General features: G+C 38.4%; 2 protein-coding genes across 2 annotated transcripts in view; both read left to right on the top strand.

Moving 5' to 3' along the window:
- Positions 1–4,472, top strand: part of LOC139745543 (splicing factor Cactin-like) — a 16,597-nt gene extending 12,125 nt beyond the window's left edge. Inside the window, exons 14-18 of the mRNA XM_071655934.1 lie at positions 29–218; positions 875–1,030; positions 1,592–1,675; positions 2,446–2,559; positions 4,347–4,472. Coding sequence (XP_071512035.1) covers positions 29–218; positions 875–1,030; positions 1,592–1,675; positions 2,446–2,559; positions 4,347–4,472 — 670 coding nt within the window. The remainder of the gene's footprint in view (positions 1–28; positions 219–874; positions 1,031–1,591; positions 1,676–2,445; positions 2,560–4,346) is intronic.
- Positions 4,473–15,082: 10,610 nt separating this feature from the next.
- LOC139745542 (junction-mediating and -regulatory protein-like) lies at positions 15,083–27,520 on the top strand. Its single transcript, XM_071655933.1, has 9 exons — positions 15,083–15,116; positions 16,214–17,231; positions 17,872–18,044; positions 19,432–19,597; positions 22,136–22,332; positions 22,705–22,791; positions 25,301–25,396; positions 25,754–26,282; positions 27,332–27,520. Exons 2-9 carry the CDS (start codon positions 16,271–16,273, stop codon positions 27,511–27,513), a joined length of 2,391 nt encoding a protein of 796 aa, XP_071512034.1. The 5' UTR covers positions 15,083–15,116; positions 16,214–16,270; the 3' UTR covers positions 27,514–27,520.
- Positions 27,521–72,089: the final 44,569 nt, after the last annotated feature.

Raw genomic sequence — 72,089 nt, 5'->3', positions numbered from 1 at the left:
ATATTCTATTCTGTCAATCTGAATTCAGGCCAGAGTCGATATTGACAGAGGAGGACCTGGCGGAGGAGAGCTACATGGAGTACTACCAGGGTGGCTACAGCCCACGGCTCCTGGAGCAGAAGGATCTCTCCATCGAGGTCTTTGTCCAGGATCCCGAGGAAGACAGACTCAAACTGGAGCAGGCTCGCAAGCTCCTCATCAGCACTGGGACAGCAGAGGTGAGTAGAGAGGTGTTGTGGACACAGTAAAACAAAAATGAAAATGAAGAAAATAAAAGCAGCGATATGGCAAAAATATATAAGTCTGTAGTGACACTGTCAGATAATGTCTTTGGACTGTTTATTGTTGTAAACAAGCTTGTGCTGAGACTAATTACAACTGGAACACACACACACACATGTTGTGTTTTTTTCAGCCTTTTTCATTGACATTGTGTACATAAATGAAACTATTTTTGTACATTGTGTAACTTTTTAGAAAGTATTGCCTTGCATTTTGTTATGAAAGTGAAATGTTACCATGAGTATAAAGAGCTGATTATGTAAAGCAGCAGCCAAGAATACACAGTCAAGTTTTAAAAATCAGTAATGTCTTCTGAAATCCACCAAACCAAATGGGTGTATATGAAACTGGTACCCAATGATGGGAAAACATTGTTTGATTGAAGGTTTTGAAACATTTCAGATCAATTGATATAGAAAGCTTTTGCCTTTCATCAAATAACTTACCAGTGACATGACATAAACATGACATAAACATAGTTTCCCTTCAATGAGAATATGAAATAAAAGGCAAAGCTTTTCCTTGGTTAATCTCTTGTGATATGATTAAGCTGTCAACTTTTGCTTATCCCATAAATTGTGTAATTTTGCAGACCGACGCTGAGACCGAATTCATCAAGAAGGCCAAAGAAGACATGGGGAAGGATGAGGCATCCTTTGCTGTGGAGGTCACCACTGAACAGAAGCCATACATGTGGGCAGACAAGTACCGCCCTCGCAAGCCACGATTCTTCAATCGTGTGCACACTGTGAGTGCTTAAATCTATTTCTCTCTTTTCACCGTGTCTTACTATGTTTAAATATACATTTATGTCACATGCAAGCGAAATACATGTACATCAGTTGAACCTCATTATAAAGAGGTTGTGTAACAGAACCCTCTTATAACAAAGTGATTTTGTAGGTCCCAACTTGTGATATTTCTTATTTACATTATCTGATATAACAAGGTATTTGTCAGGGTTTATAGGTCCTTGTCATGACAGGGCTCCCTGTACTCGTTTTTTTGTTTTTGTTTTTTTTGTTTTTTTTTTTGTATAGTGGAAATGCCGATTGTATCACATTGGGGAATGTTTCGTTTTGTTTTCTGTTCATATTATTTTGTTTAGATATGTTGTGGTATCCTCTCAAAGATGCCCCTACCACATCAGAGGAGGCATGACAGAAATGATCTGATGTCAGTTATTCCTGGAGCTCATGTATTTTGATGAAGAAACTGGGAAGAAATAGACAGAGAAATATGAGAAATATTTTGCAACTGAAGTGGCAATCTCTCACTCTGGATTCATATTGTCTTTTCCTGTTGACAGGGTTTTGAGTGGAATAAGTACAACCAGACTCACTACGACATGGACAACCCTCCACCAAAGATTGTTCAGGGCTACAAGTTTAATGTGAGTGCTCTACATCTTGGGCCTTGTGGCTTTAATTTGACTTCATAATTTTTCTCACGTCAGATTGATCAAAAGTCATCCTATGCTGTCCTGTCAGGTATGAGGGATGTAAATGTTGTCTCAGTCTGTAACATCTAAGACCTTGCACAAGTTGTACAAATGTTGAAGTTGAAGTAAACTTTACCCTATGATTGATATGTTAAACTTGTGTTACATGTATTGCTATCGTGTATAGTAGAAACTCATGAAAGTCTTAAAAAGGATTTTCTGCAGTCCCTTTGGATATGGCATAGGCAAAGTTGACTGTAATGAATTTCTGGTGACTATTCATCAGAAGATAAGATAGCATACAAATTTGAATAGATTATAAGAACAATGTGAGGACAACACACATGTAGTATTTACATTCATTGTTTCTCGTGTTGTGCATTGTAGGATTTCATATTTCAGAAAAGGTTGTTTTCATCTTTCAGGAATTGATATTTGACTGTTACAGATATGACTGGTACTAACATCATGCTCATTATTCATGCGTATTGTTGATTCACTTCAAGGAGTATCAATGGTGGATCCAGAGGGGGTGCACCGGGCACGCGCCCCCTCTTTATTTTTTTTTTGCTAAAACAAAAGAAATAAAAAGAAAAAAATGTTGGGGGGGGGGGAGCATTCACCCCCTTTAAATTTGTAAAGGTGCCTCTCCTTTACGGAATTCCTGAATCCACCCCTGAGCATGGAGTTCTAAAAGTGTGAAATGTTTAATGTCTGTACAGATTTTCTTCCCTGATCTGATTGACAAGAGGAAAACACCGGAGTACATCCTCACACCGTGCCCAGAGAATCCAGACTTTGGCATTCTGAAGTTCCATGCAGGCCCACCATATGAGGTACGATGAATCAGAATGATAAAGTAACCACCACAGAGGGATTGCCAATTTCAACTTTGAATGTTAGATCTTCCTACATTTGTAACTGCGGTTACATGTATATTTGAATGTGTTAGCAGGTGCATTTGCACATTCTCTAATGATTGTCTCATGTTTGTGGAAATATTACTAGCAACTGTTGACATGGAACAAAGATGGTGCTTTCACTCATCAGTGTATTGTGGCAAGGTTTTCAGGATGTAAAACTTCCTGTATTGCATAAAAATTCTGGCACATCTCATGTATGCAGTTACCAGGACATCATTGCAGTCACAAAGAGGAACTTGTTTGTTAATCCATTATGTTAGAAAATATTTTACAATCTAATGTTGATTGAGGAACTTCCACCATTGTAACACTTGTGCTGTTGTTACCAATATTACATGCTAAATGGTATGTACATATGTATTTATATCCCTCACAAAATGCATCTCGTCCTCTGATTGGTCGAGAGCACTGTAAACAACAAAACATAATTCTACCATACAAGTGCGCGAAAAAGACTATACTCCCTAGGGAAATGGTAAAAACTATACCACGCTGGTGATTTTCGCGCCTTTTTTGCTTCGCGTTGCGACGCGAAATATTTCACGTGTAAATGAATGGGTATCGCAGCACCTTCGCTTCGCGAGAGATTTCATGTACAAATGAATGGGTATCGCGGCGCCTTAGATCACTGCACTTGTACTTCGCGAGAACCACAAGGCACGCATACACTCAATGCGACACGGGTTACGTTGGAGAGACTCAGACTCAGACTCTTATAAAGCCCTCATTCTACGTTACAACATAACAGAGTAGGCGATATCGTAGATCTATAATTAGACAACAATAAGCAAGCTAGGGTTCTTCGACGTACCGTAGGTTTTTGGGGAGTTCATGCTTCGCCGTTTGAAAGTTGGTCTCGCAGTTCACTATTAAATTCGAGTGACCCACCCAAAAGATGTTGACAAACGAAACTGCAGTAGATAGTAGGCCTGCTCTAACGTTAGCGCTAGTTAAGCCTATAAGTTAGTTCTACCTGTCTAACAGTAGGCCCTATTTCCCGTAATCTCATTCCTAATAATTATTTTTTAGAGTGTCTAACGAGTAAGTTAGAGTCTAACTTGTTCACTGTTTACGTTAGAACACCGTACCACACGAATTTACAGTGGCACTCGATGCTTTAATTGCTAGAATTTTTCCAGTGCCTAATCTAACCTTATACGCTGTTACTGAATGCTACCCAAATTTACAATGTATACTTGCATTTTAACAGGAAATGATAGTCCATATTCATGTACAGACATGACAGCTAGGTAGAAAGACGACAGAAAACACAATCAACTGCAGCTCACAGTCACATCGTTGATCAGCTCGAGCACGCACATCACCGCACTGGCAACCGAACGTACTTGTTGACAGATCGGATAGGCGTATTGCATGTATGAAGCGCGTAGTGAGTTTGCAGTTTGCACATGTTTACCAGTACGTTGTACAGCAATGCACCGAGTACACTTCAGCGGCTGAGCGCGCAGTTGTCTCTTCATAGTACGCGTACGCGCTGCCCTCCTGCTGAGCTGCTTTCCCGCCCCTCAGAAAATAGTGCTACTGAAGTCACCTCATGCGCATAGTTTCAACCAGAGCCTCTCAGGCCTGGTATATTTGTATATTATTACATGTATGTATAAACAGTGAATTGTGCAAGTCTCAAAGATACAACACTTGATAAATCAATTTCTGTAATCACGTTTTCCCCCCTGCTTCAGGATATTGCCTTTAAGATCGTCAACAGAGAGTGGGAATACTCCCATCGCCATGGTTTCCGCTGCCAGTTCACCAATAGCATCTTCCAGCTCTGGTTCCGCTTCAAGAGATACCGCTACAGGCGGTGAGGTCAGGAAGTCACTCTGTCTGTACGGACTGAATATCCCCCAACGTGGTACAGATGCAGAGACTGACGTTCTGTTTGCGATTGGTCACCAGCTTGACTGGTGTCATTTCTTCCAGCAACTGTCCCAGCTCTCTCCTGCATGTCTGTTCGATGAGGTGCCATGAGAAACTGTGACCTAGCAACATTCGACATTCTGCCAAGGAGTCGATGTGCTACCTGCCATGGGTTTTGCTTCTGTTTGCACTGTTTCTACCAACACTTTGTCTGAAGTATTTACTTTATCCAGTCCATCTTCAGGAGGTGATACTGGTCAATGTGATAGAGAGAATAACCTTGACAGTTCAACACACTTTTGTGTTATCTGATATCTACAGATGTCAGATCTGTTTAGTTTTGTGCCAATCCCATCTGTTGTAACTCCAAAATTAATGAATTTATTCTCGAGATATCCATGAGATTTTCAGTCTTTATAAATTATGCTAATTGAGATTTTTTGTTTTATTTTGTCTTTTGGTACCACCAATGCCAGGAAAATCTAGCAAACATTGCATACATGGACTGCAAAGTCCAATACAAAAGATATAAGTATAATGTATATCATGTGATTAGAGGGTTTACCAATATATGTTACGTTGTAAGATGAATGTGGTGCCCCTGAGGTAAAGACAAACACAACTTCTTGAACCCCATATTGCAACCTTTTCTTCTTTTGGGGCATCAATTCTTTCCTGCTTGCAGTCATCAAGCACACCAAACTACATGTGCTATACCTCTGTACCTCTGAACTTCCAAGAAGCTGGGATGAATCGTGCGCAAGTTGTGTAGGTAGCAAAATCAAATAGCATGTATATCAACAGTGTGCCTGGGCTTGTAGAATCTGGACAATGAACATCTGTTCTTGAAGAAGCTGGTACTCAGTCTTTATCCAAAAGAAACTTATCAGACCAATCAGCGTCATAAACACTACACTGTAAATATGTTGACAATGCAATCTAAATATAAACCATCTTATTTTGTAGTATGTCATTGTGACATTCCAGCCTAGATGTATGTAACTTGGCCATGACTGTAGAGCTCATAACATGTTTTCCCATGTATGAATATTCATGTGTGTTAAACCTATGTACTGCTCCTGTATTGGGCATGGCAAAGAGAATTGCTGGGTTTCAATATCTGAATGTGTCTTCTTATCAGGTACTGTATAAGTGGTTTCTTTCGCGGTGGTTTTATTTTCGCGCTTTTCGCGCTTTGAGGTTGAACCGCGAATTTAACATCACGCAAAAATGTTTTGAACTCGTGGCTTGTTACAAAGCTATCACTACCGACCGCGAATTTAAACACACGCGAAAAAGTCGGCACCGATGGAAACCGCGAAAGTTTCTGTACGCGAAAGAAACCACTTTTACAGTATTCCATGTACCTCATGAAGGTTAGGTTCCATGTAAAGCCCAACCTACACTCTCAATCAAATTTAACCCACAATGCCGGCCAAACTTATAGGCCCAAATTCACAAAGGTGGTACAATAGAAACCAAACCATGGTGTATGCAAATTTCTTCTGCGTAAATATGATTGACAGATTGTGTACGCCAAGAGACGTCCAGTAGCAAACGCGCATTGATACGTGCATGTCAAAGGTACGGCTATTTCACGCTAATTTTGTACCATGGTCTAAATTTGGAACCCAGAGCTTCAAGCAAGCCTCACTGTTCATAATGAATTCACTCAAAATGTATTATGCCGAAGCCTACACGGTCAAAGGCAATTTCAGTGTGCTCTTGAAAAATATGGTCATGTTGTAAAATAAATGCACATTGCAGATAATACGGACATGATTGCAGGTAAATGAATTATGGGGGGGGGGGGTGGGAGCAGCTAGTCTCACAAAATTCATAATACAGTTCAACTCGCCTAAGTCGACATCGCATATGTCGAATAATCGCGCAAGTCGATGATTTTAAAAAGTCCTGATTTTTCCCCATTGACTTACGTGTAATAATTCACTCACAAGTCGAATTTTGTGGGTCGAATACTCGCCTAAGTCGATGAAATTCCAAGAACACTTTCACGGAAAAAACATTAAATTCACTGTGCCTAAGTCGAATAAGATTTTATTGTGCAATAAATCACTGTCAAAATCACGAGACGCCAGTTTTTGTTTACATAAGAACTAGCCCGACCAGACAGGTGACAAAAAAATGAACTAAAGTATCAAAATTCAAAGCGATCGCATGCGATTGTTGAACTCTCTTCGTGTTTTGAGGTCCGCTGGTACAGCCCTGTCGCGCTAGCGCTACGTACGTACAGCGACTGGGTTGTGTATAGTTGTGCGTACAGCGACTGGGCTGTGTATAGTCTGTGTATGTTTGCAGTCTGCGCTGTGCAGTGGATGGATGAAGCTGCTGAGTTTTCAAAGCGGAAAGTAGGGGGAAAGTTACGGGCACGGGTAAATCAGAAGTACACCTCTACACGCATTTCAAGCCACGGTATGGTAAACTGGAATCAATCACTGCTCAAATATCGTTCATATTCACTTCCCCAAGGTTTAACAAGGGTGTAAAGTAATCGGACCTGTGCCAATACTAATGCACTGTCCATGCAAAGTTAGCCGCGGCCCTGCCGGTCGACCCGTGCTGCGGCACACCTCTCCAGCTCTCGGCTCCAGAGTAGACAACATACATGCATGTACATTACAATGTACGTGTGGTGTGACTGTTGTTAAGTCGATTTTTTTTTTGACTTACGCACAAGTCGAAAATCGCCTAAGTCGATGTGTTTTGCTCAGTCCCGAGAAGATCGACTTATGCGAGTTTAACTGTAGGTATAATTGAACTTGGCATTGAAGCAACACATTACATTTCAAAACAAGCTTGTTCATCAAATAATGTACCGTAAATTGAGAAATTTTTGTGATTTGGAGCCGACGGCCTTTTTTGCTGTATTTTTCGCGAATTGCCAGTGGCATTCAGTGCATAGAGTGCAGAAGAACTTTCACTTGCATTTCAATTTTGCGAATCTTGGCTCTCATGAAATTCGTGAAATTAAAATGCATGCAAACATGTCGGTGTTACCGCATTTTGTGTACCTTTTGAGGAAATTGGAGCTTGCATTATACAGTATTGACATGTGAAAAACTAATGTGTATCCTCACATATCAGAACGGGTCTGGGCACCTTGAGACAATTGCTACAATCTTCTTTGCACATCCGTGAAAATTCTGAATAAACACTGAAACTGCAGGATACTACTATAAAGGCTACATCTGTAGTACATGTTGCCTTTCAACATGTAAAATATATGAATATTGAAATTTTGTTAATAAAATGAAAACATGACTATGTTCTGTATTTTCCATTTCTCTTATTTCATTTCATTTTGTATTGCCAGAGAAACATTGACTGTGTTTGCAGTGTGGGTTTTGTTGTTATTTAATAGACAAGTCACTCATGTATGCATGGTTGTATAAGCCTACACAATGTGCAGAGGCATCAAGTCTCTAACATCAATTAAAGGGATGGTATAGTTTTTGTTAAGGTGGGGGATTCAGATTTTGACTCTTTGTGAGATAATTAGAAGTGACTAATGAAATGTTACAGAGCATACAATTCTACGTAAAAGGAATTCAAAGTTTATTTGATGAAAATTGTTTTGAAAAACAGAGTAAAACAAAGTGGCCCTAATAAAAGGTGGGTTCCACCTTGTATTAGGACTGCTATGTTTTTAGATATCTCGGTCATTTCAAAACTGATTTTCATCACATAGACTTTGAATTCCTTTGAATTGAATTTTGTAAGTGGTTTATAATTATCTCACAAAAAAGTTGTAAACCTGAAGCCCCATCTCAACAAAAACTATATCCCCCTCTATAATTACAAGTATATTACAAGTAATAAACACAAACTAAACTCTGTACAAGTTTGTACTTTCATACTTAATAAGAAGAAAATGTATTTTACATTAAAAACAATGTCAGTTCCTTTGGTTTGACAATACCAAAGCAAAGGAATTGCTCTGCATGATTCAGCCTGGATACTTATTGCACTTGCTTATGCATACATGAACATTATACGGAAGTACAGCAGTGTGCACAGAAAAGAGTGGGGGGGGGGGGGGGGGGGGGGGGGGGAGACAGGTATAGAGACAGAGGGTGAATAGCGAGTGTGAGAAGTGAAACTACAAGTTGCCTTCTGTCTATGAAAAGTTATCCCCATATTCATGTGCACTCTGGGAACTACATTTCTACAGTGCACTTCCATTATGACAAAGTCTTTGAGACCAGTGGCTTTCTTTCCATTATATTGAAATTTCATCGTAGTCGAACACTAAAGTAAATAAATATACATAGATTACAGTCTTTTGATCTGAAATTTTACTTTGCTGAAAGGAGCATTTCATTATAACTGTGTTTATTACAACAGGAGTGCACTGTACAGTCATTTACACATTGATTTTTAGCTCCAGGTTTCTTTGAAGATAGGTAACACAAACATTAGATGGCTGTCTTCAGTTTCAGATAGCTTTGACAATATGAGCTGCGCTTCCAAATTAAAGAGGCCTGTGAAAAGTTGTTTTGATGGCATGAAAGTTGACGATGATATTAATGATTCCCAATAGTTGATTTGGTTCAAATTAACTGAGCCTGCATTGGAAATACAGCAAGTTATTAAGTATTTCCTGTGATTTGGGTGCAATTTGGTTCTCTGGAATTTGAAGAATCTACATGGATTTGAAAAGACATTGGCGTCAGTCTTCCTCTGGTTAAGAACCACACTGGATCTAAAAGCAATAATGTGGAATGCATGAAATATGCACAAACAATGTATCTTCCTGCAATGAGTCATCATGTCACCTAAGCTACAGAGCTTGGAAAAGTTTCTTATTCAGTCACTTCCACTTTCATACAGGTCTTCAACTTTCACCAGCAACCTAACCAGAGGTTTTGCTGAAAATGGAAAGAGTCCCTTTGAGTCCAGTCTCTCAACTGCTAATCGAAGCCTTATCAGTACAGTCATAGTGTCATCTAAAGTGTAGAGGGAGGAATTTGCGAACTGCCCATCTTGATCAGAATAGCTGCTGCTGCAATCAAAATTGCTCTTCGAACTGTCCAGCTGCTCCACATTTTGAAAGTTTAATGTTGGGGTATGATGCACACTACTGTCTTCATGTGATTTTTCACCCACTTCTTGCTCTTTGAGTGTTTCTTTGTGTGAACACATCCACTGTGTCTTCTGCATTGGGTCAACTACACTTCTGTCTACTCTCTTCCTCTTTGCGAGACCACCATATAAATTATGTTCCTTTGCTGAGCTGTCACTATCGCTTCCCTGAGAATTCACTTCGCGTGCTGCTTTTGGCACCATCAACTTTTTGTCACAAAAATCCTCTCTTCCTTTACAAACTGTTTTGCTAGAGCTGCAAAAGTCTGTGCTGCATCTATCCTCTAATGACATGTGTCCACCCAATGTGTGAACACGGCCCTCTTCCTCCATTGTCTCCTCCTTGTTACCTTCCTCATCCTCCTCATCTACATCCTTATCATCCTCTTCAACCTCCTCCTCTTCCTTTTTCTTCTTAGAATCAAGGTCATAACTGGCTGGATCATTGCATGGCTCCTCAGATATCTTCCTTCTGCGGCTATGAAATGCCTTGAAACCCTGCCAATCCGATGACACGTATCGAAGGAAGCGGACAAAGTACTCCAGAAATTCTGTCTCGGTGGAAATACACAGATCTAGGAGAATACTGTGATCATGGGTGATGTGACCCAAAAAAGACAGGAAGATGGCGTGCGGATGTAACATTGACTTATCATCACCACACCCCACCACAGTGTATTCTGTGTTTTGTCTCCCGTGACCGTGGTTTCTTGGATGATGTTGGGCATCACACACTTGTGTTGCTTTAGCCTGTATGACTTTCATTTGATGACAGTGAATTTTGAGGAGACTGTGCATTGTTGCAATCAGTGCATCATCTTGGTCCCCAAACAAGAGGAAGATCCAGTTATCATTATCCTCACTGTCACCACAAGCCTTTGAAGCTGCCTTTGATTTTGCCCTGATGAAAGCTGTCAGTTGTAAGAGATGCTGAATGCTATCTTGGCAATAGTCTGGCACTAAATGAGATGCATATTCAACACATAGAATTACAAAAGTTGCAAGTCTTCTCAGCAATGTTTGATCCCCTTTGCAATATTCCGCCAGATCCCCAGGTATTCTGGCGTCTTCACCAAATTGCGTACCACCAAATCCAATATGACTGTCAAAAAAAGGAAGACTGTGGAGACAGGCAGGCTCAAGAATTGCAGAAATTACATCGACGATGACAGTATTCAGTGTTGCAGGTGTGCTGCTGATATGGGCGTGGCTTAGCATGTGATGCCTTGGGACCAGTTTCTTCACACATGTACTCACACATGTGATGGCAGTACTGAGAAGCATCTTCACAAAGGCAGCATCTCGGCAGCCACCCGATGTCAGGATCCCACACAGAGGCTGCAACAGTGATGAAACGTATGAGAACATCTGGTCATCGTCAGCTTTGTGACAGACATACTTGGTGAGTACATGGAGAAGTCTCGCATAGGAGAAGCAAACAGTCTGCATAGAGCTAGGTTCCAGTGAAAGAAGCCAGGTGAGGAAGTTTTCTGAAGGACCATCAGCAACCTGTCTAAGAGCTGAAGCACTGAAGAATGTGCCCAGCATCTCACACAGATTAAGGATCCCTTCTTGGATAGTACAACAGCACATCTCTGCAATACCTGGACAGGGGTAAACAGTGAATCAATACAAATAGAGAGCAGGTGAGTTCAAATGAATGCAAATTTAAAACACAAAGATAACTCTTATCTATCAACACACAGTAAGAGATTGCAACCCATTTCTATAATTCCATCAATTCGACACTGAAATACAACAATTTGATCAGCTTACTGTATTCTCAAATATCTGGAGGTCTTTACTGGAACAAATGTACGTAGTTAGGACATTTACTGGAAAAAATATGTAGCTTTTCTATTACTCAAGAAACTGATCCAAAATTTGGAGATTGAGGATGAAATCTACAAATAGAAATGTTTTGAATGACCCATTGGCAAGACATAATAGTAGGTATATCCAGGGCCTCTAAGGAAGACCTCAAAAGGATGTATTTGACTTAAAAAGTTTTATATTCAGTTAATTTGATGCATTAACACATGCCACTAAGTCAATATCAATATCAATATCCATATCAATATCAATATCATAATACATGTATTGACTTATCAGGCTTTTTTGACAATGATTTTCATGCAAAAAAAAAAGAAACAAAGAAACAAACAAAATAAACTCTGTTGAGCAAAAGTCAAAGGTTCACTACTGCATCAAAATTTCTTCCATTTCTTGAAGATCAAAGAGTACTGGCCTAGAAGAGACTAAACTTTGTAAAAACTTACTCTCAGTTTGTGAGGATTGAGAATCAAGAGATGAATCTGTGTTCACTGATGTCATACACGGTGACGCATATCCATTGGAGCTGCCTTGAGTATCCGCTCTCAACTGTAACAGCTCACTGAAGAGGTCAAAGGTGAAGACGTGTCTGTAGACATCTGATGGGGTGTTGGTATGTCCTTTGTTTTCAAGGATACAGTGAAGAGCATGACAGAGGAAGTTCCTAACCTGAGAATCAAAGCAAAAATTATTTTGAGTTTCAGGTGTGAGAGGGTTGTAATTCTCATTTGTAAAAAAAAAAATCCAATATGAATTTCGCACAGGAGCAAGGTAAAAACCTTGTGAGGTTTTCTATTTCACTCATACTCTGGATTGATGGTGGATCTGTGACACTTACCCTTTGTGGTTTGCACGAAGTATGGTATTAGCCACTGATTGATATTAGGCAAACACCTTTTACTATTCAATAACAAAAACGAAGAATGCAAGCAATGTCCAAAGTGGATTATTATTGTGAGTTAGTCAAATTAACTGAACAAAGTATCGACCCACATAAAACAAATGCAATTTACACTGTCTTCAAGATTGCAAAACATTATGTCTGCTTCTTGAAAATAGTAATTTCGTCATGTATTCACTATCCAAGTATTTGTTGACTGTGAATTTAGCCATTCATGAATTTGCCTTCAAGTCCTGTGTAGAATATTTTGTGATATGACTATCGCCTCTTCTGCTGTGAGCACTTACATCATGTCTACCAGTTTGGGTCAGGCAGAGCAGCAGAGTCCTGGTGCATTTCATTGCAGAGTATGCCACCAGCTGATCCGGAAAAGACACCAGTGCCCACTAGGGAGTTAGAAAGCAAAATGTTCAGTTGCTAGTGTCAACATCTGATCAAAACATCAAACCACAACATTGTATCTATCAAATATAAATTTACTCCATATTTTGTGCCCTTTTGTTGCTAGCATCTAAAATGGATTGAAGGATACAAAATACATTTGTTGACTGTCTGAAGAGCGATAGCTCTATTCACATCAAGTTAAACATCAAACAAATAGCTGCCTTAACCCGTTGAAGACAAGTCTCGAGTATACAACTGTACTCTGGAATGTGTCTGTGGGAAATGCGTGTTGTAGCAAAATCAGCCCGCCCTCAATGGGTTAAACTGCTCATGCTATAGAATGATTTAATGAACAAAGTCCACCAAAGAACACAATGAAGTTACACATATTTCCAGAACAAACAGAATCTAACAAAGGAAGACCAGTTATACGCCTAATAATGTCTTTCCAAGTTGTACAATGTAGCAGGACACCATATAATTGACAAGCACATGAAATCTGTCTTGTTTTCCCCAATACGACTATACCCATCTACAAATTTGTATTAATTTGTTCTTACCATATCCTGCAATTTTCCATCTTTTACAAGAGCTTCCTGAACTTCATAGACTCTCCTGCAGTTCTTTCCTGCTTCCATTATGTTGGCAATGAAGCTAACTCTCAACAGAATTTCATCTCTCTTCTGGGTCGAAACCTGTGCACTCATGTTGACCTCAGACCCCAGTGACGTGGCCTGGAACCCTTGGGCAATTTCAAGGTTAACTTGGTCAAGAATGTCCTGCTCTCTGTACTTGCAGAGACATTGCTTTGTGGTCAGGTTGTCATGGAGTTCCTGGGATGTACATAGGCTGGCCATGGCTTCATCCTGGTTCGCAGAGGTCATACTTGCTGGTTCAGCACAGGAATAGAGTATCCGGTACTGTACAGAAAATAACATGACAGTAACTCTCCACTTCACGCAAACAAAATACATACAGATGTACCTTGGTACTGAACAGAAAATAACAATGACAGCTCCTAACTCGTCTCTACTTCGCTTTATACCGGCCGACATATCATCCTCTTCATACATAAAAATATTAAAAAAAGAAATATTTTTCCAGCTGATAAATTAGTTTTATGCTCAACTGAGTAATTGTAGAAGAAGACAGACTCCATTGGTACAAAATCTAACTAAGACATCAGGGACTACAAAGTGAATCAAATGATGAATAACATTTGAATTCTAACAATATAGTAATAATGCTTACAATAGGTTTCTATCACGGGGGGCTGACCCTAAATCCAACTATGAGCAGAACTACGAACACAAATAGTCCTTTACCCTGTCCCCCCCCCCCCCCCCCCCGCAAAAAAAAAAGAGTTCTAACTGTTATATGAATTAATGGTCGGCCGAAGAGACTTTATTTGTAAGTGTCCACACTCTTGACTGAGACAAGAAACAATGCAATGTCATTGCATTGATATTACAATACATGCCAAATGGTCACTGATAGCTGATGACCTGCACTGATAGTATAATTCTTACTCGAGTGTATTAGGGTCTCACTAAACGTTAAATTTAGATATAAATCATATAAATTCATGAGCATCAATCAGCTGTCAATTGAATCAGATATTTACAAATGGCAATCAAATCCAACTTCCAAGCCTGCATGGGCATGATGGGGGTACTCAGTGACAGTAGTCGACAGTATTGCCAAAAACTTCTCTCACCTACAAAAGAAATCAGACGCCTCAGCAAACACCGCTGTTACTCCGTTGTGTTAGTGTTAGATGTTTTTGCAGCCCTTCAGCTTCCTGCAGTGAGAGAGCAGAATGATTCTTCTAGCCAGTGAGTGCATATAAGTGGATTGAATTCTAGGCACACGCCAGTGCTTTAATTTAGCGCTTTCGCGACCGCAGCGGCAGCTAACAGCGGCAGGCGGGTCAGTGACTTGACCGTGCCGTGCAGACACACTCGTTTCGTTCACCTAACCTGCACCTCTGTAGTTCCGCGGGCTTGGATTTGATGTGATGGGACCATGGGAACTTCATTGCGCAATCTCACACAATCAACGTCAACAAAAATCTATGGTAAGCCAATGAATGGCGTATGGGGTGCCGAGTGTGGCAGAGTAACCTTTGCACTCAACTGGGGAACAAAGTGCACGTTTGTCATGACGTAGTGGTTATATTTTTACCACACACTTTGAGCACTGCACGAGAAGCTGAGTGTATGTATGAATGATACAGTATCTATGTGCGTAGTTGTTTGATTGTGAGGTGGAAGACTGCACGGGATGCGCACGGGATACAATGCAATGCCTGGTTGCTCTGCTCTGGACCTGGGAACTCAAGTCGTAACAGTTAACACCTATTTTAGTGTTAGTAAGTTTGCTTCAATTTATTTATATTCCATCTAAAAGAAGCATGTAGAATGAGGATGGATCTAGGCATAAATGATATACGGTCGGTACATGTAAGGTCAGTGAAGTAGAGTAAGCCCTGCCTAAATAAATTTATTATTAACTGTAAACTGCATGCTGTCCTCTGTAATTGTGAACCCTTCTTTTTCACTTTCAGCTCAGTGAAGTTTAATTTTGTTGTTGAAACCAAACAAGTGGAAGCATTTAGAAAATGGAGAAACATTTAAATATAACATATAAAACATAATAAATTAACAATCGGTTACATGTAGAAGTCTGATAGTACTGCGGTAGCCTGACCAGACACTGTGCTGTCGCCAGCGCTGCGTGTAGTTAATACTGCGGTAAAATTTACTATAGACACGTGTAGTCTACGAACGATTAGAAGTATTCTAGTATTTTTCACAATCTTTATTGATGGCACTTTCAGGTGGCATATAAATGAAAACAAATATAATCTAAATTAGGGGCCTATCTATCAGTACGCAGGTAGTGAATAGACGGGACTCGATCTCGGGTTTACGAGGTTGGACACATTGTCATTGGTAAAACTGGTAATGAAGACAGTAAAGTGGTATGATGGGCATGGTCATGCACAGGTAGGTGAGTTTTACCTACTAAAAATCTGCTTCAAATCACTTAAATCAAGTGCTTGTGAAAAGTGTGATGATCTAATGGAAAGTAAGAGCATTGTTCCTGCCTAACAGTTAGTCTTTTGTCTGTATATTGTTTTTTTAATGTACATATTATAAAGCAGATAAGGAAAATATGACTTATGTTGCTGGTAAATCTGCTTACTAGGTGAGACAAAAAAAAACCAATACATAACACAGCCCAGTCTCTGTGTATGTGCAGAATTAAGTCACTGTGCACGATGGGATGCTTCATGGCGTCTCTGGTCCGGCTAGTGAGACTACAGTACTTGGTAGGCTTCTACAAACATGCAATCCTTTGTTATATTTTTGTGCATCCATACCGGGTCTTTGCTAAATATATTTCATACTGTGTTTAAAATTAAAGTGTTCTGTGTGGCTTTACCCTCATATATTCATCATATAGATGGGGTGCTCATCCATTGTATCCCTGGACGGATTCTCTCACCGCAAATGAGTCGCCATGTCCATCGAACGACAACTGAGTGGAGATGATTGGGTGGCTATACAGCCTGACCCCTTTGCTACCGCCCAGACGAAGTCATCCCGTCTTAGCTTCCAAGTCCAGTGGATTGAGCCGTCTCACCTGATAGGAATTAGGTGTCAGGAGGTTCAGTACAGGGTTATCCCGCGGACACTTAGCAGTAAAGTGCCCTCTCGCGTCGCCAAGCAGACTCACAAGGCTAGCACAGCCCACCAGAATGGTATCTCCAGGAAGAACTCATCATCTAATGGGGTCAAAACTTCTGGTGAAAGTTGGGAAACCAAGATGACAATCAACAAGTTGCAATATGCGCATGAGCAGATGTGTCTTGTGAATTCTTCACTGTCAAATTACCCTCCAAAATTACCCTTTGACCCCCGAGGTATCTGGAGCTGGGTGTATACTATCCAGATTCCGGACAATTTCAGTGAGACACTTGAGGAGTACCTGGGCATAGCCAGTGAAATCTGTGGGCACAAACTGCTAAAGGACACCCTCTTTGACGCGGGTATGGGGATTGAGAGCTACGTTGAGAATTACGGCAAACTTCGGCAAGCTGCTTATGAGAGTGACGCAGAGAAATGGAAGGAAAAGCTGAAACTCTCGCACCAGGGACACGCCTCCGTGAAGAGGATGGTGGAAATGATGTCCCTGTATGACCAGGAGGATGACATCCTCGATGGACTGCTTGCGGCAGAGGCAGAGCTCTTCAATCTGTACCTTCAGCCGTACCTGGACCTGAGGGAGGTGGCATTCAACCATCTCCTTCATCTACAGGAGGTGCTGGAAGACCAAGTTTTGGAGGAGGAGGATGAGGATGAGGATAGAGACCGGTATACTATGGAGTACAGTGAATGGCAAGAACAGTATGTAGAATCCATTGATGCAGTCAACAAGCTCAGGATCAAATACTTTGAAAAGAGCATGGATACAACAAAAGGTACATAGACCTCTTGTAGGACACAGGTTAATTCCAATTCTACTTATAGTTGCCATGCCAGGAGCTCCAACAAACTAATGCTTTTAGACTGATGAGTTTTATTCAATTTGACTAAAAGATAGGACATAAAATGGCAAGTTGAAATCCTATTATGGTGCATTCCAAAATATATACCAGATTTATTCTCTTCAATTTCCCCAAATGAGCCAAAATGAGGTTTGACTGTACTTCCAGAATCATTGATTACATGCTTCATAACAGAGTTGTGTAAAGGTTTACAAACCTCTTTGGTTTTACCAAGAGTTTATGAGGTGTAGTAATTTCCTTTTCTATGAAACACTAGTACTTGCAAGTAACTATGAGCTTGCAGAGCCTTTAATGAATTTGCATCTGAGCCTCATACTTGAATACGATCTTAATTATTTTGAGAAGCCTTTTAGAACAATTCTCTCCTTGAGTGCACCCTGCCATTAATGTCATTCTACCAGCAATGGCAGTGTACCCACACATTTGTAACTAGGTAAAAAGGAGTACTGAAGATATCATTTAAACCCACCAAGATTTGAACCCAGTAATTTCCTCTTCAAGCACTCCACAGCAACATGTTGCTCCCACATGTCTTGCCCTCTTATCACCACAGCCGTCATCAAGCAAATGAGCTTGGACAGTGAGAAGTTTGGCAAGGCATCTTGGGAAGCTGGTGGAGAAGAGCGCCTGCTCAGACTCCAGCAGACGCTGTCTCAAGATAATGTGCAGCTTCTCCAGTCTAGGAGGGACAAGTATAAGCATGAAATTGGCAAGATAAACCAGGAGGTATGTTATGTGATGCAACTTAGTATGAGAATGAAAAATATACTACTTTAAAGAGCTATTCCAACTTTCAATTTTAAGGCAACAGTAAACATGAGAAGAGAGAAAAATAGCAATGTAATTTAAGGGACATTTGCCTAAGTTTTGTTTTATTCTGCACAAGGAGAATTTGATTTGAGATTAGCTTGTATTCAACTGCTGATGGTTAAAACGTACAATTTTGTAGTAAATATAATGATGATGATGATGATCTATAATGATGATAATAATAATAATGATAGTAATGTTAATAATGATAAAAACAAAATAATGATAATAGTGATTATAATGATAACATTAATGATAATAATTGTAGTAGTAGTAGTAGTAATAATAATAATAATAATAACTAGAAAAGCACTCTGAGAGCACAGACCTCCGCCAAGCATGCAGCTCATTTCCACCACTGATCTTGTTCTTCCATAGAGATATCAGTGATTTCCACCCATACGTATAGCATTGTGTGCCGAAAGCCGCCCCATTTCCCAATATAGAAGCCTTTGTTACGTCATAAACCCTCAGCTGCACAGCGCGCCCCGCCCTAGCAGAAACTGGAGCACGCACTTTAGTGCGTGCATGCAAACCTCAAATACGCGCAGCCTGAACTCCCAAGTTTATTGACCCTACCTGCCAAAATATCAAAAATCCTTCATAAATTCCCCCAAAATTCTCGGATCACTACCAAAAGTTAATCGTTTGTTATTTGTGTCATTCTCAACCTTTCCTTTAAGTTTCATCCCAATCTGTGAACTACTTTTGAGTTATTTTGCACACAGACAAACTAACCAACTAACTAACTAACTAACTAACTAACTAACTAACTAACTAACTAACGAACAAACAAACAAACCAACGGTAACGAAAACATAACCTCCTCCCTTGGCAGAAGTAATAATAATAATGATAATGATGATGATGAGAAGAAGATTTTCTTTATCAAGGGTAGCCTCTTGAGTGTTGCCACTGCTCTACCAGAGGGCCCTGCCATTATCATTCCCCCAGCGTTGCCAGGTACTGTAAAACAAGGAATGTTCGCGTGCATTTTAATTTTGCGAATTTCGCGAGCGCCGAGATTCGCGAAATTAAAATGCACGCGAAATTTCATATCTACACTATATGCTTTGAACGCCAGTGGCAATTTGCGAAAATTTCATGCCACGAAAAAGGCCGTTTGGCTCCAATTCGCGAAAATTTCTGCCGCGAATATATCATGTTTTACAGTACCCATTTATACACCTAGGTCAAGAGAGACACTAGGTCTAAATACAACTTGTCCAAGGACGTAAATGATTGTAACAACCATAACTGTCAGGACTAAGTAGTGTTTTTTACTGTGTTAACCCTCTACCAGCTGGCTTGCCTGGATGAGGGACCATGGTTTAGAGAGGAGGTGGAGCGACTCCAGAGCAAGGCTTCTGAGCTTCAACTGAAGCTGTTTGACACACAGCTCAGTATCCTCCAAGACCAGGAGATGCAATGCAGCAAACAACTCAAACAGCTCCAGGCAGAAATACAAGGTGAGATAGTCCTGCACTGTCCCACCAGCAGTTTGGCAGTAGGGCAATGGAACACTCTTTATTTTGTGTCAAGATTCAGGAATTTGTGATGAGGTATCAAGTACCAGAACTGGTCTATTTTTGCAAAAGTATGAAAGTGATTATTTTTCACTACCAGGAATGTGAATCAGGTTAAAAACTATGGAGCTGCTGCTATAGAAATGGTACGGTTGCTTGGCTTGTATGGTATTTTTCCTTGATAATGAGATTGTTAAATCTTTCAGATTATCTGGAAATATAGAGTGCGACAAACACTTTTAGCATTTACTCCCAGAAATAGGGGTGAAGGTAGAATCTCTCTTGTCTACATGATCTGAAGTTCCTCCAGTTTTACTTGCAGATTAAAGTGAAAATTCAGCATTTACCTCTGTTAGACCATCAGACATGCAGTGTGTAAACTTATTTCTTTTGTGTTGCATTATGTTGCAATTCAGTGATACAGGCAAAGCTGCCTCAAAAAAAGAAAGAGTGAAAGAAAGAAGAAGAAATTAATGATATCTTGTATTCCTGGTAGCTGGCCATGAATTCGACATTGTGATAGTATGTTAACCCCAGTTGAAATAGTGAACCAATATTTTACAGTCACGACACATCCAGACTTCCTGCAATATTTTGCAAAGAATGTTAGTTGCCAAAACACCTTTTATCAATGAAAGTAAAGCAGTCTTGTAGCAAATATACCAAAGCAGACAGTGAACAGTGTCTACACATAAGTTTGAATAATGTGCTACAACGGAGCTGTTTTCTACTGTTTGCTAGTTAGATTATGTGTATACTTCACAACAAGTGGTGATGAATGTTCATGTTTAAGGAAATTTGGCTGTGAATCACTGGCGACTGGCTAACACTGAAGTTTGATCCGAGCATTGGCAAAACTAAGATTGTGAAGTTAAAGGTCCTGTTTACCATTGGGAGCAGTGATTAAAAAATGTTTGAGATATCACATTTGATGCATATGTGCAGGTCAAATGTATCACAAAACATCCTACCATATAAAAGAATTTGCAATAAAGCCTAAAATATAAAGAGATATCACCATTTCCCCCAATAAACCAGAACTGAAGACAGTTTAGTCTAGAAACATAATAACTATTGTTCACATTTTATATATTTAACATTGATTCAAATTTTTACATTGGTTATTTTTATCCCTATAACTATAACTAACCTATGCCTATTACTATTTTGAAGCACTAATGCCGGGTTTTTGTTTCATCTGCAAATGGTAAATTATGCCTTTAACCCTATTTCAACTGGGCTATTTGAGACCAAGTTTTTACGGGGGACCCCCCCCCCCCCCCCCCCCCCCATTGCACGATCACCGCAAAATTTTGTGTGAAGATAGAGCCGGATATCAACTACAAGATTACAAGATTAGATGGTCATACAATAAAAAAATATTGACTTTCTATTTTTAGTAAATTAATTATGCAAATGTATGCATGAAATCATATTTTCACCTATAACTCCATTAAAGAGACTGAAGGATTGCTGAATTTTGGTGTCAGAGTTCCTCAAAATGCATCAAACAATTTTCTTGTAAAGAAATAGCACAATCAAAATCAGTTTCTTTTGTTTTTTATCGTTTTGTTAATTTCTTATGTATTTAATTGTTTTTTCAACCTTTTGTTTTGTATTTTTTTGGCCAAAATTTGTTGTAGGCACTTTTTCAAACTTACCTACATTAGAATTGATTAATTTCAATGGTTAAAAGTTGAAATAATCTAATTTATATCAATTTATCAAAAAAAAAACAACCACCACTTTGCATTGGATTTGCACTTGTGAATTTGAGCTGTTTTCAGGTCAACATGCATATGCAAACATTGCGTAACTTCAGAACGGTGTACCCGGACGTCGCAAATTTGGTCTCAAAATATGCGAGAGACTTCAGTGAAAAAAGTCATGAAACGACGCGGCAAAATCTTTGCGCGTTGCGGAATTGTGGCGTGAAATGTCGAGGGGGGAGGGTCAATTTGACCCCCCCCCCCCCAGTCAGGATAGGGTTAAAAGCATAATTTACCATTTGCAGATGAAACAAAAACAACCATTATTGCTTCAAAATAGTTCTAAAATATGAGTTAGGGATAGAATCAACCAATGCCAAAATTTGAACCAGTATGTTGAGTACTGTTAAACACACAAAATGTGAATAACTTTATAATAAAAATGTTTCCAGACTAAATTGTCTACAGTTATGATCATGGTTTAGTGAGAAAAATGGTGATATCTCCTTAAATTTTAGGCTTTATTGCAAACATTTTACACGGTAGGACATTTTGTGATACAGCTGACCTACACATATGCATCAAAAGTAATATCTTGAACATTTTGAAAATCATTGTTCCCAAAGGTATACAGGATTTTTAAGGCAGGCATAATCAGAACGGCAAGAGTTGTAGGGGAATTGGTAGTGCTGGCGTGTTGCTGAGATAGAATGACATTATATGAGGAGAGGTTCATTCTGTTCTTTCCAATTTTCTCTCTGTGACATGGCAGAGGCTGAAGATAACGTGATGTTCTTCGATGCTGTGGAGAATGTTGAGGATTTAGAAACAGAGATGGATGCAGAGGAGGAGGGACCAATCAGAGAGGAGGAGAGTAAGACGCTGGAAGAGAAGTATGCCAGGGTGAAGTCCCTCCAGTCTCGGATCGCTCGCATTGGCAAGAGGAAGGCACAGATCAGGAACAATAAGGTTTGGCGTTTGCTCCTCTGTAGCACCCTTTGCGCATGCACATGAACACAACTGTACCACAATGACAGGGCAATGCCATTTGTACGATTACTACTTGAGTATCAATCAGCAAATAAAGTAAGCTGTTAGATGTGCTTTCTAGTACAAAAACAAAAACACTTGAAAGGTTTATAGGGAGTAGTTTACATAGGTAGTTTTAACCATCACATTAAAACTATGATCCCAGGTATATTTCTTCACTTACTAACTAGTGAAAACAAATTAGACAAAGTTTGACAAATACTCCCCTTTCACACTTAAACAAACGTTGGAGAAATTAATGCTGTGTACACATTAGATTGTTTTATTCATTTGTATTCCCCCATGATGCAGCAACTGTGTCAAAGGCAGAACCAGAGCAAACATACCAGGAAGAGGAGAGAGGAGGAAGAATTTCAGAACCATCATAAGGTCCAGCTTGTAAGTACTATACAATGTGACTTTCCTCGTACATTAGATGGTGCTGAATGGGTAACCAGAAAATATTGTATGAGTCGAGGACACGTACTGCATGAGTCAAGATACATGTAAGTGCATTGAGTGGCCCTTTGGAGAGTTATAGTTTTAGTATTCCTTGAATTAAGCCTATGCAATATGATTGATGTTTGTGGAGTAATTAATAAACCCCTCTTTCAGAATGTCATCCATTTCCTTTCCAATCCGTGGCTGAACTTGTTAGCTGCTGGATATTACAGTACTCTCCGCATAATCGGGTAGGCTCGGGCAGAGCGTTTCTTATCCGATTAAGTGGAGTACCCGATTAACAGAAGAACACGTCTCATTCACAATTGACACACACAATGTGTATGTACATGCATTTTACACTGCACCAAACACCTACACTGTATGCTTAACAAGCGTGCTTGCACGGCACGTTATACATATCTTCCAATAACACTTGCTCAGTCACGAGCAATAATTTACAGTCTTATATGGACAAATACGTCTTCAGAAAACTTTGTCGTTTGACTATAGACTCCTCGCTAACACGCAGGCGTTTTCCGAAATGAACACATCTTTTTGCGTGCAATTATAGTCACGTAGAACGTCGGGTTACTTTTCGAGAAGTGACTGCATGGGGAATAGTAAAGTTATGAAGCTGGTGCATGGCCTGATTTTCGTTGCAAACTTCAAGGGAGGAGCGCAAGTGTGATCAACTTCTGTCTGTCTATGCAGTTGTGAGTGCCAGCCACATGTGTAATGTTCGTTTACGTGTGGCAAGTCGGTACACATGTGTTTGCATGTTAAATCACTCCCCAAATGATCGGTCTTGTTTGCAAATTAAGTAGAGAAATCGATTAGCAGTGGAAAATTTGACATTCATGATTTCTTAAAGTGTTTATCTACGATAAAATATTGGTAAAAATTAGATAAGAAAATTATTTACCCATTTATGCGGAGAGGCAGCCCGATTATCAGGTAATTTTAATGTGCATTGGAACTAATTTTGAAATTACTACCCATTTAAACGGAGTACCCGTTTAAGCGATACCCGATTACGCGGAGTGTACTGTAGTACCTGCTGTACTGTATGTATGTGAGTTTGTGTTGCTCGAGACATACAATGACTCCACGAAATGACCAGCATTTGTATCTTTTTAGATAATGCGATAACTAACGAGATAAAGAGATTTCTTGTGTGTTTGTCAGCTTGTTTTTTTTTTAGCTCACCTGAGCCGAAGGCTCAAGTGAGCTATTGCGATCGCTCTTCGTCCAGCGTCCGTCGTGTGTAAACTTTTACATTTTCATCTTCTCCTTGAGAACCCCTCGACCGATTTTCACGAAACTTGGCAGGTAGCATTCCTAGGGGGATAGGATCTCAATTCTTCAAGTGGGCACCATACCCCACCTGGGGGGGGGGGGGCCCAGAGGGGCCCAAACCCCCCAAAATTAAGGAATCTTAAAAGATATTCTTCTCTAGAACCAGAAGTGATAGAGCTAAGTTAATACTATGAATTAGTATATTGATGACTGTAGTTTCAAGTTTGTTCATGGTGGAATCATAGGTGCCCTCCCTTGGGACCCAGGGGAGGGGGGTTTGGAGGGGTCCTAATGGGGGCCCAAATTGTACATTTTCATCTTTTTCTTGAAAATGCTACAATGAATTTTCACCAAAGTTGGCAGGTAGCATCCCTAGGGAGAAAGAATCTCATTTCCATCAAATAGGCAACATGCCCCACTTGGGGGGCCCCAGGGGGCCTAAATTTGGACCAAAATTGTAAATTTTTCATCTTTTTCTTGAAAACCCTATCACTAATTTTCACAAAACTTGGCAGGTAGCATCCCTAGGGGGATAGAATCTCAATTCCATCGACTGGGCACCATGCTCCGCCTGGGGGGCCCCAGGGGACCCCCTTCCCCCTCCTGTAAGGAATCTTTACAGATTTTCTCTAGAACTGGAAGTGATTGAGCTAAGTTAATACAATGAGTCAGTATATTGATGACTGTTGTTTCAGGTTTGTTCATGGGAGAATCAGGGGTGCCCCCACCCCCTTGGAACCCAAGGAAGCGGGATGGGGGGGGGGGGGGGGGGGTGTCCAAATGTGGACCTAAATTTTCATCTTCTTGCTGAAAACAACATAATGCATTTTCACCAAACTTATCAAGTAGCATTCCCATAGGGATAAGATCTCAAAGTGTTTGAATGGGCACCATGCTTTCCTTGGGGGCCCCAGGGGGTCCAAACCTCCTAATTTAATGAATATTAAATGAGTTTCCAATGTTCTCAGGTAAGAGTCTGCAGGAATGCGTGGAAGGTGAATTTGCGATACTCAGGTGAGCACGTGACCCCCGGGTCTCTTGTTTTAATAGAAATTAGGTAACTTGTATTCAATTATAAGTACATGTATTCAAAGTTTTGTAGAAACTTAGAACTGCCACCATTTGATATGTACGATCATGACATGTTTCCCATCTTTCATTATGTCAGAAACGCAATGAACAGGCTACTGCTGAGGCTAGCAAGAAAGATTTCTTCAGTGCAGAACGGCTGAAGACGCTGGAAAGACTGAAGAGCTATAAACTTGTAAGAAGAGGTTTCACTATTGATTTACACATTAAGCCTTCATGCATACAGAGAAAGTTGTACATTTGTCATAATCAAACATCACAGGTATCGGAATATACATGTAGGTCAAAATTGACTGCTTAGTAATTGGGGAATGGTGCAGGTGATAGCCATATTGGGATCTTTAAATGACTGACTAGTGTATTATCTTCTTTTTTCTTTTGCAGCATGGACCTGCAATAGTGTGTGCCTGTTTATGTTAAAAGCATACCTCTAATAACTGTCAGTACTACTGTTTATGAATGTCATCTATGTATTTACAGGTAGGTTTATTTGCCAACCCTTTACCTGACTGAAGTCACTTCTCATTTGCAGAAATACCCTTCACCCAAGACGATCAAGCCACACCAATACAAGAAGCAGAAAGAAGAAAAAACTCGACCAGGAAGTAAAGCCACCGCCGCCACAGACTCCAAGGCTCGCAACGATAAAACAGGCCCAGCGAGGAGGACGGTAAAGACAAGTGCATCACCACGAAAGACTACATCCTCCAGGAAAGCACCATCCAGTGCCTCTAAGGAGTCATCGAGGACCCCTCCTGCTCCGCCTCCTCATCCTCCACCGGAGTCTCCATCTCTGCCACCACCACCGCCGCCACCACCACCACCTCCCCCGCCCGCCCCTCCCACTGCCCCGCCCCCTCCCCCTCCCCCTCCCCCTCCTTGCCAACCCAACCAGGGCCACCATCCTTCCGTGTCAGGCGGAAGAAGGCAAGAACAGAAGGGTGCAGAAGAAAAACAAAATAAAGCACCAGCTGGCATTGACTTGGGAGCTATCTTGCAGGGTCGCCAAGCTCTGCAGAAAAGAGAACAAAATACTGAAGAAACAACAAAATCAAGTAAAGGTACATGTAAAAAAAAACAAAAAACTGCCTATGGGCTTTTTCTTTGTTGTGTTTCTTCCCCTCTTTTTTTTTAATCACCATCAACTATTATAGTCCACTCCCCTTAAAATGAACATGGTTATAATGATATTTTAATTACAACAAAATGTGATTCAGGTCCAAAAATTTTCATCAGTGTATCTCTATAAACCGGTACTTTACTGTTTGTCTGTAGCAAAATTTTGATGTAACGACAGAAAACCACCAATCCTGAGGACTTTGTTATGATGGGAGTGCATTGTGGAATGACAGTGTATCATTCATGTTCATAACCATAACTTTTTTTAAAGATCTACAATTTTTGAAGCAAGGGGTGTTGTGGTGTGGGAGATAAGACTAGAGTGTCAAATAGAGTTTCCATGCTCGAGTCCCTTTTAGTGCTTACAATTGTATAAAAGATAGTGAACTCATTATGTCCCTATTGACCCAGATGCATAAATGGTTATCTGGCAATTCTTGGGTAGTTCTGTGGTACAGCAATGGCAATATAAAAAAGGTTACCTGGATGAATACGACCGTAAAACCAATGCTTTTATTATTACTGTTATTATCATTACCATTGTCATTATTATTGTCTATAAATTTATCATTATCATTATTATTGACACGAAATGAATTACATGAAATAATTTGTGTTGTAAGTTTTTTGAAACACAATTATCAATATCATTACCTATATCATTATCATCACCATCATAAATGGTGTCATAGCTAAAATTTCTTTTGAAGCTGTTATTATTGTTGACAGCATCATTTCTTACAAGATGTTTCAATACTTTGACATTGTAGTCATTATCAACACTTATTGTTGCTGTCGTTGCAGTCGATACCACATTCATCATTCTTGTGATGAGTAGCATTCAGTAATAAATCATTCTTGTTATGAACATCATCATCATCATCATCACGGGAATTACTTCTACTACTAATAATACTACATTTTCCTCCCTGTTTTTATAACTTCTGCTACCATCACTTTTGTACTACCTTGATACCATGTTTTTTGGCAGACCCAATGATGGACATGCTGCAGCTGATTCGCCAGGGGGTCAAGCTGCGTCAGGTCAAGGACAGCGAGCAGCCCAAGAAGGTCACCCAGTGGGAGAACTCGGAACTCTTCAGCGTCATCAGCAAACTCCGATCACAGGTGGAGTCAGCCGAGCAGTCGGACTCCGAGGATGAATTCTCATGAGTCGAGATTCCAAGCCGCAGCAGTTTTATTCATCAGAGTGAGGGTATATATACATGCATACGTACACTCAGCAAAAAAAGAAAGTAAACACTTTTTCGAGTTCATTTTTTTCATAGAAGATTTTGATGAAAATTGATAGATTATACACCATATTAAAGGTAATTTAATTGGCTATCAAGCTAGTATGATGACACAGAAGGACAATTTGCGCATAACAAACAAAGTGGAAAACTAAAGGGGGGAAATAAGAATTTTCTGTCAACTCAAACTTCAAATGGCATAGGGAGTAATATGCATAAGATTCTTCTTCACCCATTATTTTTTAGTAGTGGAGCGCCATAGCTTGAAAAATTAGAGGAATTGTGCATTTTATGATAAAAGCACCAAATTTCGCACACATGTTGACTATGACATTTGAAATAAAATCAGATATTGGGCCATCGTAAATAGCGCCCTCAGCGGCCATGGCAGCCATTTTTCAAAATGGCCGCCATCAATGCCATTCTTTGCAAAAAATTGAAAATTTCAGGAGGAAAAAACAGGAAGATTTTGCAAACGAGTGGGAAATAATATTCAAAATGAATTCAGATATTAAGCCATCGTGAATAGCGCCCTCAACGGCCAATGGCAGCCATTTTTTTCAAAATGGCCGCCATATATGCCATTTTTCGTAAAAATTTACAAATTTCAGAAGGGAAAATCAATAAGATTTTGCAAACATGTCGGAAATAGTATTCAAAATAAATTCAGATATTGGGCCATCGCAAATTGCGCCCTCAACGGCCATGGCAGGGATTTTTCAAAATGGCCGCCATAAATGCCAGTTTTCGTAAAATTTTACGAATTTCAGAAAGGAAAATCAATAAGATTTTGCAAACGAGTGGGATATAACATTTAAAATAAATCTAGATATTACGCCGTTGCAAATTGCGCCCTCAACGGCCATGGCAGCCATTTTTTTCAAAATGGCCGCCATAAATGCCAGTTTACGTAAAATTTTGCAAATTTCAGAAGGGAAAATCAATAAGATTTTGCAAACGAGTGTTATATAACATTTGAAATAAATTTAGATGTTGGGCCATCGCAAATTGCGCCCTCAACGGCCAATGGCGGCCATGTTTAAAATTGGCTGCCATAAATACCACCTTTTTCTCTGAATTTACTTATTCTAGAAGGAAAAGTCAGGAAGATCTTGCAATCAATTAAAAAATGTTGTTTGAAATATATCTTGTGCTTATCTATTACATTATTGTAAATAGCGCCCTCAATGGCCATTGCAGCCATTTTTCAAATTGATCACCATGGATTCCATTATTTTTTATTTCCTGATTTCACAAAAGGCAAGGTCAATAAGATTTTGCACACAATTTGAAAATTATGTTTGAAATAAATATTTGTATTAGATTATTATAATACTTCCCTCAACGGCCATGGCAGCCATATTCCAAAATGGCTGCCATTGTCATAATCATTTTGTTTTTAAAAAATGGTAATTTCAGAAAGAAAAGTCAACAAATGTGTATATAAATTGAAAAATCATGATTAAAATCAAACAATATATCTAGATTGCATTAACTCTACAAATTGTTCCTTTGCAAATTTTCAAGAAGAAAGAAAAATGCTAACAACGGTAATTGCAGCCATTTTCCAAAATGGCTGTCATAGATGCCATTTCTCTTTTATGAAGATGTTCTAATGCCGGAAGAAGAAAAACATTTTTTTTTTTTTGCGCAAGTTGACAATTACATACAAAGAAGTTTTGACATTGAGCCATCATAAGCTGTGTTCTCAATGGTTATTTCAGCTATTTGTCAAATTGGCTACAATACACTCTTTTGTCTTGAAAATTTGCTTTTCTTCAGGAGGAGAAGACAGTAGAATACTCACAGAGACATTAAAGAATCTGAAATATGACGTATATCTATTCTAAAATGTAACTTCCTAAATATTTTTAAGACAGATACGAAAAAAAGGCCTTTCATTTTATGAAAAAAGTTAATTTACTTGCTGTGCTTCCATAAAAACACATACCTTTGATATCCATACTGTTAGCCATCACACACGAAATACTGCAATTAGAACCAAACTGAAAACATGAATTTACAACTAACCCATCAATGAAACATTTTTTTAAATTTGAATTTCTTTGAACACCAGATTGCATTAGATATAATGGCTGTTTTGCAGTATGCTATTGCTTTCTCCTTCTGGAAAAAGCAAGGAGTGTGTGGAAGCCGTTTTGACAAAGAGCTGCCATAGCCGTTGGGGACGATGTTTAAATGGTGGCTCAATATCTTCATTTCAAATTCAAATTCAAATTCAAACTTGAATTTATTTGAATGCCTTTTGTCAATTTGCACAAGAAATTGTATTGTCTTCTTCTGGCATTATCATATTTTCAAGAAATAAATAGCATCTATAGTGGCCATTTGGAAAATGGCTGCCATGGTCGTTGATGGTGCCATTTGTAATGACCTCATATATTATTTTTTTTTTACTATGATTTTCAACATATGTACAAATTTCATTAATTTTCTCTCTGAAATTAGCAAATCTTTCAAAAAGAAAAGAAAAAAAGAAGCAGACATCCGTGGCGGTCAGCATGGCCCTTGAGGGCGCCTTCTAAGAAGACCTTATACTTAAATTTATTTTTGAGCATAATTTTCAACTTGTTTGCAAAGTTTTATTGACTTTTCCTTCTGACATCAGCAAATTTTTGCCAAAAAAAGGGGGGCATCCATGGCAGCTGTTTTGAAACTTGGCTGCTATGGCTGTTGAGGGTGCTCTTTTGGATGGCCTATTATCAAATTAAGTTTGAATGTAATTTTTCGCCTTTGTGGAAATTCTGATTGACGTCTGCAACACTTTACGAGAAAAGACATTCATGGTGGCCATTTTGAAAAATGGCTGGAATAGCCATTGAGGGGGAAATTTGCAATGGCCCAATAAGTTTACATTTGAATGTAATTTCCCACCTGTTTGCAAAATCTCGTCGGCTTTCCCTTCTGATTTTAGTAAATCTTTTCGAAAATATAGCAATTATGGCGGCCATTTTGAAAAAATGGCTGTCATGACCGTTGAGAGCGCAATATCCGATGGCCCAATATCGAGATTTATTTCAAATGTCATTTCCCGTTTATAACCAAAATTTCATTGACTTTTCCTTTCGAAATTAACATTTTTTAAAATGAAAAAGTGGCACTTATGGTGCCCATTTAAAAAAAAAATGGCTGCCATAGCCACTGAGAGCACAATTTTCAATTGCCCAGTATCTGGATTTAAATTGGATGTAATTTCCCACTTGTTTGCAAAAAAGAAAAAAAAATTGGCTTTCTCTTCTGAAATTTGCATTCTTTAACATAAAAAGGCATTTATGGTGGCCATTTTGAAAAAAAATGCCACCATGGCCGTTGAGGGCGCAATTTCCGATGGCCCAATATCTAGATTTATTTTGAATGTAATTAACATTTATGAGCAAAATCTTATGAACTTTTCCCATCTGAAATTTGCAAAATCATCGAAAAAGTGGCACATAAGACAGCCATTTTGAAAAATGTCTGTCATGGACGTTGAGGGCGCCATTAACAATGGCCAAATATTTAAATTCATTTTGAATGAAATTTCCCACTTGTTTGCAAAATCTTACTGGCTTTCCCTTCTGAGGTTAACAAATATTTTGAAAAAATGACATTTATGTCGGCCATTTTGAAAAATGGCTGCCATGGCCGTTGAGGGCGCTATTTCCGATGGCCCGATATCCAGATTTATTTTGAATGTAATTTCCCATTTGTAACCAAAATCTTATTGACTTTTCTCTCCTAAACTTAGCAAATTTTACGAAAACATGGCATTTATGGCAGCCATTTTGAAAAATGGCTGCCATGGACGTTGAGGGCGTTATTTACGATGGCCCAATATCTAAATTTAATCTGAACGTGGTTGTCAACCTGTGTACGAAATTTGGTGCTTTTATCACAAAATGCACAATTGTTCGGCTGTGCCGCTCCACTATAGCCTTTATTGATCTTTTTGGCTTTAAAGATATCATAGAGATCACAGTTTTATTTTAAAAACTTAATTCATGTTTCTTTTTGTGTGAAATTCATTGTTTGTTCTTATTGTTTTATGGAAGAGCACCTAAGCATGAATGGCAACTTGTTCAGTTTTGCAAATGTTACTTTTGTGACCTGGAAGATAAAAACCAACATGTTCACTCTTGCGTAAGGATTCACTTTTTGTTGACCTACCAGGTTGATAGCCAATTAGATTACCTTTACTATGGTATATAATATAAAAACTTTTAGCCAAATGTAAGATGAGAAATATATACTTGAAAAAGTGTTTACTCTCTTTTTTCGCTGAGTGTGTATTAACATTTCTTGTACAGTATGAAGTTGTATATTTGTGTATGTGCATTGCATTTTACTGTGTACCAACACAAGTCATTCATCTAAAGCATTTATGCGGTGCTATGAGTAAAATCAATCCCCAACATGTTCTTCAAATGTCCATTTAATGGCCTCTTTGAGTTTTTTTTTTTCTCATTTCTCATGTAAAATTTCCATTTTATTTCTTGAATGAATTTGTGTCATTTTCTCATGTAGCAATGTTTGTCATCATACTTACATAATACAATTTTATAACCCATTGTTCTGCCCCAACATCCAAATGTTGAATTGTTAAATTATTGATATACGATAAGGGCTTTTTTATGCCTCCGCCAACGAAGTGGCCGGAGGCATTATGTTTTCGGGTCGTCCGTCCGTCCGTACGTACGTCCGTCCGTCCCGTTTTGTTTTTGTCGATATCTCAAGAACCGTGTGGTGGTTTTACATCAAACTTGGTATGAGGGTATATCCTGGGGGGATAATACTTTGTTTGGATTTTAGGGTCACGGGGTCAAAGGTCAAAGGTCACAGGTTTTGTAAAAAAAAGGTTGAAAATTCATGTTTTTCTCCATATCTCGCAAATGGTTCAAGGTATCTTCATGGAACATAGTATATATATGCTTGTTCCAATGGGCAGTGATTATCTAGGGAAGTTGGGGGTCATGGGTCAAAGGTCAGGGGGGTCAAAGGTCAAGGTCAACTCCTCAAAATATCACTACTTTCCTTATATTTATGCAATGCCTGAAGGTTTTTAAAAAAAAAAAAACTTGATGTATACATGTATTACCCGATATATATTCTGTGGGAAGTTTCTTGCCAAAAGGTCAAAGGTCAAAAGGTCAAAGGTCAAGGAAAGTGCTAAATTGCACTTTTTCCTCCATATCTCAAATGTAACTCAAGGTATCATCATAAAAATTACATATTTATGCATGTTCAACCTAACAGTGATTCTCTTTGGAACTGTGAGGTCAAAGGTCAAAGGCCAGGTTTAGATAATGCTATTTTCCCATTTGATACTGAAATTATACTTTTTCTCAATACCTTGAAAATTACTCAATGCATAAACTTATGAAAGGGTCAAAAGTCAAGTAAAAATCATCAGTTCCCCGAATACCTGCACTCTGACATTTCAATCATTCATCCAGTTGAACCTAGTTCTAGGAAAGTGAACATTCAGCACATTTGTGTCCAACCTGTCATTTTAATATTTTGCCAATTGTGTGAAACTGTCATCACACATTGTCAAGACATTGTACTATAGACCTATTAGGAGAACCATGCATTATGGCGGAGGCATATCAGTCGCTGTAGCGATATATCTAGTTATGTATTGAAATTGATTTGGTAGGATAATGCAAAAGGGACCAATGTAACTATATATTTAGATCATAACCATTTGTCAGATTATGTCAGGTGAATGATTAATTACATTTCTGACAAAGTAATACCTGTATAGCCATTACTCTGATAATGTGATTCAGGGGCGGATCTAGCTTTTTATAAAGGGGGGGGGGGGGTTGGGGGCGGTATGCGAGGGAGCGTAGCGACCTACCCAAGCGAGCGGAGCGAGCGATGGGGGAGGGTGTGGGAGGGGGGTGACCCCCCTCCCACAGTAGGGAGAATTTTTGAAAATCTGTGTGTGAAAATGGCGTTTTCTTGCATCTAAAACACCACTATTTTTGGTATAGAGGTCATTGCCAAATGAAAAATTACAAGTTTTAAAAAAAAGATAGGATAAAAAAAAAAATGGTCCCCGGATTTTTTTTTTTTTTTTTGTGGGGGGGGGGGGGGGGGGGTTGCAACCCCCCCACCCCCCCTCTAGATCCGCTTCTGTGAGTTAGAGACTATGACAAAGGCCATTATTTCAGTCTTCAATGAATCAATTGATATGTAAACGGCCAAAACCCATTCCCCAATATTTTTCAAGGGTTAGAGAACATAAAGTGCTATGTAATTTGTAAACATAAATATTATGCAATGTGGAAATATTTTAGAGGGATGGTACAGTATTGGTGGAGATTAGAATTGGGCCATTAACTTTTTGTGAGATACTTAAAGACAACACTTATGATATAGTACAGAGCATACCATTTTAAGAGGAATTTAATGTTAATTTGATAAAAATCGGTTTGGAATGACCGAAACATCAAAAAACAAAGTAAAACAAAGCAATCGTAATAAAGTGTGGGTCCCACACTTTATTAGAATCGCTCTGTTTTGGATATTTCAGCCATCTCAAAACCAATTTTCATCCAATACATGTTGAATTCCTCATAAAATTACATGCTCTTCATTTTTTCATAAGAGGTTTCTCATTATCTTACCAAAAAGATGTTAGAAACTTGAAATTAAGTCTCAACCAAAACAATACAATCCCTTTAAACTCAAAAACTTTACACTCAATTGAAGACCTCATAATTCTTTCATCACTATTGAGTCTTTTGTTTGGCAGGTGTTGTTCATAATAGGTGTGTTTGTGCAGGTTGGCACAATATACATAATTTGCTGTTGTAGACTGGCAATACTGAAAGTGATATGCAACTGAAACTATAAGTTGGAATGCTAAGCTGAGTTGATTATCTTTATTTTGTTTGAAATTCATTGGTTAAGAGTGAAATGTAGAAAAATTTGGTCTCAAAGCATTTTCCTCCTAGAATTCTATGCGCAGACATGCTTGTCATTTCGTATGAGAACATTGAAGAATATCATTATGGGCAATTTTTCTAGTGATGTCCAAAATCATGTTGAAGATCTCACCAAATTGGTAAGTGCTAGTAATTTCATCATTTGTCTAACTTTACAAAGGCATATTTAGTGTTCTTGCTTTTTTTTTAGGGTGTCATTTCTTTCATCATGAGATCATATTACACCTCTACTGGTCATAGATCAGCATTGTATGCTTTAGATTTACAGTATAGAGATGCTTTACTTTTGATGTTTGACCATGTGTTAGATTATATGGGTGAGAATTTTGAACGATGTACAATTGCCCATTTTCGCACCTTATGACATTCTTTCCCTTAGAACACGCCAGGATGATCTAAGAAACCAGATTTTTTCATGTCATCTCAAAGATTGGTAAATTTCCTTTCAGGAAATATATGGTTTGGTTGACTTTTGCCTGATATTTTTCATTTGACAAGGACTTAAAGCGTAAAAATACGGTAAAAACGCTATTTTCACAATAATTTTTGTTTTTCAAAGTAATGATGTGCATATTTAAGCATACGTGGCATCTAATATCTGACCATGTTCTGGATCTGACATATCATGGGTATGAACCACAACATTATAAGAGCTATATGAGCACGTATAAAATCACAGAGAACAATTGAAATATCAAAGTCCTAAACAGGCGAACGTCCGTGGTGCTTTTATTTCTATCGCTGCTGCAAATTCTACTTTGTTGTACCAACTGTAACGTGTACGAAAATTTGGTGTTCCACCTAATGAACATATCCTGCAAAAATTGTACGTCTGCTGGCTGTGCATGGGACGTAATATTCTTTTATGCAAAATTATACTCAGTTTTCGTCACGGACGTGCTTCCGCTATTTTCTAATAAAGATCGTATCCCATTAAACGCTATTGGTGATATTGTTCTGAGTCGTAATCAACTAAGATCTAGCCAAACGATAATATGTTTGTTTTGAGTTTCTGTCCATCCTTTGTCAAATATGAGCCGAAATTATATTTTTAGACGAACCTCCGAGAAAAAAAGAACGTCCGTGATGATTAAAACGTTTTCGAGTGGGACACCATCTTACTTTGATGACGAAGGTGCATTTTACCTTTGGCTCTCTAGCCGAGGAGCTGTATGTTATTTTTGGAGCGGACTGAGGCTTGTCCGCAGTTTTTGGACCATGCAATTCACCGAAAACCAAGCAAATAATTAATATTTTCTCTCAAAATTCACCTCCTGATCCCCCTCTGAGCAATACATATGTTGTAAGGATGTCAAATTTCTTATAATTTGCATTGACAATACCTTTTCAAATTTTTGACAGAGTTAGGAAGGCTAGGTACTCTCTGCCGATTAGTTATCCGTCCGGGAACATGACCCTATCAGTAGAACGAACGTCCGTGACAATTTCAGCGAACGTCCGTGACGTATGCAATCCCTTCGATAGGGATAACTTGTCCCAAAAGTGTCCTGTATTCTTTAAAACTTTTAGCTCCAATAGTCACAAATAAAGTTTTACAAAGTAAACAATGAGTTTAGGGCAGTAGTTTCAGAATTTTTAAGGCGTTATGTGATCATGATGAAGAAACAGTTGAAAATTTACTCACAATTTTACGCTTGTTTTCCCTCTAATTATACAAAAACAGCTAATCACTGAAAACAAAGTTGTAGGAAAATGGAATTTTGCGTAATCTGTAATTTCTGTGCATTTAAATTTCTTTCTAATGAGGATCTGGAGACAATTTGTACTGTTACACGTTCTGGAAGTTTCGCTCACGGACGTTCTGTCCGAGAAAGGAAATTGCTGATAATTACAAATATATCACTGTACATAAAGTTAATGTTAGTTGAAAATATTACCAAATCACCGAGCCGCTCATACCCAAAAGTGAATAATGTTCAGCACTCAATTTACTTGTAATAACAAAAGGAAAACGTTTTGGTCACGGATGTTCGTTGGTAGAATAAGTCAATGGATTACATAGTAGGAGAAAGAGGATCAGTGCCACTTTTTAGTGACAGGTGCGCCAAGTGTTTATCTTTTGAGTATGGTAGCTGGCGTCTCAAACAGAACACATCCAGTTTTGGTCTCCATAACGGACGTTCGCTGTAATTGTCATGATATTAAATGCCTTAATTCATTCTTATTTTTCTCTTCATGACGATTTTCTCTCATTCCCTCAATAGCCTGGACATGCTGCGACCAAACAGAAAACAGAAACAAAACAAAACAAACCAAAATAAATCCGAAAAGTGCTACGTAATCACATGCAGGATAATGACGGAAGAAGTCTGTAATGGGCATGTGTTGAATAAAAAATGGAAAAGTTTCAAAAGGACGTGTAAGCAGTTGAATAAAAATGACTGAGAAACAGAGAAGGGATCGAGCTCCAACACACAGAGAAAAGAATTGCCAGTGCACTCCCGTCGTACCAAATTCCTCTGGAGAAGTTTTTGTTTGTTTGTTTACGTTTTTTATTCATCGAAATGCCGTCACAAGCGAACAAAAATAATGCAGTTTACAATTATTGTCGGATGAAAACAAACAAATCCTCCGCTTATCATCACATGGTTTTGTTTTATACTCATCAATGAAAAGCAATGTTCATTTGTAATTCTTTCCAAGACTTTTTTTTTTCATTTTACATTTAAGAGACAGAGAGATCGTCAATTCTTTTGTGCTTTTGTGCTTACTTTGAAAACACATTTAAAAAAAAGTTATGATCAAGAATAGGTTTAAGGTTACACTTTGATACGTTCGCTCTTCCTAAGATTTGTTACTCCGATGTCCAAAGGTTTGTTATTCCGAAAATGAAAAAAAAGTTTGTAGTTAATTAAGGAGGTTTGTTATTAAAAATTTTCTTATTCCGAAAGTTTGTTAGTTCGAAAAATAAATATTAATGATCATTATCCAGGGGCGTCACCAGCTTTTTTTCAAGGGGGGTGCGTTTTGACACTAAATGTTTACGAGATTTTTTGACAGACATTTGGAATATAGGAAGCTCTCAATCCCCAGACTTTTACTGTTTTTTTAGGGAAACCAAGCGGGGAAAGGGCACCGGCGTAGCTAGGATTTCATCTTGGGGGGGGGGGGGGGGGGGGTTAGTATGCGAAGGAGCGAGCAAGGGTGGGGGGAGGGTGTGGAAGTGCCGGAGGGGGTTGTATACCCCTATAAATGGATTATGGAATGACGGTGTGAAACGACAAATTACTGGCAGCGATATCAGGAGAATGGCTTAACGACTACATGCGAGCGAGGGGAGCGAGCGAGCTTGAAAATTTTGACATTTTACAGTCCAAAAACTGCCGTTTGTAGCCATATTCTTTTGCTTTGTAAATAAAGGAGGCGTGGGGGGCGCAACGGGCGCAACTGCTGGCAATTACTGGCAGCAACATGAGGTGAACTGCATAGTAATTAAATGCGAGCGAGCAAAGAGAGCGAGTTCGGAAATTTTGACATTTTACAGTCCCAAAACTGCCATTTGGAGCCATATTTTTTCGCTTTGGAAATAAAGGAGGCGTGGGGGGGGGGGGGGGCGCAACGGGCGCAGCTGCCGGTAATTACTGGTAGCAACATCAGGAGAATTGCATAACAATTAAATGCGATCGAGCGAGCGAGCGAGCTTGAAAATTTTGACATTTTACAGTCCAAAAACTGCCGTTTGTAGCCATATCTATTTGCTTTGGAAATTAAGGGGGGCGCACCGGGCGCAACTGCTGGCAATTACTGGCAGCAACATCAGGTGAATGGCATAGCAATTAAATGCGAGCGAGCGAAGAGAGCGAGCTTGAATATTTTTGACATTATTTTTACAGTCCAAAAACTGCCATTTGGAGCCATATTTCTTCGCTTTGGAAATAAAGGAGGGGTGGGGCGTAACGGGGCGCAACTGTCGGTAATTACTGGCAGCAACATCAGGAGAATTGCATAACAATTAAATGCGAGCGAGCGAGCGAGCGAGCTTGAAAATTTTGACATTTTACAGTCCAAAAACTGCCATTTGTAGCCACATTTTTTTTTTTTTTTTTTGCTTTGGAAATTAAGGGGGGGGGGGGGCGCACCGGGCGCAACTGCTGGCAATTTTACTGGCAGCAACATCAGGTGAATGGCATAACAATTAAATGCGAGCGAGCGAAGAGAGCGAGCTTGAAAATTTTGACATTTTACAGTCCAAAAACTGCCATTTGGAGCCATATTTTTTCGGGGGGGGGGGGGGGGTGGCGCACCGGGCGCAACTGCCGGCAATTACTGGCAGCAACATCAGGAGAATTGCGTAACAATTAAAATAATGCGAGCGAGCGAGCGAGCGAGCTTGAAAATGTTGACATTTTACAGTAAAAAACAAACAAACTGCCGTTTGTAGCTATATTTCTTCGCTTTAGAATTTAAGGGGGCGCATCGGGCGCAATTGCTGGCAAATACTGGCAGCAATATCAAGAGAGCATAATGATTACATTCGAGCGAGCGGAATGAGCGAGCTTGAAAATTTTGCATTTTACAGTCCAAAAACTGCCGTTCTTAGCCATATTTTTCGCTTTGGAAATTAAGGGGGGGAGGTGCAACGGGCGCAACTGCTGGCAATTACTGGCAGCAACATCAGAAGAATGGCATAAAGATTAAATGCGAGCGAGCGAAGAGAGCGAGCTTGAACATTTTACTGTACAGTCCAAAAACTGCCGTTCTTAGCCATTTTTCGCTTTGGAAATTAAGGGGGGGGGGGGCGCACCGGGCGCAACTGCCGGCAATTACTGGCAGCAACATCAGAAGAATGACATAAAGGTTAAATGCGAGCGAACGGAGCGAGCGAGCTTGAAAATTTTGGCATTTTACAGTCCCCAAACTGCCGTTTGTAGCTATATTTTTTCGCTTTGGAAATTAAGGGGGGGGGGGGGCGCACCAGGCGCAACTGCCGGCAATTACTGGCAGCAACATCAGAAGAATGGCATAAAGATTAAATGCGAGTGAGTGAAGAGAGCGAGCTTGAACATTTTACATTTTACAGTCCAAAAACTGCCGTTCTTAGCCATATTTTTTCGCTTTGGAAATTAAAGGGGGGGGGGGGGGGCGCACCGGGCGCAACTGCAGGCAATTACTGGCAGCAACATCAGAAGAATGGCATAAAGATTAAATGCGAGCGAACAGAGCGAGCGAGCTTGAAAATTTTGACATTATTTTTACAGTCCCCAAACTGCCGTTTGTAGCTATATACAAGTATATTTTTTCGCTTCAGTACACTGCGCACATCCTGCTTATATGCAGAATGCCAACCAGGAATCACAATCTTTTGTCGGGTCCGGGCTTTTTGAACAATGTTTCACACTATATACCTAATTAATTATGGTTAAAAGAAATCATAGAAAGATATCTTATTTCTGGATCACCCTTTCATTCAAAAGCAGTTTACTAACACTTGAACAACTATTTCGGGAAATCCTTCTTTTTTTTAACCAGCGGATTGGGAGGGGGCGCACCCCCCCCCCCCCCCCCCTCTCCGTAGTTACGCCATTGCTTTTGGGTGAAATAATTGGACAGATTTCTTGAATTCTAACAAAAAAGCAAGAAAATCTTTTCATCGCGGGAATTATGATTATGTGGGGTGGGGCAAATGGTGCGCTTGCCTTCCAATATTTTCATGGGGGCAACATTTTTGTTTTCATTCAAAAGCAAGAAAATCTTCTCATTTCGGGAATTATTAATTACGGGGGGGGGGGCAATTAATATGCTTGCCCCTCCATTTTTTTCTTTTTTTTTTTAATGAGGCTAAGGCTCGCTCTTGGGCTGGCAATATGGATTGGTCAGAAGTAACGTACATAGACCCTACATACTTGTAAGTAGCACACGTACATGCAAACGTGAATAAGTGCTCCGTATCGTGCGGATGTACAGTACGGTCGATAAATAGTAAACACTGTAGAATACCAATAGATATGTATAAAATCAGTGCTGCCAGAACCAGGGGTGCGAATTGTTTTTGCCAACGAGTTGTGTGTGTGTGTGTGTTGTGTGTGTGTGTGTGTGTGTCCCTGGTGCAAAATATATTTAAAAAAGTAGAAAAGAATAATTATTTAGCGTCCGGCGTTGAGGTCGCTCGCAGACTGATTTTTTTTTTTTTTTTTTTTTTTTTTAAGGATCTGAAGGGGGGTGCGTTCGCACCCAACGCACCCCCCCTGGTGACGCCCATGTTATCTTTAGGTCTGTTCTTCTAAAAGTGGAAAGGGCCTGATATTCGTTAAGGTGAAAACGGTTATTATGAGGTTTTGAAATTTGGAGGATTTTAGTTGTTAAGTTGTTTCCCCACATTTGGATAAGCGAACATGATTTTTCATGTTCCGATTAATAAACCTTTCGATTAACCTTCGGAGATTCCTATCATTTACCGAATAAAAAAGCTTCATAATTGTACGAACTCTATCAATTTTCGTATTGACAAACTGTATGAATAACGAGCCTCCGAAATGACGCGCTACAACATGTTTGTTATAACAAACCATAGTGTATAATATCGAAGTCACAAACATCATCCATGTAATATGGACTTACTGTGTCTTGTTATGACGAAACTTCGCAGTATCGAACCTATTAATATCATTTCTGACTAATTTAATAATACAAATTCTCCTCGGTAACTGTGTGTAACACAAGGAGCAAACATAGAGGGATTTCTTCACAACGTATTCGTTTGTCCTCCCCAGCTAAACAACGTATTTCTATAATGGAGCACATTTCTGTGTCTTTCTATGTTAATTCTTTGTCATAATTTTAGCTGTGACCATGTTCGTTATAAACAAATTTTGCCTTGTAGACTTTAGATAACAAATTTAGGACCTGAATCTTTACTTCATGATAAAGAAATTTTGATAAATATATTCGTTCTCAAGGATGGACTACGTCACTGAGATTACACGTACGTTTGTATGTTCATTTACGAGAGATGGAAAATTGTTTTCTTTAATTCCTCAGTATGAGAAGATAAACAAGCTTATGTAATTGAGAATTGGTAATATCTGTTCAGGATTTTGCAGAGGAGTTTGTTCTCGACATGAAATTGCTGTTTGTTGTAAGTAGAATGCGTTTCCAACTCAGGAGAGCTGCATCTTGTTTGTTCCGAACGTCCGTGAGCTACATGCGAACCTCCGTGATGAAAACTATGCTATGTTCGTTGGGTTATAGAGACTGCCTAGATCAGATACATCTTAAAAAGGTATGTTATTATTTGGGAGTGAGGATTGAAGTATGGGATAGTGAAATAAGAGGTCAAAATATTGAGTTTCTGTAAAATGCGCGTAAAGTGAAGAAAGTGTTTAGCGGAAGAGCAATATTTCAACAGAAACGACGAATTTAGTTAAATCATCAGTTGTCTACCATTACGTACAGGTTAAGAGTACAAGCTTAATATTCTGCAAGCACGTACACATGTCCCTTAAGATATTTTGTTAGGATTTTGAACTGAATCAGATCTTTGCAAACTATGTTAAATGGTATTCAAGTGTATGTGCTGTACTATTCCTCACGGACGTTCGCTGCTCTGGACATGGTAAACTTCAGCGGTGAATAAAAACTTGTTCCTCTGGGCAAATCCTAGTATAATTGGGTTCATATTAAAGCTTGAGTTATACTCTTTCAGGTAAGATGAATAATTTGGAGAGTTTCCTACTTTTTAAATTTTACCTTGTTTTGGCTCAATTGTACATCGTTCAAAATTCTGACCCATATATGTTCACTTTACGTTCAATTTACAGTTCACAAAAAATTTAATATTATATATAAGAGTGTTGTCCCATCTCCATGAATTTTAGTATCGAGTGCTAACACAGTGAAATCAGATCTAGGCCTGTTACAAATCACCTTCAGTTCATAAGTGGATAGTAACTGGTTGGTGTACATGTCGGAAATGTTGGCCAATGTTGCCTACCCCATGGTGTTCCAATATCTATACCTTGTTTTTACTGCAAGCGGGTTATTGAGCCTTCTTGAGGAGGTTTGAAAACCCGCTCAAAAAAGCAGTTTCTTGTCAGTTTGTACTGAGATAGCTGATTTCACTCCAAGCAGGCCCTAGCAGGCTGTAGGAGGCTTGACTGGCTCTGTTTCCATGGTAACTGAGTACCCCTCTGATATGCAGCACAGGCTTTTGAATTTCTTACATAACTGCAAATGTGATTGAGCATGAAATGTGCCAGTTGTGTGGCGTTTATCAGCCGTGGGTGGTTTAGGACGGCTCGGTTATTTACCTGAGCTGGCTATGACCTTCAGTGATAACTTCCGGGTTGGCAAAAAAAGAAAAAACAACAACAAAAAAGACAACAACAACAAAAAAAAAACCACCCCCAAAACAACAACAACAACAACAACAACAAGAACAAAAGGTTTTTCGAACCTGCTAGCATTTTCATTTAAACTGCAGTTGAGCCTCTTAGGCTGCTGGTGTAACAGGCTCTGAAACCACCCCCTTGAGTTGGTTTCAGAACCTGACCTGTGTGGACCTCCTTTTCTGAATTCTGTCTGTTTATACTGAGCTGAAAGGCTGCTCAAGGCTGCTGTAGGAAGCTTTAAAACCCCCATTTTGCTAATAGTGTAAACGGCGTGATATTTTCAATGTCGACACACACCAAAGACAAAGAAAGAAGTTTCAAATAAAGACAAAGCAACATACTCTATCCATTACTTCAGTATTTATTGGTATCTGTTCATATTAGGGCTTCAATATTGGTACACGTGTAATGCCTTTTATGTTTTCTTAATCCTCAAACTTTCTGCATGCTGCAATTTTAAAAAAGTTGCGAGTTAGTGTTTGAGAGTAATATTTACCAGAGAAGTTTTTCAGAAATACATAATGACACAATGTGACCACTTTCTCAATTTGTTATATTCATTTCAAATCTGCCAAGTGATCATTTTATTACATATTACACAATACTCCTGTAGCTCTTTCTTTCTTTTTTTTTTCTTTTTTAAAGCTGACCAGAATAAATGGATCAAGTGAGCCATTGCATTCATTTACTGTCAGGCATCTATAGTATGTAAGCTATTATCACCTTTATGTTTTCGGGTTGTCCGTCCGTCCGTCCTTCCGTCCGTAATGAATTTTGTGGACAGCGTAACTAAAAAACCTTTTGAGGTATCCTAATGAAACTTGGCATGTATGTGTATTAGGGGGTGAAGTTGTGCCTATCAACTTTTGGGTGCACATGCTCAAGGTCAAAGGTCAAAAGGTCAAGGTCAAATACATAAAATTTCACTATTTCCACCATATCTATGCAATGCCTGAAGATATTTTCTTGAAACTTAGTGTATACATGTATTACCCAATTAGAATTCTTTGGTGAAAGTTTGGGGTCATGAGGTCAAAGGTCAAAAGGTCAAGTAAAATATTAAAACTTAACTTTTTTCTCTGTATCTTGGAAATTGTTCAAGGTATCTTCATGGAACATAGTATATATACATGTACTGACTGGCAGTGAATATCTAGAGAATTTAGGGTTCATGGGTCAAAGGTCAAGGGCAGCACTTCAAAATTTTACTATTTCCCTCATATTTATGCAATGCCAGCAGGATTATCTTCTTTTTTTTTTTAACACTTGGTGCATGCATGTATAACCTAATAGTGATTCTCTGGAAGCTTTCTTTTTTCTTCTTTTTTTTGTTTGCCTCAAAGATCAAAAGGTCAAAGATCAAGGGAAAGTGCTGAACTAACTTTTTCCTCCATATCTCAGAAGTGGCTCAAGTTATCTTGAAACTTACTACATATTTATGCATGTTGTGCCTGACAGTGATTATCCTATGAATTTTAGGGTCAAAGGCCAGATCAAAATGGTAACAATGAACTTTTCATTATAGAATTAGAAATTGCACTTTTTCTCCATACCTTGAAAATTACTCAATGCATAAACTTATGAATGGGTCAAAGTCAAGTTAAAGTCCTTAAATCCCCAAGTACATGCTCTCCTATTCATCCAATTAAACCTAGGTCAAGGAAGGTGAACATTCAATACATTTGTGACAAACTTGTCATTTTAATGTTTTGCCAATTTTGTGAAAATGTAATCACACAATGTCTACATGTACTATAGACCTATTAGGAGAATCGTGCATTATGGCGGAGGCATACCAGTCGCCTTAGCGACATTTCTAGTCATCTTTGTCTTTGAAACAGGTGGTTGAATTTTAACCAAACTTGGCAAGATTCATTACTGGGACTGGGTGGAGAGGATTATAGTTTGTACAAATGATGGTGGAGACCCAAGGATCCCTTTGGGGTGCCCCAGGTGCCTCGATAAAGGAAACTGTCATATTTTGTTCTTTTTTTTATTAAGATTTTTATCTTCATGAAAAATGGTGGCTCTGATTTGACCAATCTTGGCAAGAACATCAATGGAGTAGGTGATTTTAGTTTGTTACAGTGATTTTAGTGCCCCTGAAATCATGAGGTTTTTACTCAGAGGCATGCAATCCTCAAATCTCAAGATTCCTTCTTTTGTTTTGTTTCTGTTTTTTTTTTTTTTTTTTTTTTTTTGCCTGAGGTGGAGTGACCTGAAAGCAAAATACTCTGCTTTAGTGTTGTTGTTTTTTCATTGGAAATTAACACTGACTTATTTCCTGCCATAATTACCATCAAATTAATCAGTCAAAGTGATTAATAGTAAAGATAGGTTTATATGAGTTTCATGACAGAGCACTGTTTCTTTAGGAAATGTACACAAAATCACACAATTTTGTGCGTTTTGGGTGACATGCAGTTACAAACATAGGTGTGGTCTCTTTACTGTACACACGGACGTAGCAAATTTAGTTTCCTAGTTGTGCGAGACTTGAACAAAAACGAAAGTCGCGATATCTCATGAGGAGGCCAAATCCTCGCGTTGCAGAGTCATTGCACGAAACGTGGGGGGGGGGGATCTGCCTACAGCTCTCACGTGGTAGGCTTAAAAGATATTCTTAAGAATGATAGTACATTGTACAGGCCTACTTTTGCAAGTAGTTTTATAATAAGTTATTTGAAAAAGTCCTTTGGCCTATCAATCACTGGGTCCATAGCTTGAGTCTCATTGTGCAGTTGTGCCCTGGGTGTAACACTTTAACTTCATTGCCTAGTCCTGATGAAACTTGCTAAGGCCGCCAACCCCTTGATCGCTTGTTTACGTGCATTCATTGACACAGTGTACTACAATTCAAACAAACTTTTGGAAACGTCTCGACGATGTTATACACAGATGACAAATTCCTTGAGAATCCACTATTTGTTCATGTTTGAAAACTCGTGCAATTCAAATGAGAATTGATGTCATCTCCATGAAAAAATTCACAAACGAGATTGGTTGAAATAATGATTGAATGAATAAAAAAATTAATGATATACCAACCTTTCTCTGCTGTAGTATATAAAACTGAATGAACAACTTTATGATTATAACTATATATATATATATATACATATACATATATATATATCTCAAATATATATATATATACATGTATATATGTATATATAATATATATATATATACTGTATGTATATACAAAATAATTATATAATTATATATAATAATTATAATAATTATATCTTGTGTATGTATATGTTAAGACCGTGTTTAGGACACATATTGTGAAATTAGTGTTTTTACTCTCATGTATGCAGTGCAGGCGGAAACGTACTACATTTAATCGAGGAAAAAATATCCACGATAAATTCACGCTTGAATCACATGTTAGGAGAACGAGAAAATTTTAGGTAGACTACAAGGAAGGATATAGGAGTGAAAGTATCTCGTGACCGATCTCACCTTCCTGTCACCACGTGACCAGTCTTCGTCCTATTAAGTAACCGTGCTTAAGGAATTGAGAAGACGTTAAGGGTCATTTTGCTCCAGGTTTCTATCATGGTGTGGTTATAGATATGCGCAAGTATGACAAGAGATATTCGTGAGAAACACTGGAAATGACAGCGAAAGTGATAAATGTTTTTCATTGTTATTTGAAGTGAAACGATATAAAGAAAATATGAAGAGGATTTGACATGTTTTAACTTTTTTTCCGGCATAATACCTCTTTCAGAAAACAGTGGGTAATACTCTTAACATATGCCAGAAAAAGTCAAAGAAATTAACTTTTCTCATTAAAGAAAATGCGCTTCTTTTATTAGGAATTCTGCTGATATTTTCTCATGTCGTTGTGGTATTGTGACAGCACGAATTGCAGCGTTCCTATCCCGTGATGACGACACGTAAGTTTTCCGACATGATTTCACACTCAAAATAAATTATGCTTTGGGTAAATTTCCCTTTTACTGAGAGTTAAAATGTTGATGCGCTGTTTTTGATTGCTCATTCACTTCTAGTACAAGATAAGACATTTATATAATATTGACTGGCCCTGAGGGAGGTACCAAAAAATATTGCCCAATCTAAAAGCATATTGCCCGAGTCGAAGACCAGGGCAATATGTTTTCAGTGCGGGCAATATTTATCTGGTACCTCCCGAAAGAAAGGCCAGTCAATATCATAATTATTACCTATCCCTGAGGTAAATGAAGAAAATATGTGAATACGGCTATACACTATGATACAGATCAAGCCACATTTGACTACCTGTAGACCATCAACATGTTGAATAATTGCAAAATTGTTCATCAATGTATATCATTCAACTCCATCTTCAAAGATACATATGTAGTTATAACAGGCAAACTTCAAACATCTGAACGCTCTTATACTTTATTTTTACTTCTCTTTTTAAAGTTGGAGAGTTGTAAAACTAATGGTCACTGTGCAATTACTGAGCACAAATGGACTAGTCATTGTTTGACGCCTAGTGCTGATGTAAGTGGTCGACCTTGTATGAGTTGAGTTATCAGCGTTCTGCGGTGCGTGTAACTGACACCCTGGACGTCCTGGAATGTTTTCTTTTTGTGGTCGATCGGAATGTTTACGTTTAAAGCAGGGAGGTGGGGAGAGAGATTCCACTTTTTCTCTTCCCACCTCCCTGTTTTACAGTGCACTCCTATTATAACGACCACGGTTATAACAAAATTCTGGTTATAACGAAGTAAAAATTTGAGCTGCAATGTCATCCACTGTATGTATTTCTATTGTTTATTTGTTCAGTTATAACAACATTCCGATCTAACGAAAGAAAACTGCCGGTCCCGAGGATTTCGTTACAACAGGAGTCCACTGTACATGTAAAACACCCGGATGCTCGTGATATGCTCTAATGTCGCCTGCTGAACTCCCGACCCTGCAAAATACCAACTGTAATTGCCTCGCAAAACTACCTCGTATAGGTAATAATTAGTAACATTGCATGTAGAATTCGATTTTTATGCCTCCGCCACGAAGTGATGCCGGAGGCATTATGTTTTGTCCGTCCGTCCGTACGTACGTCCGTACGTCCGTCCGCATTCGTTTACGCGATAACTTGAGTAATATTGACTGGAATTTTACCAAACTTGGTCCAAGTATAAAGTATGATGGGGCAATTAGTTGATTAGATTTTGGGTGAAATCGGCCGAAGGTCAAAGGTCAAGGTCAAATCATGAAACTGTATCCGTTTACGCGATAACTCAAGACTGGATCAAGCAAATTTCACCAAACTCTGTCCGAGGATGATGTATGATTAGTTTTTGAGTGAAATTGGACAGAGGTCAAAGGTCAAAGATCAAGGTCAAATCCTAAAATTTAACTGTTTACGTGATAACTCAAAACTGGATGAAGCAGCTTTCACCAAATTTTGTCCAAGGATGATGTTATGACGGGGCAATTAGTTGAGTTGATTTTAGTGATATTGGCAAGAGGTCAAAGGTCAATTTCAAATGCTAAAAATGTTGCTATTTCCCCCATAATCCATGCAATGTCCGAAGGTATTTTTTTAAAACTTAGTGTAGACATATACTACTGCGTACAGATTCTCCAGAGAGAGTTTCATGTCATAAGGTCAAAGGTCAAAAGGTCAAAGGTTAGGTGAGAATGTTACAATTTCACTTTCTTGCAAATGGTTCAATGTATCTTCATGCAACTTGGTACATACGCATGTACTGACTGGCAGGGATTATCTAGGGAATGTAGGGGTCATGGGTCATTAGTCAGGGGTCAAAGGTCAAGGTCAACTCCTCAAAATTTTACTATTTCCCTCATTAACTAGTATTATATGCAATGCTTGCATTATCATTTTACTTGATATATACATGTATTACCTAATGTAGATTCTCTCAAAGGTCAAAGGTTAAGGGTCAAAGGCCAGGTTTAAATGCAAAAAAAAATCTATTTTATACTGTAATTACACTCTTTCTTCATACCTTGAAATTTACTCAATGTATAAACTTACAAAAGGGTCGGTCAGAAGTCAAGTGAAAATCCTCACTTCCCCAAATGCGTGTACCTGCACTCTAGTCTTAGACAATTATAGCAAACCTATAGTTCAAGGAATGTGAACATTCAAGATATTTCTGACAAACATGACATTTCAATATTTTGTCAGTCATCACACATTGTGAAGACATTTGTACCATACACCTATTGGGAGAATCATGCATTATGGCGGAGGCATCAGTCGCCATAGCGACATTTCTAGTTTATTCAATGTTATAGGCCTTCTGGATGCCAATTAAGTCGTGCGCGACCGCGAAGTGATAGCTTTTGATAGTGTTGACCAGTTTCAAGCTTTCAAAAGAAGAACAACAAATCAGACAAATCATAACTTTACCCTGAAACTATCTGCTATCCCATACTCCTTTGATCGGTGCAGTTTCACGTGAGGATTGAATTAAGGCATCAAAACATCGTTAGTCACGGCAATGCATTTTGAGGTCAGGATTGATTTATGGCTCCGAAACATCATTAATATTATTGTGGCAGCTGACGTCTGTTGGAGAGCGTATTCTCTCGGTATCTTGACACCTCCCTGCTTTCTCGAGTGTGTTTTTCTATTGGGGGATGCGATTGGATTTTCATAACACTTCAAAAATGTTCTTGTGGCACTTCGATCCCAGGTTCAAGTACGTGACATAGTATATAGCCATCATATCTTAAGAACGGATCTACAACTCGGATATGCTCAGCAATGACACCGCACCAAATTCTCCAATGGCAAATTCTTGAATCCCATTGGTCAATTCGGTGAAGGAGGAGGGTTCACTCTTTCAGATCAGGGCGGAGTGGTAGAAGGTTGGACACCTGCTTTCAACCTCCGAACAAGCGAGAGTGAAGACCTTTATGTTTCTCTCGAATCACTCCTTATTTCCTGCACTGTAGCGTATGAAGAGATCGTCTGAATTCACTGTATCTCACTTTAAACGAATTGAAGCGGAGCTCGTGACTGTCAGAATCACGCGAGAAGATTCACTGTTTCCTGATATTTGACTTTCAATCGTTCTGATACTGAAAGAGAACAAGATGAAAGCCATAATATCTTTGGCCATATCTCTTGTCCTGTCAATGCTCTTACTTGTTTGTGACGGACTCTACTTGGAGTGCGGCGATGTTGGCCCGAGAAATGCAGAGAATGCATCAGTGATAAGGAAGAATAGTTTAAACTACTGCACTTGCCGTCTGCAGAGGAGAATGGAGCCTACTGAAGTCCTGTTCTGGTCGTCTGCAGACGGGGTAAATATCGGAAAATGTACGGTTAGTAATTGTTGCGAGAAGGACGGGAAGTGTCTTACCACCAAAAATGACACGATTGCCTCATTTCATCATTTGCCCACCACACCAGGCAATACATCGTATCCAACTTACAGGTGTTCCCTTCTGAGTGGTAACGGGTCAAGTGTTGAGACGGTGTCTGCTTCTGTAGGGGGTTCGAGCAGTAACAGAGCGGTGTGTAGATCAGTACTAGCCCACCGCACCGGGGTCACGAAATCATGCCAATCACTGTGGGTGGAAGATGATACAACTGATTCTTCGCTTGGACCGCTCTTAGGTGTATATGATATGACAGCCAGTTACGTGACAAATTTGACGCATCTACAGAGCTGGATATCCCATCTGCTGCTGGAAGAGGCAACTGATGCTAAGTGCTCATGTGCCGTCTCTCTTGCAGAGCTTAAGAGACGGTGTGACTTGTCCCAATCTGTTTCATCGGAACTTCACAATTTACTTGTTTCTCGAGAAAACGAAAACATAACATGCGTGATTCGCAATGGAGGCAAAGTGTCGTATGGCCACGGCGCTGAGCAAGGGGAAAACGTGAAGTTTGATGGGAATTTTGTTTACTGTACTTGGGAATACTGCGATGTGGACAATGCGAACGCATTGAGCAAGGTAATCGTCAAGCAGAACTGCATGAATTGTTCATTGTACAAAGGTATAGGACGTCGCAGCGATGACGAATTCCAAACTACCGGTAGTCTTCCTCTATACAGTGTGACTAACACATGGATTCCTGATGAGAAAGAATGCGTATCTGTCTCTGTACCTGCAAAGCAAACAAATGATATGTATTACTCGTCTTCGTATGATAAAACACATTTTACGACGTCCAGTTCTGAACATCAGGAAAGGGAGGATATTTTACGGACTGAAATCGTTTTTTACTTGATGGTCATAGCGATCGCATTGGCGTTGAGCACTGGCGCTTGCCTGTACGTTTTCCAAATTCGAAAGAGACAATTTTACCCATTCATGTCAACCAACCGAGGTACCGATGGTGGTGCAGCAATGAGTTCTCTAGAGCGAGAAGCAGTTGAGTTGACGGTCACCTCGGCGTACCAACCGGGGAACAGCGAGGGAAACGCGGCGGGTTCATTTCTCGCTCAACCCAGCTTGCCAACACTCCCTTCCGGTGTGCAGAATACAGGAGGCACTCAAAATTGCCGCGGTGACATTGGACGTGGCGGAGTGACACAAATCGAAGAATATGACAGAAATGAAGCAATGGTGTCTGTCCATCCTCCTCTATTCCAGGACATCCATTCTCATCGGTTGGAAAATGTGTACAACACGGTAGACGACTTTGCAGATCTATGCACCAGCGGAGATAATGCATCCGTTGCAACTCCCTTGAGTTTACCAACCCTATACCGCCAACCTGTCCAGTTAGAGGAAGAAGACGCTGATGCATATAATATTTACAACACTGTTGGTGACCCTAAAGATTCCGTTCTTGCCAACAACGAAGAATATTATTGCATTCCATTTGATACCTCCGTTTCTATCGACAACCAAAGTCTCGGTGTTAAAAGTTTGTTGGAAAAGTCACAAGAAGAGTGCAAATCTTCAGGAAAGAACTCTTTAGTAGTCAAAGATGATTTGTATGCGATGCCAATGAAGCGAAAGAGAAGGCGGAGTAGTTCCCAGCCCGACGAGTGTAAACTTCCAGGCATAAACTCCGTTATTGAGGGTGTCTTGTATGCTACGCCGGTCAAGGCGAAGACGCAAAGGGGTGTCGAACCCTCCTCCAGTCAGGCTATCCCATCTACCATGGCAAAGAGCGAACAGTTATCGAGTTCAATCCTATCGGGAGACCTTGTGGTGCGTCACGAGAAATCGCGCCATGATGTGCCTGGTAATCATGACTATGAGAATAGCGTGCCGCAGATCGATTCCCTGTACTCCTCCATAAGCAATACCACCGTGACGGAGCGCGACGCACCCATTACGAGTGGACGCGAAACAGCCGCCGACTACGACAGGCTGCGACGACCCATATGCGAAATGCGACATGACGCGGACCAAAGCGAGGCAGCAATCAGCGGAGCGAAGTCTTTGAACGTGCCATGCTGTGATGACAGAGATGAGCAAATGGAGCTTTCAAAAGAAGACAATAATGATGACTACACTTCGCTGGATGAGATTAATTAAAAGTGTTAAAGTATGGGTTGCAGCACATTTAAACAACTGATTATTGATATACACCGTATAATCTAAAACACTGTACACATACAGAAATCAGTCCATTGGCTTCTTTGCACATGGAGCAGGGAGAACTTGTGCTTGTAATTTTATGTGGCTGAATGGATACCAAGGAGGTTCAAGAGATGGAGTAACAACAGTGTTATTCCCTTTGATCCCATGTTCGAAGCCGCCGCTCAAAAATATTTGAACTATGTGCCAAACAGGATCTGCCGCGCAGATACGAAGACAATTGACTCGTGTCTCATTGCATAATCACCAGCCACTTTCAAAGGAAGATATGTCTTTGTGATGGCAATTACTTTTTCGCTATCCCTTTTTATAAAAGGTAGGTGTATACAGACACGAGGATGCGCAAATAGGAATTGAGCAAAAAATTCTGAAATGAAAATGAAAATTACCCGACTGGGCATACCCGGGCACTAATCTGATACATCTTTCAATAAAGGATTATACTTGAAGATTATGCCATATTAGTTTCATTTGTGGAAATTAAGTGGAAAAGTGATGAAAATAGCTTTGCAGGATGGTACAGTTTTTAACATTTTCACATGATACAGCTCTGATTTACACTTTTGCGCAAATTTCTAGAATTGACTTTTGTTTTATATGCTTTATCATAAAGTGAAATTTCATTTCATTTAATAAATAAATAAGCAAAATATGGCCAACATAATAACGTTCAAAATGAATCTTCAGATTACTCAGAAAGACGGCGGCGTCGAACATCAATCATCAGAGGCACAAGTGCACCTGTGGAATTCCTTTGTACATCAATAAAATCTGACAACTGTTTGAATAATTACAGCCAGGTGGAACTCCATGTATAAAACCTCCTTGATGGATACAGACTCTTTTGATATCTTGATTTTGTGTGGATCGAAGTGACACAATGCATGTACGCCACCATGCATGTACGCCACCATCGTGATCATGGGATTGCCAAAGTTTGTAGAGACTTAATGCATAAGTCGTCACCCATACAGTCCAAACAAATTTTTAGCTTTAATTGTTGGCTGTATTTTGTTTTATTTCAATGGAAATGGAATGCAGAAATGAAGTTTAACTGAATTGAACAGACAAAACTCTTGGAAAATGATGTACATACACACGAAGACGACGAAGTTTGCATATGCCAGTTACATGTGTTGCATAATTATTCCGAACGGAAACCTGTAAACACTATTCCATTGGCTAAACTTTAGTAGCTGCTGGATGTATGTATGTGTGTGTGTGTGTGTGTTTAAATTGTGCAGTTTCGGTTTTATGTAGGCCAACGTTACGTACTTTTACGATGTTTCATATACATGCTTCACAGCATTTTGTCTTCCTAAGATCACATGTAGTATTATAATAATATGTTTTGAGACTCACCGCGCGCAGACCAACATGACTGTGCCACAATCATAGATGGTCTAGAGATAAAAGCGACGCACTCTACTCAATCTATCACTAAGTTATAATATCTGATATATTTACAGTTGCTTCAAGTAAAGTGATGTCTTTTATGATCAACCTCGACTTTTTGCATATCACAGTGCGAATTAGTTGTGGAGAAATTTTGACAAGAAAAGTATTCAAAGGTAGTAGATTTAATGTTTTGATCATTCTTTATCATTTTAAGAAACTGTAAGTGAGAGTTTTGTCATTTTTCGTGTTCTAACAGGTAATACCCTTCTTCTCTACCTTTTGCACATTGGATTTGTAAGATTGGCTGGAAGAGATAAAATATATGGAACTTTTAGGTATGAATCATTACAACATTCTTCCGAATGAGCGATGTAGTACAAGAACATCCCATTGTTACACTATGATTATACGTTCGGATATTGATTCTCTGATACTTGTTCATTTTGAAATCCCCACAGTTGGCCTACATTATTAATCCAGTATAGACAACTAAGTGCAACACTTTCATAAACGCCTTTTCTTGCTTCCCAACGTAGTCCTCACTGATACCAAAATCATGCAATCTTATTTCAAACTTATCCTCGGTTGATTAATGATTCATGTGAGCTAAATTTATTGTTTCAACTGATTGAGAATGGTCATGATGGCAGGATGTCTAGTTGACAACGAATAAGCTACCATCAACTATAACAAAGCGAAATAGTTTGCTGGTTGTGAAAATACAAGACAAAAGAAAAGAAAGTAAACGCTTTTTCAAGTTTAGATTTCTCGCAGAATATTTGGCTGAAAGCTATTGTATTATACACCAAATTGAAGGTATTAATTGGCTATCAACCTGGTAGGTCAACAAAAAAAGGAAACTTAACGCATGAGTGAACACCATCGTTTTTCTCTTCCAGGGCGCAAAAGTAAAAATCGCAAAACTGAACAAGTTGTCATTCATGCGTATGTGCTCTTGCCTAGAACAGTAAGAACAAACAAATTTCACACAAAAAGAAACATGAATTAAGTTGCAAAAACAAACCTTTGACCTCTATGATATCTCTGAAGCCTTTAAAGCCTAAAAGACAAAAAAAAATTGTGTCACTTTGGATTATGTCAACTTTTTCTTTTCTTTTCTTTGTGATGATGGAAATAAATAAACTATTGAACTATTGAACTATTGAACTAAAAGACCAATAAAGGCTAAAAATAATTGAGGAAAATAAAGCACCTTATGTCAAATCAAATTTCAAATGAAATAACAGTAGAAGTAATAACTAACAAAAATGATACAAATTTGAGCTTTTCTTTCAAGTTAGGAAATTTCATATAATGTTTGGTCCTTGAAATTGTCACATGGAGTTTAAATCACTAGTTTAAAAGAAATAAATGAAGACATTTTACTCATTAAGCCATCTTTATGCTTTTTATTCCCTATGTCATTTGAAATTTGACTTGACAGAAAATTCTTATTGTTCCCCTTATGTTTCCCATTTTGTTTTTCCTAGAGATAAAGAGAACAAAAACGTATATTTCCTATTTCGTTCATGTCTCTCATTGTGTTAAACTGGTCTCTTATTGTCAATGTTATCGTGAAGGGCATTTGCAAATGAAAGAGAACATGTCAATTTTTGATTTTTTTTTAATTTTGTGCCTTGAAGGACGAAAATGAATGTGCTCACTCATGCGTAAAGTTTTCTTTAATCAACCCATGAGCTTAATAGCCAATTAGATAACCTTTAATATGGTATATGATACATTGATTTTCATAAAGATCTTCTATGAAAGATATGACCTCGAAAAAGTGTTTACTTTCTGTTTTTGCTGAGTATATAGTGCGTATAAAATAAACGCAACAAGATTTAATATCAAATTTGTGAAGATTGTGTAAACTTTACACCAAAGTGAGTAGCAACATCTTAAAGCCACATTATCTCTTCTTTCCAATGATATCTTATTTACTCTTACACGGTCATGGATGGCTGAGTAATCATTTTTTTTCTTTTGACAATGGGTGAAATTGGACTTGGGACCAAGTTTCATTTAGTAAGACCAGCATAAATCCTTTTCAATTCTCCTTTTTTTTTTTTTTTGGGGGGGGGGGGGAAATGTTCAGACAAGTGATACATACCTAGGGCCCTTCTTCTTTGAAAACAACATGAACAGAAATGGAAACTTACAAATCTAAAATGAACATGTGACTCCTGAATTAATGGAAAATTTTCCTGTTCAACAAAGGGGTGTGTTCAGACGCCTATATATGGTGGGCACAGGATGGCGCACCAGCCTCTCGACTAGTTGCAGTAAGAAACAGATTGGCTGAGGTATTTTGAAATCGGATGATTGCCTTGTATCGTGATGTGGAGTGGCCACCACGATGTCCGGATCTGACTTGCTGTGGCTTTTTTTCTTTGGGGTTTGTTCACTACCCCTCTACCTGACATTGCAACTCTGAGTCAAAGAATCACTGATGAGTTTGAAGCTCTACGCCACCAAGCCCCAATGATTCACAGGGCTGTGCGTGAGATGGAGAAAAGAGCTAATCTCTGTATGGAAAGGAATGGTGGCCATGTTGAGGGGCATGGGACGTAATGTCAAAAAGAGATATCGGAAAGAAGACAATGGTAAGTTGCGATTGTTAATTTCATTATTCCATTTGTTAAGTTAATTTCTAATAAGGTGCATTGATTCTTGCAGTCAGTCTGGCAGTGTTTAAACTTGGTCTCAAGTCCGATTTGACCCATTGTCCAAGAAGAATGATTACTCAGCCGTCCATGACCGTGTATGAATAAATAAGATATCATTGAAAAGAGGAGATGTGTGGTTTTAAGATGTTGCTACTCACTTTGGTGGAAAGTTAACACAATCTTCACAAAAATGAAATCAAATCTTGTTGCGCTTTTTTTTTGATACGCACTGTATATATATATATATATATATATATATATATATATGTGTGTGTGTGTGTGTGTTTATTGTATTCACGGAGCATCGACGGTTATTCGATTGAAGTCGAACAGCGCTGGAACATAGGCATGATGAGGCAAGTGCACGTAAAAACTTTAACACATTAAAAACGCGTGGTATTTAATTACAATACAACTAGTGCTCCTATGAACTTGTCATGAATAACATGAATCGCTTATCATGACATCATTCAGAGATTCATTTCGTTCAACTGAAAACCAAAATGCGATGTTAGCTCCTCAGTAATTGTTATGTACAGCAGGAGGAATATCATTTTTTTTTCTAAAAGTCAGCTGTGAGTGTAAGAGTCATTCCTCACTTCTGCTGTCTCTATTTTATTTTTGTCCTTTCATTCAATACATTATTTCTCCACTCTTTCTCTCTTTCTTTTAAGTAATAATCTTTCACCCCTCATTGCTCCTCTTTCCATACATCCTGCTTTCGTGCCTTCTCTCCCGTGTTACTTACTGAACGGTAATCTTGCTCGCTTGGAGTGGTCACAAGCCGCTTAGTGTAGACATTACAGGAGAAGCATTAGGTTGCATAACTCAGGAAATGAAAACAACTTTGTGAGTATAAACATTTATTTTCATGCTCTAGTGTGTGTTACAACGAAAAAAAAAGAAGTTCATGAACTAGTAGAAAGATAGAGGGTGACAAGAATCAATGTGGAAAATGCCATTACCTTTAGCTTGAGCTAAATGCGTAATTAATCCTTGAGCCATACATAATACATAGGAACAAGAAACACGTTATGTAGTAACTCTGACACTGCCATATCTCATAGTCGTTGGGTTAAACATAAATGCAATTAAATGAGATGTCTTACACGTGTTAACTCTTTAATAAGCACAAGCATATCTACAGCTTGGTGCTGTTCGTTATTCCGAAGGTTCGTTTATCCAAAAGCAAAATAAGGTTTGTTATTCCAAAGGTTCCATATTCCGAATCACACAATTTCTTTCCCTTATAGGCCTACCCAGTGCTGTATTCTATACGGCCATAACTGGGCCTACCTAGAAGTTCGTTAATCCGAAAATGAAGTAACTTAATTTTGAAAATTTCAGAACAATTTTGACGTTATTTCGAAAGTTTGTTCACTCGAAAATTATATAAGGTTCGTTTATCCGAAAATGAAATAGGATTTGTTGTTTCGAAGATTCTTTCGTCCGAAAATGAAAGAACGTTTTTTAATGGGTCATTCCAGACGATTTATGCAGGGCCTAATTTTACATAGTAAACAAATTGATAATAGATTTTCTGACGAAAAAGTGACAAATCATCTGAAAGTCTCCTTTAATCTGACAACGAGCAGAAGATGCGTAGGCCCTCCTAACGAACCTAATTTCATTTTTGGATTAACGAACATTTGGAATAACGAACTTTCAGAATAACGAACCTTCGGAATAACGAACTGTAACCTTTACAGCTTCTACACTATATTTGCAACTTCACGTGGTCTTAGCACTCGACTGTGACAGGACACCTTCGTCCAAACAGTTGTACGGGTAAACATTTCAGAGAATAGAAAGGAAAAAAGAAAGAGACCAAAGTGATATGGAAAAGGAAAGAGGGACAGGAGGAGGAGGTGAAGAAAAGGAAGACGAAAGGAAAACCAACCCCTTGAATATTGTTTCAAAGACCTGGCCTCGCACCTGGCAATATATTTTTCGTCATGACAGCTGGGGGAATCACTTCCACCGGGTATGTAACCGATGCTCTTTGAAGAAGGGCAAAAGAAGCAGTTTATCAAGCTATTCATCATTCATTTTGCGTTTGCCCCTTAAAATCATGTATGTACAATATAAAAGAAACCAACGCAGGGTGCACTAATCACCTTCAGTATCATTTTCTATTTCTTCCTCACGAGGGTCTACATGTCATTTTCGTACGTCTATTCTGCATCAAGTTTAATAAATGCTATATTACCAAAGTGTAGGAACTCGGCGCAAAACTTAGGATAATAAAAACAAGATTCTAGTGTGCTCAGAGGCCAGTAAAGGTGACATTTGTCACGTGGTACTTTCACTTTCGTGTATATTCTTCCTGGTACATGACATATACGTTCATATCTTTATCAATTTTTGAAAAATACGTCAATTTGTTTATTTATCAATTTACATAATGTATAATACATGTATATATATCCATGTATATTGACATACACATACACACGCATATATATGTAATTAAATGTATAGTATGTTTTCTAAATATACTTATATATATATGTATATATATATATATATATATATATACTTAAGAAATCATATCCCACCAAGACGAACATCTTCTTTCTATACTGTCCTTTGATTAATGGTTTCGGTCTGTGGTCTTCATCAGGATCTAATTTTGTTAGTCACAGAACATTCACTCACAATATCCTTTTCATTTCGTATACAGAAATGACAAAATCTCATATTTCACCTGTATACATATCAAACACCCGAGATTAAACGATAACAATTAAATATTCAGTCTGATATATCTTCATGCGTTTACTTATATTAGCCAAAAATCACAAATTTTCCGAATTTCATACAACATGCATGAAAACTTGTGACGGTATATGTCATCATCAACTCACTAATTTGAATATTCATAAGGACTGGGCAAGAGATGTTTTCCGGAAAAAAATGTGAAATTTCAAAATATCATATCTTCCTAATTTCTTATCCGATTTTTTCCCATTTTTTATCATTCTGTTGGGAATATTTTTCTCTTTCTTTTGAAGTTTATTTATTTTTTGGGTGGATTCTTTCTTTTTAAGTGATTGCGCCCACCAGTTGATAGGGGCAGCTTTATGCACATCATGCATACGTACGCCAATTCTTATTTGGATACCTATAAATCGTTTACGGAAGGACGGACAACCCGTAAACATTTTGTCTCCGGTGACACTTCGTGGTGGGTGCATTAAAAAGAAAGATAAACAAACTTAACGATCATGGAGTCTTTTCATTCTTAATGCCTGGTGGAAGAGTCTGAATCTCCAGTGACAGTCTTGTATCCACTTCTCAAAGGGTCTGCCCCCGATTCCATGGAGAAGCATTTCGGACGGAGACTTGGTTTGGACGTATGTAAAAACTCGCACACCGTACTTGCGCTCCAGCTCTGCAAATACAAATTGAAAGCATAATAATTGCATCTGACATGTCTACTTGCATCTATGTGTTATGGTCATACGGATATATTTGCATGTATGCAATTACTTGTAATAACTTTACAATTCATAAATATTTTATATGTATACTGTATATTTCTGTTGCACTAATATTGGTATCATACAAGATATAGAAATCAACAGCTCTTAAACAAAGACGCATATAATATTTTTTGTCTCGTTAAGTTTCACGCATGCTTTCCAAATGATGGCCTTTAGTGTTACAAAGGCCATTCAACAGTAAACAATTAAACTGAAATATACAAACACACAACCACACCCACATAAACATTAGGTTTTCGAAATTTAGAAAGGCTATGTACGACACACGAGTATACAATGTACAGACTGACAGGCTAACAGGACTGATAGACGGACAGGAAGGAGAATGCAATTTCAGGTATGTGTGTTTAATCACGTAGTCGGCCATAATAGCATTTTAAACAGGAAGTCCTTACGCTCGAGGGTTTAAAGAGGAAATCCACTCAAAAATGATTAAAGTTAAAACGAAAGAGAAAACATTCCCTACAAAACGATGTAAACATGACAAAAATCGGATAAGAAATTAGGAAGATATCACAATTTGAAATTTCACTTTTTCTTTCCGGAAAAAATTTCTGGATCGGTCCTTAAGAATATTCAAATTAGCAAGTTTATGATGTGGCTCACACAATTTCTTATTCATTTCGTGGATTATACAGAAGTGAAAAAATCTCATATTTCAGCTGTTTAGATATAAAACTTGTCATAAAACCACCTAAATGAATAAGAACAAATGCTTAGTCTGATATATCTTGGCATAAAAACATGTCTTTATTTGCATTAACTAAAAATGACAATTTTTCCGAATATCATAACATATATGAAAAATTGTGAGGGTGACATCATCAACTCGTCCATTTGAATATTCATAAGGACTGGTTGGGAAATGTTTAAAAAAGGTGCAATTTTAAATGTTATATCACTTTATTTCTTATCCGATTTTTGTCACTTTTGTATCGTTCTTTATGGAAAATTTTTCTCTTTCTTTTTAATTAATTCATTTTGGGGGTGGCTTTCAAGGCAATAAACTTGGAGATAGACGCCAATCATTCATGGTTTCCCTGGTTAGTGGCCCAATTAGTGCAATATGAAAGCATGTTCTGATTACACGGGGTTAGGCCCGACACATGTAAGTGATAAACTCTATATAAATTTAGTTTCAGCATGAGTCACGAGAACAAACTGATCACAATATTTTGAAACTGGAAGTGATATGTTCCCGTATCTTCTCTCATATCGTTCTTTGTATCTATTAGAAAAGTCCTTTCCTCTGATTTTACCAAGCAGTTCTACAACCGAGCAGGGCTCCCCTTTCTAAAATGATTCCTCTCCGGGTCCCTCTAGACCTTTCAAGGCGATATACGAATAACATTACACTGTATTATGACAACCTATGGGATGTAGTCAATTTATATTCAACAGGACATGTAAATGATATACGTTTATAACATCAGCTTGAAGTGAATTGCAATGACAGATAGCCTCATGAATGAAGACATTGCTTACCTTCAATCTGCAGGTCCTTTAGTGTCCGGGACTCATCGGAAAGTAAAACACATATGTTTTCGGAAATTGTATCACGTCCGATTTCTGCAAGAGATATGTAAAATGTAATAAATTCTAATAGATTGCTTATTTGAAGCAATTTTCATACAAAGTTATCTCTCATTCAACTGTTGTAGAATATCACGTATTTTTTTTTTTTTTAATTCCTGGAGGCGCACACAGTTTCAAGTTTCAAGTTTATTCAAAGTTTCCACAATACGAAAATTACATAAGAACAATAATATGTAACAAGGAATACATTGTTGAATATATGCCATTAAAACAATTTGCAGAATATTTGAATATAAATTGACAATGCATGTAGATGCATATAGATGTGAAGTGGAGTGGTCTTAGAAAAGCAAGCTTGTATAATAAGACCCCTGAAAAAGGCAAGTTAAGACATGTAATATAACAACTCACTAATATATATACAAACATATTAAAGCCATAGAATAATTCTAGTGGAATCCCTCAAGAAGCGCAGCAACCATACCCCAGAGACAAAAAAGAAGAAGAAATTGACACCAAATTTATTGCCCCCCCCCCCCCCCCCCCCGTCGAGTTGATTTAAGATTTATTTTATCGGCTGGTGATATATGACCACAAGAGGGAGCAACATTTTTTTTTCAACTTTATGGCATGGTCTCAGAACCCTCACTTCTCCACAGGTAAGGACCCCTTTAAAAGGAGAGTTTCTAAAGGGCTTTTTACACTTGTGTTTCTTAACCCCGGACTTTCTCTGACCCAGGATTATCGTTAGTCCCGTACCAATTTTTTCAGCTTTTTACACTGGCCAATTAGTCCCGTACTATCTCTTGTCCGGGGCTAAGGAGAAAACTGACCTTTTTACACTCGTATTTCTTAGCCCCGGACTTTCCAAACCACATGAATATTCATAATTACGCTGTGTACTGTACACGTACACGCACGCACCGGCAGCACTTGATTGCCTCGTTTCTGATTGGTCAGTGAGGGTCGGACTTCGTCTCCGTCGCTTAGCCCAGGATTATTTTTTCGTTCTGTTTACACTCACTTGCTTGGCACCGCAATTGCGGTGCTAACCCCTGCTATTTTGCAGGGCCAGATAGTACCGTACTATCGGTGGGGCTAGCCCACTTTGGCAAAAACGAGTGTAAACAGAAAGTGGGCTAAGGATAGTCCCGTACCAACGGTGGGGCTAAGGCCCCCCCTTAGCCCCACCGATAGTCCGGGGCTAAGCAAAAATTTACAAGTGTAAAAAGCCCTTAATTTCTACCACAAACCAGAATTATACAGTGGCTTTAACATACATGGATGGATTCTAAGTGCACACACACACACACACACACACACACACACTACCTATGGATTTTAAAGCAAAACAATTGGCATTTAGACTATGTAACTCAAATGGAAAGCGATGAGATGAAGTCATGTATCTAGAATTTAAATGGAGCAGCATCAATGAGACTGAGAATATCGATGAAACAAATACTTCCGAGCCAACACTTTAAATCTGGAAAAAGTGGTACTATGATATCTATAACATCTGAGGGTTACATGTTCCATTCTTTTATGCAAGACACATAAAAAGAATTTAGGGCAATACTGGTAGCTACACGAGGTAGATGCAGAAGGTTTTTCTGACGTGTATTATGGGAATGAACAACTGAGTTTTTGACAAACAAATCCAAAAATAAGGAGGGAGAACTGGACATGTGAAGCTTGTACATGAATTCCAATGAGTTAAAAGACACTAACTCGTTTAGAGGTAAACAACGCATCTGTAAGAACTGGGGGGCACTCGGCCTAGTAAAGTGTGAGCTTGTTATTAGCCTGATAGCTCTTTTTTGTAAAATAAACAATTTATGAAGATGGCTGTTGTAAGTATTACCCCAAGCAACATTACAATACATCAATACATCAACAATACAATACATCAGTCAGTTATAAGTTATTGTATTACTGTATCACATGTCTTGTTTCTTTTTCTTTTGTTACTGTTATGCTGGTTTTGCTAATGCTATTGTGTTTTCTAGTCTTTTGTACGAATAACACCAGTGCGCTTAGAAACACCAGTATGAAGCGCCAAATAAATGCAACTATTTTTATTATTATCATTATCATTATTATTATCATTATCATTGGTGGATAGTGCACACTGAAAACAAAAAAAATAAAGAGACATCCCTGAAAAGTACCCTTTTACTGTGGAAATGCCCACATGTATATCTGTATACATAATATGTATGCGTAATTACATATGCATGTGTATATTGATATCTGTGTGTGTGTGTGTGTGTGTGTTAATTCTGCATTAAACTTTGGCAGAATTTTTGTGAAAAGCTTCTCCCTAGAAATGAAAACAAACAAACAAACAAACAAACATGCATTATATAGTATTACCTATGAGCTCTTCTGTAATGGTTTGAACAATCAGGTCAATCGGCTTCCCATTCGCTTTACCGCTTAGCAGTTCCGTTCCATGTACGATGAAGATTTCAAACAGATGCCAGTTTTTCTGAAATATGTCAAGATCAGGAGAGCGTATCACACTTCTTCCCGACAGATAACGACGGATTGGTAAATGACTTCTCAGCTCAGGCCTCATCAAGTCTATGAAGGCAACTGGAAGAGTGTAATCATTTCGAGGCGTCTTTGGCGGGCTGAACGTCGTAGCTCTACTGCTATCTTTCCCTTCATACGAAGGAACTGCATCGTGACTTTCTGTCGGAGCAACACCATCCTCACATGTCCTCTTCTGTTGATCATGACTGACACTTGTGGTCTCTTGACAACTTAAAGAGGGATTTGGGACTATTTCATGTTCTTCTGGGTTATCAAGGGATGCCCCTGGTGCCGGAAGCGGATGATTTTCCACATCGTCGAGAAATTCCATCAATCTGTTGAAGTCTTCCTCGTGCATTTCACCTAGGTTGCCACACTGGATGACGCAGGCAGAGCAGTCAATTGTTGGTTGCAAGGTAATCCTGGTAGAAGGGTCGAAACTTGGTATGGAGTGAAAGATCACTCCCACTCGGTTTGGTCCTGCATGGTTAGAAAAAAATATAGTTGTTACCGTCTGCATCAGCAAACTAAACGGGAGAGAGGAGAGTATAGCCTAAAGTTACTAATTTTTTATCATGACATTCTTTCACAGAACTAAATGCTTCGCGGATCGAATATGAAACAATTACATTCCAAATTGATTTATTAATCAAAGGTTTGTCTTGAATTTTTTGAATTGAATTACTATTAATCCATCATACTGCTATCATGAAGAACTATATTATTTCGAAGAAGCATCCTTGTTCACATATTTAAGGCAGAATTTAATCGCTGTTTGTTGTCACATCAAACCTTTTAAGAATATGTGCATTTTCCTTATGTTTTTTTACATTGTGCCGAGAAATCATGAAAACAAACTTTGATATGCTAAACTGTACATTTTCCCTGTACCTTATGTTGTCCTTTATATCTGTATGTATGTTTATGACGGAAATAAAACAAACAAACAAACAAACGAACTGTTATTATTCGTCAAAATGCAACAGGAAATATGTTTGAATTGTCCTGTATTCCAACATTTGTGTTTACCAGGACTGTCTTGGATCGGTATGTAACTGTTCTCAATTTCCCTGCCACAAATGCACAATCCAGTGTGTGTGTGTGTGTGTGTGTGTTTGATTATTTCTCACGTTTTAACTGAACGATTTTTTGTTGAAATTTCCTGTTCTTGTATTGTACACTGCTGTTATTCTTTTGTATTTTTATAGACTACGTTTGAAAAAGGTATAGAGATAGTTTAATGATTACATGACTCATGACCGTCTCCTCATTACAGTAGGTAAGTGGTATCAAACATTGAAAAAAGTTTATTACGTAATATATTTTGTTTAACACCATATCATGAAAGCCATTGCATGCAAGATATTCTTTCTTTCTCTAATTAAACGTACGCTGAACGAAGGTGTTTTCTAAGCTCATTATCCCCTTTGTATGCAATACAGTATTGGCATCCAAAGACGTGAAATACCCGCCATAATATTTTGAGTAACAACAATGACTCTACTTTAACGCAAATTGATCCATGAAATCACACACACACACACACACACACACACACACACACACACAAGAAAAATTCATGCAGATTAAAAAGAAATGTATCATGATCCTGGATATCAATAATTGTTTTGTCGTTTCATCAATCTATGAAATGTGCGTAATTAAGAACTTGAAAACATGTACTTTGTATGTGCTCCATCATACGCTCTTGAGCTAAATAATAATACATCATTATTGTGATATATAAAAATATGGAAAATAATATTCCAACTTTATGACCAACAACGTATACGAAGATTGCTGTACATTACTTATCATTCATTCGAATCCTATTGTCTTGAACTTAGTAATTATGTAAAGGCTCATATCATTTTATTTTGTCTATGTCATAATAACATCAATCACATTATCACATGGGGTCATTTGGAGTCAAATAAGAAAAGTGTCTTGGACATGGACATACAATATTCAGTAATCTTTCACTGGTTTTTGTGCATGCTTTCTCAAGACATTTGTGAACCTATATGCATTGTGGCTCTAATGATATGTATATATAGAGTCTACGCAGAGGAATAAAAGAAGGTGTACGGGAATCAGAGAATCACTGGATCATGGACTCACCTAACTTCGTTTTGAGGTGTTGCAGTTTAACCGTTATAGTATCGTCCACTACAGTTGAGTAGCCCTGACCCTGTGTGATGGCGTGTATGAGCACAACAGCATCAAAGGCTTCATGATACAGGAATTCATCGGTACCATCACTCGTCGATAGCTCCTCAAATACACACGTCAGGGCAGGTCTGGCCCTCTGAACATTGGAAATGAAGTTAACTGTGTCTTTTTCTGACGACACAGAGAGAAAACCGATTGTGACTTTGCTACGATCCAAGCTTTGACTGTGCTCCATCGTTCGTGGCGGAGTTAATAGGAGTGAACGAGGGAATAATAATATACAGAATGTATATAGCTTGTAACCTGCCAGGGCAAAGTCATTTGGCAAGGTTCCAACCTTGAATATATTTTATGTGGATGTTTTTGACGTGAAGAGGCGCAATGTTGCCCTCAGCAGCTTTCTGATAAAATGCTTGGTTTAATTCAGAATCGAGACTGATGCAGTCTCGAATATAAGCACGTGACATGCAAGTGCTTTCAGACGCATTTCTTTATATATATATATATATATATATATATATATATATATATCATTCGACTGTGTCTTAGTGGACAAGATGTGATTAGACCTTTGTCACGCAAGTACTGTTGCCTTGTGTTAATTTATGATCTACATAACCTTTGTGTCAAATCCTGCAACCTCGTCAAATATAACGAAAACATAGAAAATGCACTTTATCTAGCTAAGTAACTTTGACAGCCTTGTGTATATGTTGCAATAGCTGAAATAAAATACAAAATGTAGTCACTTCTCCTTTCATATCTTGAATGCGTATTTTCTTTGTTCTACACAAAGAAAAAACTAATAAAAAATTGCGACATCAATAAGTAACTGGTAGTTTCTGATATCATCAATAAATCTCAAGTGTCCGAAAGAATAGCTAAACAGGTGTTACTTATTATTTTCGTGTTTTTCTTCTACTTTTCTTCAGATTACTTGGATAGGGCCACAGAAGACCTTCCAAACCAACATTCTGTCTATACGATCTATGTCAATCACTGCTAAAGTAATGATATGATATTAAAAAATGACGTGCAAGTGCAATATATCAGTAAGAAAAAAATAATAAAATAAAGCGTTTTAGATCTTAAGTTGTTTCCCAAATCTCTGGTAAAACAAGAAAAGGCACCATTTACTTTGAAAATGTTTTTCACTTTGTGTAGGTAGGATCATTAACTATGATGTGTTAAGAGAAACAGAAGTGTACTAGTATATTACTAGTAGTATATCCTTTTGTCACACCCGCTGTGATAAGCTCGAGCGCTGTTGGGCATTTTGAGTGCAGAGTAGACAGGCTGGGTAGGGCAGTGTTGGTGTAATGAGCTGTATGGATGTGAGGAATAATGTTGGATATTCGACAGTTGTAAGCATTATCCTTCAGAATTATAATACATATGAGTGTTAGATATTACGGGAGTGTGGGGCAACAGCCTTCTCTCTGCCCCCCCCCCCCCTCCACTTACACACAGGCTTTCAGCCCCAACTTTGAAAAAGCAAGAAGATAATACAAAAGATACACCCCTCCTTGAAAAACATTCCGAGATGGACCTCTGATAATGTATGACAATTTGTGATGACTAAGCACGTACACTCATACTCTGTGCTGGGATTTGTTGTACTTGTACTTCGGCCAGTCCAATATTTACTTTTGTAGACATATTATACCTGTAGCACTTGATCAATGTATAAAGTAATCGTTGATAAAATTTTGATAATGATTGTCATGTGATCACACTCTTGAAACCTTTGCTCCCAAATAATTTATGCTCAAAGATACCTCTGTTTTTAGGCACCCTTGAACTACACACATAGTAGACTATCACTGCTGCAGCGTCATTGAATAGTATCTGAATGTACAAAATGTAGGGATACTCTTACCTGCGTTATAATAAAAATATAAACATATATATATATATATATATATATATATATATATACATTTATATACACACACACATTATATATATATATATATATATATATATATATATATACAGTGCGAGAGCTAGTTCCCTTCCCGAACATACATAATGCAATTTCACATAATGCCAACCTTCTGAATAATCATTCTGAATGATTGATTTGTGAATGTAAAGGTAATAATTTTGAAGATTGGTATTATATGAAATTGCATTACATATTATGACACATCAGATTATTCAGATAATAACTATTCTGTTGGTAGATCCTGAGGAAGGCCTGATGACTGGCCGAAAGCGTGACTGATTAAAAAGGGAGCCTCAAGATCGAGAGCAACGTCCGCCTCAGTCTAATTTCTTTCAGTATAAATGTATAATAATAATAATAATAATATATATATATATATATACATATACATATACACAATTTTTTTAACCTTACAATTTACACCTAACAAATTTTCACAGGTGCTTTATCTATTAAACTTTCTCATGACCTTTTACCCCTTACGCTTTACCCTCGACATTTCTAATTTGAACCACGAGCATCAAGCTGAACATGGAATCCGTTTGTTTGACTGAGGGAGTGAAAGCGTTTACTGTATTACAATCGTCTTCTTGTTAAAAAAACGGAAAAAAACATTTCAAACACAAACACACATACACACACACACACTTTTTATTAAGTTCTTTAACTGAATTTCATTTGATATCAATATCATATTCGCAATGAAACAAATATTAACTAAACTGTATCAAACAGTTTTATTCTCTAGCTTGTGCTGTTAAACCACATTTTAAGATGCAGAGTAAAAGGCCAAATTCATGTCATGTATAGATAAGGCAAGTGCCAAATTGTGTCTCGCCCATTCGCGTACAAGAAATTAATATTTTTCTAACTCCCAGAAGTTCATTGACCCGCCTATGACCTTTGACCTTGTGGTGACCTTCAACTCCCCAAGGTACATTTACCATCCCAAGTTTGGTCACAAACAGACAAAGGGATCAAAAGTTATGAGCCATGATCGAAACGCGCCAGAAAAACTTAACAATGAGCAGTAAAAATTTGTAGACCCCTTCTGTGACCTTTGACCTTGTGATGGCCTTTAATACCCCAAGGGAATCTACCGTCCAAGTTTGGTCACAAACGGACATAGGGAGCAAAAGTTCTGACCCAAAATCGAAACGCGCCCTTAAAAACTTAACATTGGGCCAAAAAATTTGTTGACCCCTGTCTGTGACCTTTGACGACCTTCATCTCCCCAAGGGACATCTACCATCCAAGTTTGGTCACAAAGGGACAAAGGGATCAAAAGTCATGAGCCATAATCAAAACACACCATAAAAACTTAACATTGGGCCCTAAAAGTCCGTTGTCCCCTGTATGTGACCTTTGACCTTGTGATGACCTTCACCTTCCCAAGGGACATCCACCATGCAAGTTTGGTCACAAACAAACAAAGGGATCAAAAGTTATGAGCCATAATCCAAACGCACCATAAAAATTTAACATTGAACCCTAAAAGTTCGTTGACCCCTGTCCGTGACAGTCTTGCAAGTAAACTTTAACGTATGACCTCAAATGAACTTTGACCTTATCATGAGACCTCTTACGGCACCATAACATGAAGGTACCCCCAATGCATCCAGCACCGAAGTTTGATTGCCATTGTAGCAACATGTGTCGAGTTACGTGTGATAGGAGTCTTGCAAGTAAACTTTAACATATGACCTCAAATGACCTTTGACCTTATCCTGTGACCTCCAACGGCACCATAACATGAAGGTATCCCCAGTGTATCTGTGACCCAAGTTAGGTTGTAATCCAAGCAACTTATGTAAAGTTATTTGTCAAAAGAGAGTCTTGCAGGTAAACTTTAACATAGAAAAGAGAGTCTTGCACATACTCTTTAATATATGACCTTAAATGACCTTTGACATCATCACATGACCTCCGACAACACCATAACATGAAGATACCCCTAGTGCTTCTATCACCCAACTGTGGCTGCCATTGCTGTAACAGATGGCAAGTTATGCATCATAAGAGAGTCTTGCAGGTAAACTTTAACATTTGTGACGGACGGACGACGGACGGACAACATTTTGATCCCTTAGTCTCGCCTTCACTTCCGGTGGGCGAGACAAAAAGTGATACATAGGTAAAAAAAAACCAAAGAATCAAAATTAATGTAACACAGAACTCCACCTTGATTAACTTGAACAAACTCATCATAATTGTGCTTGACTGCATGATTTAATGTACACATGAAAAGACATATCACAAAAATCTGCAGCAACCTAAAATCTCATGAACCATGGTTTTGATAAGCAAACGAAATTCATAATTTCATAAATCCATAATTTGGTTATTCATAATTACATTATTCACAAATTCATAAGTTTATAACTTCAGCAAACACACACACACACACATACGGAGCTATGTAAGCTAGATGGAACTGTCTATCATGCCTGTTGCAAATTGGTGTATATACGGTACCTTTGCAATGGGGGGGGGGGAGACAAATATAAGACAGAAATAGAGGCATATACAGGAACTGGAAGAGAGAGAGAGAGAGAGAGAAAGAAAGAGAGAGAAATAAGATGTGGCGACAGGGGAAGTGGAATAAGATGTATGTTTAACACGACAGATCGTAAAAATCATTCGCTTATAGAATATCTTCATATTTAGATTTCCCTATTTACCTCAACGAGGTAAGTGGTCCTGTTTCAAACTCCGTATGAGCAAATATACTGAAGGTATGTGTTCGTGATTATTAAAGGTATCATTTCCCCTTTTGCAGATGAAACAAAAACCCAAATTTAGTGCTTTAAAATAATTCTAAAATGTGAGTTTGGGATAGAAACAAGCAATGTAAACAATTGAATCAGTATGATTAATGTTAAAATGTATTGTTTTTTAACCAAAATGTTAACAATAGTTATAATAGAAATGTTTCCAAACTAGACTGTCTACAGTTATGGTTAAGTGAGAAAAATAGTGATATTTCCTCATATTTTGGATTCATTGTAAATTTTCGACACATGGTAGGATGTTTTGTAATACAACTGACCTACACGAATGCATCAAACGCACATAATGAAGTAAAATACACACACATACACACAAGCAAACAGACATGTATGTAATTACACATGAATATAAGCGATACTGACACTTCTAGGTGAAATGGAATGCAATCGTTATTCAGGATTATGACGAAAATGTATTTTCTCTTCCCTCCCTCCCCCTTTTATATCATCACCAAGATTAGCTATGCACATGATGCATGACTGACAAAATGATATTGGACTCGGGCAATTCAAATTTCATTTATTTTTCAACACGGAAAGACCCATTCAGCATTAGCTGTTTTTCTAATAGGTCCATGAATAAAATCAATAATAATTTACAATTTAAAAGTACAAACGAATAAAACAAATCACGTACAGTACATCAAAACAGGAGATTATGTATACAACACAAGAAATGTAAAAAAAAAAAGAATCGCACATAAAATTATCATCAACACATGATTGTAATAACATAACAGAGGTAAAGTACTATGAAAATAAATTCAAAAAAGGAAAAAAAAACGGGAAAAAAGTCAAACATTAGCACATCATGAAATACGAAAAAAAGTTTATACGTGATCACTTTCGTTTGGCAAATACAAAGAAACAAAAAGAAAGAGCCATGCAGAGTACAGAGAGTTTTATTTATTTTTTTCCTTTAGGAGAGACGCAGGTTGTTGAAATTATACTGTTTACTACCCTGAAACTCAAAATTAAGTGACAGCTAGATCTGAACAAGAATACATCCGTTACTGTTTACTGTCCCATGGAAAGAAAAACAAATTGAACACGGAAAAAAAAAACCACCCTCACCAATCGCCAGTAGGTGAAACCT

Source organism: Diadema antillarum, unplaced genomic scaffold, assembly GCF_040938485.1.
Source record: "Diadema antillarum isolate AM-2024a unplaced genomic scaffold, OU_Dant_1.0 seq00001274_RagTag, whole genome shotgun sequence".
Classification (NCBI taxonomy): Eukaryota; Metazoa; Echinodermata; class Echinoidea; order Diadematoida; family Diadematidae; genus Diadema; species Diadema antillarum.
This window is presented reverse-complemented; position numbering and strand designations above follow the sequence as displayed.

Coding starts and splice junctions, on each gene's coding strand:
- LOC139745542 (XM_071655933.1), top strand. CDS start 16,271: ATGTCCATCGAACGACAACTGAGTGGAGATGATTGGGTGGCTATACAG. Junction 22,333..22,704: donor CACAGATCAGGAACAATAAG/GTTTGGCGTTTG, acceptor CCCATGATGCAG/CAACTGTGTCAAAGGCAGAA. Junction 22,792..25,300: donor ACCATCATAAGGTCCAGCTT/GTAAGTACTATA, acceptor TCATTATGTCAG/AAACGCAATGAACAGGCTAC.